Genomic DNA, 72,089 nt, shown 5'->3' on the forward strand with positions numbered 1-72,089 from the left:
TAACATTGGTTTACAAGTTTAGGGTGGTATCACTTCATGATGAAAAATTGACCAAAAATCTTAGAAGGGTAATAACTTCATAAACACAATGATCTAGCAATATGCTCCTTACTTTGGAAAATTCAGTAACAGTAAATCAAAAAGCAACCATATATTAGGCAAATATCTTTGCTTCTACTTCAAATACCCACCACTTCAGGAAACCCTGAAAAGTCATTTTTAAATTTTGTGTGTTCCTTGACAATCTGTAGGGCCAATGAGGAAGAAACATACACAGTAGATAGCAAGGAGCTAATAAACATTTATGGAATGAATTGATGAAGGTTTTGATTGTTTTCTAATTGAAACACATGGTTTTTCTTGGTTGTACACATCTGATTTTTTCTTTGTACATATTTATGGGACACATGTGATATTTTGATACATGCACAAAATATGTAACAATTGAATCAGGATAATTAGACTACCACCTCAAATATTTATCATAGCTTTTCTTTGTCTTGGGAACATTGCAAGTCTCTTTTTCTAGCTATTTTGAACTACACAATAAATTACTGTTAACTGTAGTCACCCTACTATACTCAGTTTCTCTTTTTTCTCATACTTGATATTGGTGAGTACTTCTTGTCCTATGGGTCTTACCTCTTCACTTCTCTTAGGCTGTTCCCTTAATTTCAATTGTGGTTCTTTTCTTTCTGGTTCTTTGATAGGCTCTTCTTTACTTTCACAACAGATATGGCTTCCCAAAACACTTTTCTTAAGCCTTCGATGGTCTCTCCTCTCATTTATGTTCACTGTGAAATCTTTTACTCCTGTGGCTTCCACTAACGCTCCTGTACTCATTATTTTAATCTTTATCTAATTATGAACTGAGCTGTTTCCAGGTCTGCTTCAATCTTTAAAGAGCATGGATATTTGGATGTAGAGCTATCCTTTCAAAATGCCTGCTCATGGCTCGCCTCTTTGTCTTTAAAAATGGATCTCAATGTATATTCCTCAGTTCTGTTACAATGCTCACCATCTTCTGACCAACGAGGTTGAAAATCAGGGAGACAGAGACATTGATAACAAGTTCTAACCTTACTTGGTTAAAAACGAACTGTCACCAGTTCTGATTGTTTCTATGAAGCATCACGAAGACTTGCCCTCCCTCTTCTGGTTCCGAAGTCACCACCTGCGTACCAAACTTCCAACTTGAATTATGGAAATTACCATCTGGTTTCCCTGCCTTTGCATTTCCAAGATCTTCTATTACCTATACATCACCCCCAAATTAATCTTTATGAAGTGCCACTTTCATCATGTTGCTTTCCAGCTGTTCTCTGTGATACATAGTGGCTCTTTGAATTTTCAACACTCCACAAATTATCCCCAGTCATTCTAATCAAATACAGGCACACCTCAGAGATATTGTGGGTTTGGTTCTAGACCACCACAATAAAGGCAGTATTACAATACAACAAGTCACACAATTTTTTTGCTTTTCCAGTACATACAAAAGTTATGTTTATACTGTACTGTAGTCTAATAAATACAATAGCATTATGTCAAAAAAGTACATACCTTAAATTAATCATTATTTTTAAGAATAAAATATTTTTATCTGCACTTTCAGGGAATTTTAATCTATGTGCTGGTCAAGGGTCTTGCCTCAATGCTGATGGCTATTGATTGATCAGGGTGGTGGTTGCCGAAGGTTGGCATGGCTATGGCAATTTCTTGAAATAAAACAACAATGAAGTTTACTGCATCCATTTTACCTTTGCTTTCATGAACAAGTAATCTGTAGTGTGTGAAGCAATTTGGTAGCATTTTACCCACAGGGCTTCTTTCAAAACTGGAGTTAATCCATTCAAACCTTTTCAACTAAGGTTTGTGTAATAATCTAGATTATTCAAACTTGTCACCTTTTCAACTAAGTTTGTATAATATTCTAAATCCTTTGTTGTAATTCCAACAATGCTCACAGTATCTTCACCAGGAATGGATTCCATCTCAAGAAACCACTGCTTTTGTTCATCCATAAGAAGCAACTCCTCATTTATCCAAGTTTTATCAAGCAATAGCAGCAATTGAGTCACAATATCAGGCTCTACCTTTGTCTATAGTTCTCATGCTATTTCTACCACATCCACAGTGACTCCCTCTATGGAAACTTTGAACCCCTCAAAGTCAGTCATGAGAGTTGGAACCAACTTCTTCTGAACTCACATTAATATTGATATTTTTACGTCCTCCCATGAATCATGAATGTTCTTAAGGGCATCTAGAATGGAGAACTTTTTCCAGACAATTTTCAATTTACTTTGCCCAGATGCATCAGAAGAATTACTATCTGTGGCAACTAGAGACTTAAAAAATGTATTATAAGACTTGAAAGTTACAATTACTCCTTGATCCATGGGCTGCAGAATGAATGTTACGTTAGCAGACATGACAACATTAATCTCCATGCACATCCCTGTTGGAGCAGGTGGGTAATGAGGTACATTGTGAATGAGCAGTAATATTTTGAAAGAAAACTTTATTTCCTGAGCAGTGGGTCTCAACAGTGGGCTTAAAACAGTCAGGAAATCATGCTATAAACAGATAGACATGCTATCATCCAAGCTTTGTTGTTCCATTTATAGAGTACGGGTATAGTAGATTTCGCATAATTCTTAATAGCCCTGGGATTTTTGGAATGGTAAATAAAATTAACATTGGCTTTAACTTAAAGTCACCACCTGCATTAACCCCTAACAAGAGACTCAGCCTATTCTGTGAAGCTTTGAAGTCAGTCACTGATTTCTGCTCTCCAGCTATGAAAGTCCTAGATGGCATCTTCTTCCAATAGAAGGTTGTTTCATCTAAATCAAAAATCCATTATTTAATGTATCCACCTTCACCAATTATCTTAGATTATCTGGATTACTTGTTGCTTCTTCTACATCAGCACTTGCTGCTTCACCTTGCACTTTTATGGAGATGGTTTCTTTTCTTAAACCTCATGAACCACACTCTACTATCTTCCAACTTTTTTTCTGCAACTTTCTCACCTCTCTTAGCATTCATAGAATTGAAGAGAATTAGGGTTTTATTCTGGATTAGGCTTTGGTTTAAAGGAATGTTGTGGCTAGTTTGATCTTTTATCCAAACCACCAAAACTTTCTGCATACCAGCAATAAGGCTATTTTGCTTTATCCTTAGTATGTTCACAATTTGACTAACTTTTTGGTGCAAGAGGCCTAGCTTTCTCAGCTTTTGGCATGCTTTCCTGGCTAAACTTAATCATCTTTAGCTTTTGATTTAAAGTGATAGACGAGCAAGTCTTCCTTTGATTTGAACACTTAGAGGACAATGTGGAGCACTGAATTGGCCTAATTTCAATATTGGTGTATCTTAAGGACTAGGGAGACCTGAGGAGAGGAAGGAACATAGGGGAACTGCTGGTCGTGGAGCCATCAGAACACACACAGCATGTATTGACTAATTTTTTTTGTCTTATACTGGCACAGTTTGGAGCACCCCAAACAATTACATTAGTATCCCAAAAGATCACAGATCACTATCACAGAGCTAGCAACAGTAATTAAAGTTTGAAACATTGCAAGAGTTACCAAAATGTTATATAGATGCACAAAGTGAACACATAATATTGGAAAATGCTGCTAGTAGATTGGCTCAATGAAGTCTTGTCACAAATTTTCAGTTTGTAAAATCTCCAGTGCCTGCAAAATGCGATAAAGCAAAGCACAGTAAACTAACATACGCCTGAACACTTCTCCACAACATACACCCTTTCCCCAGTCACCGTTTCTGAAGATCCTACTTCCATGCCCTGGTTCAAACCCACAGCAGGTGGGCGATCTTCCACCACTGCTCTCATTCAGGTACCAGTCATCCTTCAGAACCTATACCACAGTCTTTATTTTCTATAAAGACTCTGAAATAAAGCTATTTCAACTCTTATTACTCCTTTCCTGTTTCTGTTTTTACACCGCATTTAGCGTGAGTGCTGCATTGTTAGGCACATGTGAGTTTCCTTGTATCATTGGTTATCCCAGTCAAATTTTACATTTCTTAAAAAGTCAAGCCCTAGGCTTTCTCTGTGTCCTCACAGTATTAGTAAAGTTTGAGGTTCTCTGGAGCAGCTCAGTAAGTTCTTTTTAAATTTGGTTTTAAGTATATAAGTAGTTGTCATAAGACTATATACTGAAAGTTTCTTTTTCCTCACTGATCTATATTACCACCTGTAACATACAACAAAATTTCTTATTTTCATGCAACTAATTTTGGATTCTCTACAAAGTCTTATAGTTCAGTACCACACATTCAAAATTATAATTTTGACTTAAAGTGTTAGATGAGCAACTTTTTCTTTAACTTGAACACTTAGAGGCCAATGTGGAGTTATGAACTGGTCTTATTTCACTATTGATGTATCTTAGGGACTAGGGGGCCCTCCTCAGGGCTCCCTAGTTCCTAAGATACATCAGTATTAAAATTGTAAACCAAAATCCAATCCAGGTCAAAGTGTTAGGTATTTTTAGTTGTACATTTACTTAGTAACAAGCTAGACTAGTAGTGTCTAGTTTAACTAAAGCTGATAAACTTTGGCAAAACAGTCTTTTTGAATATGAACTTATGTCTTCTTTTGTAGTTCTTTAGCTATTCTCCTTCCTTTACACTTACATATGCATTTTAAATAAATTTTTACATTGAATACAGAGTGTATAGTTAGTAAGAATATAGGCCAATAAAACTTCACACAATAAACCCATGCTGGTAGGACTAATCCTAGAATGTCTTGTCCCTGTTGTTCATGCTTTTTTTTTTTTTAAATTCTTAGGACTGTGAATGTGATGAGTTTCATTTCTGTAGTTAGGACATGTTATATGTCCCAGCTGACTTAATGAAAAAGAGGTGTTTTGGATAGGCCTGACTTAGTTAAGTGAGTGCTTCATAGGGATTGGGCTCATACTGAGGACAGAGATTTTAAACTTGCAAAGGAAAACCTCTATTGCTATCTTTAAGATGGTGAGGGACACAGGGCAAGGAAGGTGACGTCAGTCCCACATACTCGAGGAACAGAATTCTGCCACAACTGCCTGAGCTTGGAAGAGGATCCCAAGCTCTGGAAGACACGCTGCCCTGTAGGTAGACACATCAGTTTTAGCCTTAGGAGACCTGTGCAAGGAAGCCAGACACATGCTGATATGGTTTGGCTGTGACCCTATTCAAATCTCAGCTTGAATTGTGTCTCGCAGAATTCCCATGTGTCGTGGGAGGGACCCAGGGGGAGGTAATTGAATCTTGGGAGCAGTTCTTTCCCCTGCTATTCTCATGATAGTGAATAAATCCCACAAGATCTGATAGGTTTGCCCGGGGGTTCTCTTTTTACTTTTTCCTCATTTTCTCTTGCTGCCACCATGTAAGAAGTGCCTTTCGCCTCCTGCCATGATTCTGAGGACTCCCCAGCCTTATGTGAAACTGTAAGTCCAATTAAACCTCTTTTTGTTCCCAGTTTCAGGTATGTCTGTATCAGCAGTGTGAAAATGGACTGATACACACGCCATACCTTTATTTCTGACTTACAAAAGCATGAGCTAATAAACATGTGCTGCTTTAAACTGCTATGTTCGTGGTAAATTTGTGTCAATGGAAAATTAATATACTATTTTTTATAAGCAACAACCTCTCCCCACCAAAAATAACACATTCTAAACAACCCAGAAGCCCCCCTGTTACTTTAATCCATGAAAATGAGCCACGTTTTTCAACTATGCCATAGCTATGCATACTACCTCTTAGATTTTCTGTTGCATGCCTCCCAATTCCATGTAGTTTACTTTACCCTCTAGGAGCACATTTGTCATTTCTAGATACGAGGGAATGCCAATAATGATGGGAGCAAACTGTATCCTCTCTTTCACTCAGCTTCCTCTCAGTATCTGATGACAATTATAATTGCATTTGAAGAGATAAGCACCTCCCGAAAGACTCCTATCATGATAGGAGCTGATACTCACAGATGCCTTAGTGAATGATTAAGTCTCAGGATGCCATAAGGAATACACAGAAGGGTACAATCTCAAGCCCCATGAGTAATTTTTATTTTTTATTTTTTTTTTGAGACGGAGTCTCGCTCTGTCGCCCAGGCTGGAGTGCAGTGGCGCGATCTCGGCTCATTGCAAGCTCCGCCTCCCGGGTTCACGCCATTCTCCTGCCTCAGCCTCCTGAGTAGCTGGGACTACAGGCGCCCACAACCGCGCCCGGCTAATTTTTTGTATTTTTAGTAGAGACGGGGTTTCACCGTGGTCTCGATCTCCTGACCTTGTGATCCGCCCGCCTCGGCCTCCCAAAGTGCTGGGATTACAGGCGTGAGCCACCGCGCCCGGCCCCCATGAGTAATTTTATGTTCTCAGCCTATTCTGTCCAGAATAAAAAATGCTGTGACGCTAAGAACTCTAGTCTCGAGGTGGTTCCTACTTAGCTTTTGTTGTTCCTCATTCAAATAGTTTATGTTTCCTGCCTTTGTGTGTGACACATGTCTCATCTAAGCAGCAAAAACCAACTCCCCTTTTCTGCACTGCTTATACAACCCATCTCTTTAGCATATAGTATCATAGGACACAAATTTTCTCTAAGTACAATGTGTTATATATAAATATATATTATATATATATTTGTTCATATATATATAATATATATTCATATATATGTAGGAATCTTTTTTCTAAGTTCTTGCTAATAAACCAAGTAAAGCTCTCTTACTTACAACATTATAATACAGTTCATCTTATTTCTTACAGGCTTCACGCCTTTCTTTTATTTCTAAATTCTTTTATTTTCTACTGAATAGTTTGTTTATTTACTTGAGGATGGAGAGCATTACATAAGGGAATTAGAGCCAATGACTTATTTCTTGCTCTAGAAATAAATTACATTTATATACTCTCTATAGATTAAATTAGAGCTACTTTCTCCGTGGGTACGCTCATCTTTTTAGGGAGTAAATATGGTAGCTCATTTGAACGTAACTGCTATCCTAATCTCAAATACAGTGAAAACTCAAATCAAGTATTCTTAAGAAATGTGAAATTACTGAAGTTAAGTTTTACAAATGGTTGAAGTTCTTTAAACAACAAAACAACAACAAAAATAAGTGTTTTAAATGGAAATCCTTTTAAAATATACAGAGGAATCTCAAGTTTTAAACTAAATATACTAAAATAAGCTTAATCATTTCTTGAAATTGGAGAAAAGTTTCTTGTAACTCACGTCATGCATATTTAATACTGCCCTGCAGCAATATTAAAATTAATATGGAACAAGAATAATATTGCCGTTAGTCCTAAACCCTTAATGTCAATAGCCACTCAGACATTGAAGCTCTGGGTTAAGTGGTAAAACATGTAAAAGATGTTAGATTTTATACAATTTAGATGCTATGTTAATTTTTTCTGAACTGTCAAGCAAACAAATGTTCAGGTGCTAAATAAGTTTCAAGGATAATTAAAAGAGAAAAGAAATGCTTTAAAATAAACTTGTCAACTTTTTTTCCATAGGAAAATAAAAGATTCTAATCCTTTCACAGTGAATAGCAACAAAATTAAATTCTATTCAGCTCATCTATTTTTTTAAAAGATTTTAAAAAGTTAGAAAAAATGGTTTTTTTTCAAAATCTATGAGCTTTAGCTAAACCAAACACTATCTCTTCAGTATATATCTAATTAAATATGCAATTAAAAATGTTCACTGCACCCTAAGGCCTCTCATCCTATTTAATAACTTTTTACCCTACTTTAAAAGGCAAGTTCCAACTTCTTAAGTATTTTTTAAAATCCTTCAGATTTTCTATGTGATTTCTCTAGCAAATGCATTTTTCATTAAAGTTCATCCCTTTAGAAATATGAACAATTTCTTAAACATGTAATAAGCATAAATTGAACATCTCTAAGTAACTGATTTAAGTAAAAAGGCAGAAAAATATTCTGTGAAAAGAGATTAGTGCCTACTTCCTTTAAAGACAAATTAGGCATGATTTAAATAACCATACATATTATGTTTTTTTTCTTTATTTAGGTGGATAATGGAAAACTATAATGGGCAAATAAATTTTCCAACTTATTGTATATCAATTATATATTATCTAATAAAAATTAAGCTTTGTCTTTTTTATGATTTCAAATAATGCTTCTCTGTGCCATGCTTTTAAGTCATATATATGTGCCTATTTTTTACTCAGAACATCTTAATGTGCTAAAATTGTCACATTATGGAAAATATCTTTGGGAAAAGATCATTTCATATTGTAAGTGCTTTTGACAAATTGACATCAATCAAGTTCAACATATAACTAAGGACAACTGATCGGTAAGTTAGTTCTCATAGCTTTCCATTTTACCACCCTCACTGAGATAATATAAAAGAATAAAAATGTTTTTATTACTAGAGTTTTATAGTGAAATTACATTATTTGGACTTATCCCTTGAAAAATTTTATTTCTTTGATAGTGATAGGTTTAAAAACTAAGCCAATCTACGGTGGTTCATAGTAAGGTGCTCACCTACTGCTGGCTCCATCCCTAGAAGCCAATCCTGGGGATGGCACAGCAGGCAAAGCTTGATTTTCAGATTCCAGATAAAACATAAGTGAGAAATACGTTGGGAAAGCACAGATGCTTTTGCTTTATCCCCACCCCACTTCACTCCCACACACATTTCCCTGATAGATCATGGACCAATGTGTCACTTCTGAGGAATTAAAAAATAAGACAGTATTAATGTGGTTCTGGGTGGAATCTAGGAAATAATGTTAAGCAATGCTGAAACATGTCCCATGAGGAAAGCAGATAACAAGAGTGTCACACATACAAGTCAGCTAGAATCAATCTTTCCTTCCACATGTTGCCCAGCCCAGGGAAATGGTTCAATATCATTACATAAAAACTAGGAACCACTGATTTAGTGATAACACTAAGACATATTTTTTCAGATGTATTTTCCATATACTTGAAAAACATATTTCCATATATCTGGAAAACATATTTTACATATTTCCATATATCCGAAAATATGTCAAAGTGTTACTGCTAAATCAGTGGTTCCTAGTTTTTATGTAATGATATCTAACATTTCCCTGGGCTGAGTGGCATGTGGAAGGAAAGATTAATCAGAGCTGACTTGTACGTGTGACACTCTTATATCCATATGTCTGGGAAATACGTAAAATATTTATGATATTCCAAAGTAATGGTTATTTAATATTGGGAAATATATGAAGAATCATTGCATTTGTGTAAGAAAAAGAAACAGAAAGTCCAAAAGAAAAATGGGGGAAAATCATGCATAGACAATATGCACATGAGGAAATCCAAAAAGCTAAAATTATACGAAAAGAATCTCAAACCAACTAAAATTCAGGAAAATGCAGTCAGTCAATATCATCACTCACCATGTTACACTGGTCAAATCGACATAAAATAAATCAGATAATACCGAGTGATGGGAAAAAATGTGAAGAAATATGACAAGTGTGACTGATGTTGGGAGTTTCCATAGTAGCACCCTTTCAGCAGAGAGATCTAGCAGTATTTATTGAAATAAGAAATGTACACATCATGTGACACATATCCCTCTCCTTGTAATTACAGAGATGATCTCTAATAAGGAGTGTAAAGGTCACACATAAGCATCTTCATTGCAGTAGCACTTGTGGGAGAAGAGGCCTGGGGTCATTTAAGTTTCTCTCACCAGGGATTGGACAGGGTAGATGTAAATAGCAAAATATTATGGCGTTATTATGAATATCCCATATATGCATAAAGAAATGTGACTACATCTTAAAAACATATTATTGAGTAAAAATAAAAAAGAGAAAGAAAACTCTATGTGATTTATAGCCTAAATCAATTTACATAAATTATACATAAGACAAACTATATCCGTGTGAATTTTATGATGCCTATGAGGTGGAACGACAGTAGAGTTGGAATACAGGAGCAGACTTTCATGGACTGATGTTATAATGAATAATAATTGACATGAACTGAAGGTTATTATTAACTAAATTCTCTGCACCTGAGGTTCAAAAGAAAATCTGCTGAATATATTGAGTGCAAATAATACTACTGAATACACTTATACCTACTCAAGAGAATAAATGGATTTAAGCACTTTATGATTCCATTTGCATATAAACAATGACATACTCATTATAAATTTTTCTTATTTTCTCATTAAGTTGGTTTCCCCTCAGCTATACTTATCAATCTTTTTGTTAGTCTAGTTTGATTTACTGTAGGGAAACTGCAAGCATTCGCATTTACTCCATAATTCAATCTTTTCACTAATCAAATATGACCTTTTCCAAGTTAGAATGTTGTTTTCAAAGTTTGTCTTTATTTTGCTCTTGGAGAATATAAAATTGTTTAGGTTTTTTTTTTGTTGTTCAGTTGTTTGTTTCTAGAAACTCAGAGCTATATCTATTCAGAAAAATAAATAGCAATAATTCATTAGAGATACGAGTGAGTAGAAAATGACCTACACCAAAAATAAAGCCTGTAATTATGTAGAGACAATATTTTGGTAAATATTGAAATATTACCAATTTCATAGCATTCAAACCTATAAGCATAAAAAAGTCTTGGTTTAATATGAATAATTGAATAACTTTCCCTGTTATCTGAAAATGGTCTTTTTGGTATCAGCTGCTGTACCATATATGATTTACTAATTTCCTAGGACAGAGTAGTCTAAAGGAAACATCTTAAAATATGAAATAAATTTTCCACATTTTCCCATTATTTTTCAGATTTTAAAATTGATGTCTAATTCTGTTTTATAGAGTATACTATTAATACTACTTATTATTAAATGTTAATGATAATCTTAGACATAGAATCAGTAAGAAAAGTAGAAAGATAATTGTGTTATTGAAACATACTTTTCTTTTTAAGCACAGAGAGCTAACCTAACTCTAATTTTAGGCTAGCACAAAAGAAAGAATTGTGTGCTCATCAACCCATAATGTACCCTTACTTTTACTTTGACATCAACAACATAAATAATTATCAGATTTGCTCTGACCATGAGGACATTTTGTCTGAAGACATACTGAATAAATAAGTGTTATTTGAGATAGATTGTGTGATTGGAGCGAAAATGGAAGTATAAGAGGGACTATAGTACTTCTGTTCTGGCATTGCAAACATAACCAATATTTTTCATGCAACCAACAAATGTTTACCAAGTTTTTATGAAAATTGAGGTACTAGCAATCCCCTTGAATACACGGTAAAACTAGTCCCTTTATCCACTGTTATGCACCATGAAACAAAGATTCTTAGGTAAAAAGATGCTGCAAGTGAGTGGCCTGGTAAGATAAGGAAAATAAGATAGGAATTGGGAGATACAGCCTAGCTCTAGAGCCTATAGTTAGGATTCCTTTATGGTGGGGCCATGTGGTCCCTTTCAAAGGGTAATGAAATGTTTCTTACCTCCCATGAAACTTACCTTTTGACCTAGACATCTTCCTTTCTCAAAATAGGAAAAAGTAAAGTCCCAACTTCTGAAGAAGATGACAAGGGTGGATATCCTGTCTCTTTAAATCTACAAAGGTGTAGGTCCTCACATTTATAATTTTGGGTTCTATATTAATTTCCTAGGCATTCTGTATCAAAATACCACAAACTGGGTAGTTTAGAAAAACATGAATTTATTGTCCTATAGTTCTGCAGGCTAGAAGTCTCAGATAAAGGTGTTGTCAGGGTCATGCTCACTCTCAAGTCTTTAAGGAATGATCCTCCCTTGCCTCTTCCAGCTTCCGGTAGCCCTGAATAGTCCTTGGCTTGTGGCAGCATAACTCCAATCTCTGTCTCAGCCTTTAAACAGTTGTCTTTCCTCCATGTCTGTGCCGGTGCATGACATTCTCTTTTTCTTTTTTCTTCCTCTTGTAAGAATGCAAGTCATATTGGATTAAGAGCCTGCCTTCCTCCAGTATGACCTCATCTAATTTAATTGCATCTGCGGTGACCCCATTTCAACTAAGGTCACACTTGGAACTACTGCGGGTTGCATTTCAACATATCTTTATGAGGGACACAATTCAACCCATGAAATGATGCCCCTCCTGTAGTACAAACCCACTGCATGTGCAGAATCCGTCTGGCTCTCATAGTGTTGCCTGGGGCTGCTTGGTATTGGAAAACAATGCTACACGGTTACTCTGGTCACTGCTTTTGCTGTAAGTAAATACATGTCTGATATTTGATTCAGAGGCATGGTATTTCTGTTAGGATCTATCTATCGACTTATCCCTCTAACTGTTCAAGTAGAATAATGTCTCAGACTTTGCAAGGTTCCTGACTTGACATCAACTTGCCAAAGGAAGGGGACCCGCTAATTCACCATTGGACGTGGTTCCCATGGATTCGACACCTGGATCAGATGGAGGAGCTGCTATCTAGAAACTGTCAACTTTGTGAATTAATTATTGACAGTAATTTATTATTTACTTATTAGTCTAGAATTCAGAAAAAAATGAATATTTCTTTAGAAATATATTTTCTAATACATTTGTGAAAAGCAAAGCTTTCTCTAAGCTGTTTAATACAATAGCTGGCAATACGCATATGATTTGAGGCCTGTCATTTTCAGTCCCTCATTTTTGCAGACAAATAGCCCATATGGGCTGCTGTATCATATTATTATATAACCATTGGAAGATCAACCACTGGTGATGGGGTAGGAACTGAACCCAGAATTCTATGTTTGGTCTAAGTCATTTTTGTTTTTGATAAAATAAAGTACATATTTCAGAAATGCATTACAAGTTTGGTATATGCCCACTCAGAGATATTTTTTCAGTTGCCAGGGACTTATCTAGGGAAGGCAGAATTCTGTGGCCAACTAACTAAGCAAGTGTCTAGTGAGGAATGAGTGAAATTCAAGAAGCTCCACACATGAAGCTTTTCCTTGCCAGATATTCCACAGCACCTATGGCTGAAAGTTAATTCCTTCCGCTTACCGAGTTACAGTGAAATATAACTCAAACAAGATTTGTGTGTTAAAATGTGTATTTTTGCCACGGCTCTCTGAGATTGTCTCAGCTTTCTCAAAGGAATTACACAGAGTTTGAGGTGAGCTTCCTAAAACGAATAGGAATAATTGGCAGAAAAAAATGGAAATACAGTCAAGTAAGGGTGTAAGTAATACAGGGATGCCAAATACTATGCATTGGCAATCTTGCCTGAAAATTAAATTGCTTTATTTCTACTAGAAACCTTTTATAATTTGATATAACAAAATTACATTAGCTCAGAAAATTAGACAAGGAGATAAAAGGAAAATATAAGAAATAGACCAGAAACACCTGCTCTCTGGATATACTATGTATCTCTCTGAATTGCCTTAAAATTTTTTATGAGACACTTCCTTTTGTATCAGTTCTCTGAAAATGGTTAGAGCAGTGACTTTCAAATCATTCTTTGTACACCTGTGCAGGAGTCCCAAAGGCTCTGATTGGTGGAAGGAAGCACTAGGGAAGATTGATCTGCTGGGTCTATAAACGCTATTTTAACCACAGCATCTTTGATCATTGAATTTATACTTCAAGAAGATTGTGTTTGGTTCAAGTGTTCCACAGCTTTCCAACAAAAGCAAAACAAACAAAAAAACACTGGGCAGGCAGATTAACATGCCAAGAGGAAGCAGCATTTCTTTACTATTAGTTATAATTTCAAACTTAGCTTTGCTACAAATTCAGATCACTTTCTGTCAACTATATATGGTTATAGTGTTGGTTTTCAATAGGAATTTACATTTTTCAATGATGTTCAGACAAATATCATTACAGCATAGCTGGCTCCATTAGTACTGTACAGCATTGGAGATACACAGACTGACTGTCACATTGCAATGTCTGTCATTAAACTAAACAAAATAGAACAAGAAAGAGAATAAAATATCCTATTATGGTGTAGAGATAACTGCATTTCTTCCTTTGAAGGAAGCATATTAATCCAATTAATTAAAATAAATGATTACTTAATGAAGATTCATACCAGCACTAGAAAATTCTACTTATATTATTTAGAAAAAAATGGTACATTTGAATTCTGAATTCTCTTAGAGACAAGAAATAATTAAACCACCATGAAAGTTCTTTTTAACTTGCTCATGAATATTAGCTGATAGGATGCATTCTTCCTTATGAAATAGCTGAAGTTTATAATACTCTGAAGCTGGCTATATAACTGTGATAAAGACATAAATGTTAGGGATGCAAGGCTGGTTCAACATATGCAAATCAATAAACGTAATCCAGCATATAAGCAGAACCAAAGACAAAAACCACATGATTATCTCAATAGACGCAGAAAAGGCGTTTGACAAAATTCAACAGCCCTTCATGTTAAAAACTCTCAATACATTCGGTATTGATGGAACATATCTCAAAATAATAAGAGCTATTTATGACAAACCCACAGCCAGTATCATACTCAATGGGCAATAACTGGAAGCATTCCCTTTGAAAACTGGCACCGACAGGGATGCCTTCTCTCACCACTCCTATTCAACATAATGTTGGAAGTTCTGGCTAGGGCAATCAGGCAAGAGAAAGAAATCAAGGGTATTCAGTTAGGAAAAGAAGAAGTCAAATTGTCCCTGTTTGCAGATGACATGATTGTATATTTAGAAAACCCCCTGTCTCAACCCAAAATCTCCTTAAGCTGATAAGCAATTTCAGCAAAGTCTCAGGATACAAAATCAATGTGCAAAAATCACAAGCATTCTTATACACCAGTAACAGACAAACAGAGTCCCAAATCATGAATGAACTCCCATTCACAATTGCTTCAAAGAGAATAAAATACCTAGGAATCCAACTTACAAGGGAGGTAAAGGACCTCTTCAAGGAGAACTACAAACCACTACTCAGTGAAATAAAAGAGGACACAAACAAATGGAAGAACATACCATGCTCATGGACAGGAAGAATCAATATTGTGAAAATGGCCATATTGCCCAAGGTAATTTATAGATTCAATGCCATCCCATTAAGCTACCAATGACTTTCTTCACAGAGTTGGAAAAAACTGCTTTAAAGTTCATATGGAACCAAAAAAGAGCCTGCATTGCCAAGACAATCCTAAGCCAAAAGAACAAAGCTGGAGGCATCATGCTACGTGACTTCAAACTATACTACAAGGCTACAGTAACCGAAACAGCATGGTACTGCTACCAGAACAGAGATATAGACCAATGGAACAGAACAGAGTCCTCAGAAATAATACCACACATCTACAGCCATCTGATCTTTGACAAACCTGACAAAAACAAGAAATGGGGAAAGTATTCCCTATTTAATAAATGGTGCTAGCCATAAGTAGAAAGCTGAAACTGGATCCTTTCCTTACTCCTTATATGAAAATTAATTCAAGATGGATTAGAGACTTAAATGTTAGACCTAAAACCATAAAAACCCTAGAAGAAAACTCAGGCAATACCATTCAGGACATAGGCATGGGCAAAGTCTTCATGACTGAAACATCAAAAATAATGACAACAGAAGCCAAAGTTGACAAATGGGATCTAATTAAACTAAAGAGCTTCTGCACAGCAAAAGAAACTACCATCAGAGTGAACAGGCAACCTACAGAATGGGAGAAAATTTTTGCAATCTACTCATCTGACAAAGGCCTAATATCCAGAACCTACAAAGAACTCAAACAAATTTACAAGAAAAAAACAAACAACCCCATCAAAAAGTGGGCAAAGGATATGAACAGAAAGTTCTCAAAAGAAGACATTCATACAGCCAGCAGACACATGAAAAAATGCTCATAATCACTCACCATCAGAGAAATGCAAATCAAAACCACAATGAGATACCATTTCACACCAGTTAGAATGGCAATCATTAAAAAATCAGGAAACTACAGGTGCTGGAGAGAATGTGGAGAAATAGGAACACCTTTACACTGTTGGTAGAACTGTAAACTAGTTCAACCATTGTGGAAGACAGTGAGGCGATTCCTCAAGGATCTAGAACTAGAAATACCATTTGACCCAGCCATCCCATTACTGGGTATATACCCAAAGGATTATAAGTCATGCTGCTATAAAGACACATGCACACATACATTTATTGAGGCACTATTCACAATAGCAAAGACTTGGAATCAACCCAAATGTCCATCAGTGACAGACTGGATTAAGAAAATGTGGCACATATACACCATGGAATACTATGCAGCCATAAAAAAGGATGAGTTCGTGTCCTTTGTGGGGACATGGATGCAGTTGGAAACTATCATTCTCAGCAAACTATGGGAAGAACAGAAAACCAAATACCGCATGTTCTCATCCATAGGTGGGAAATGAACAATGAGATCACTTGGATACAGGAAGGGGAATATCACACACTGGGTCCTATTGTGAGGAGGGGGGAGGGGGGAGGGATAGCATTAGGAGATATACCTAAAGTAAATGACAAGTTAATTGGTGCAGCACACCAACATGGCACAAGTAGACATATGTAACAAACCTGCACATTGCGCACATGTACCCTAGAGCTTAAAGTAAAATAAAAAAAAAAAAGAAAAGGAAAATACAGGGGAATGCAAAAAAAAAGACATAAATGTTATAGTTCATACAGTGACAATTAATGTGACTGCCATAATAGTACTTAAGTAAGTTTTGGGAAAATGTGGATAATAAAGATCAAATGAACCATACAAGTCCTTGGAAATTAACCTATTTATTTGCTGCGTTACATGGGACCCGGTTGCAACTCATTACTCCCATAGTAATTATTTTTGAGTTATTAGTTTTAAAAGAACATACGGGCTAAAGTTGTTTACTTGATATTTAGTGATTCAAACACAGCATCTTGAAATTCATACTAACAAAACTTATAAAAGTATTGAAAATCACTAATAGAAAAGAAGGTTATCAATTCTATCTTCCTCCCTTTTCTCCCTAGGTTTAAGATTTTCTATAAAGCAATGATCAATTAATTCACAAATTCCTTGTCTGATGAAATTAGCTTAACTAGTGCTTTCTTCTTTGTCTCATTATCAGAGCTTTTGCCAAACTAGATGATTTAAACACCTCTTTCTAAAACACTATTTTAAGACATCTTTTGTTTTTGTTTTTGTTTTTTATTTTTTGCGACGGAGTCTCATTCTGCCGCCCAGGCTGAATGCAGTGGTGCGATCTGGGCTCACTGCAAGCTCCGCCTCCCGGGTTCACGCCACTCTCCTGCCTCAGCCTCCCGAGTAGCTGGGACTACAGGTGCTCGCCACCTCTCCCAGCTTTTTTTTTTTGTATTTTTAGTAGACATGGGGTTTCACTGTGTTAGCCAGGAAGGTCTCGATCTCCTGACCTTGTGATCCACCCACCTCGGCCCCCCAAAGTGCTGGGATTACAGGCATGAGCCACCGCACCCGGCCAGGACATCTGCTTTTTAAACTACTTCATAATATTATGTCAAGTTATGTTTAATTTCGATTATAGATATTAACAAATAACAGCCATGGAAAAATTCATTGAGCCACAAAGAGAAATACTTAGTGTCCTTTTATTTTGAAAACTTGGGAGAAATAAAAAGGTCTTCTCCATGCATTACCTAGAGAAAAGACTGGCTCTTTTATTTAACCCAACCAAGTTCCCAAGTCAGTTACATGATTATGATGGAGTATCTTATTGAAGTGATCTCTTACGTTGTATTTTTTGGGTATAAACTCTATAATATTTTATTAGTAAAAAATTTGAACCCCCACATCATCTTGACTGATGAAAATATTTTAATGATACACAGAACAAAATCATTTAAGAATATTTTATCGGCCGGGCGCGGTGGCTCAAGCCTGTAATCCCAGCACTTTGGGAGGCCGAGGCGGGCAGATCACGAGGTCAGGAGATCGAGACCATCCTGGCTAACATGGTGAAACCCCGTCTCTACTAAAAATACAAAAAAACTAGCCGGGCGTGGTGGCGGGCGCCTGTAGTCCCAGCTACTCGGAGGCTGAGGCAGGAGAATGGCCTGAACCTGGGAGGCGGAGCTTGCAGTGAGCCGAGAACGCGCCACTGCACTCCAGCCTGGGTGACACAGCGCGAGACTCCGTCTCAAAAAAAAAAAAAAAAAAAAAAAAAGAATATTTTATCTTAAGTTGATTAAAATATTTAATTATAACTCATCATCAAGTTTTATTTGGCATCTAATTATGCAAATACAGGCTTTCCCAACCCAGGCACTATTGATATTTGGTGCACAATTCTCCTAGTTATCATTTGATGATGAGTTATAATTAAATTATTAGGAAGTTTGGCAGCATCACTGGGCCCTACCCGTTAGAAGTTGGTAGCACACAAATACCATCAAAGTAATGTGATCAAAGATGTGTCCAGACCTTACTAAATATCTCCCAGTGAGCAAAAGTGCCCCTGGCTGAAGACCAGTACTCTAATACAGATTTTATAAAAGATTGTCCTTTAGGCTACAAGTAGTAAGCTTCATTTATTTGGACTATTTTGAATATCCAAGATTCCATATTTTAACAAATAAATATTTATTCTTTGCAAAATAGAAAATAACTTGTAAATATATTATGAGAATTGATTACAACATAAGGTAACTGTTTTACAAATTGAAAATTATTAGTTAAATTTCCTATAAATAAATTTTATTTCAGAATATCTTGGAGTAGTAGTAGGTCCTCGTGGGTACACACTGAATTTAGATAAAATTGCGATAAAGCAAATTAATATAAAATTTCCTCCCATATACATACCAGAAGAACTATCCATATGCACCTTCCAAGAAAACAAAATTTTGAAATATTAGCCATGCCTTCTTGCTAGTTATTGTACCCTCTGTTACATTGTTATTGGAAAAGAAAGAAAACAGGTGTAAAAAAAAAATTGTGTTAGTCTGTTTTACAATGATATAAAGGAATACCTGAGACCGGGTAGTTTATATTTAAAAAAAGAGGTTTATGTGGCTCAGTATTCTGCAGACTATACAAGAAGCATGGTGCCAGCAGCTGCTTCTGGTGAGGCCTCAGGAAGCTCCCAATCATGGCAAAAGAAGGGAGGTCAGGTGTGTCACAGGATGAGAGAGGTTGCAGTGGGTTAGGGGAGGTCTCAGACTCTTATTAACATTCAGATCTTGGGTAACTCATTACCCTGGGGAGGGCACCAAGCCATTCATGAGGGATCCACTCCTGTGGCCCAAATACTTCCCACCAGGCCCACCTTCCACAATGGAGATCACATTTCAACATGAGATTTGAGGGACAAATGTCCAAAACATATCGAAAATGTATACATGTAAACAAAAATTAAGAAGACACAAAAAGACTACAAAGAAAGAAACAGGTTTCTCCAGAGAATTTAGTCACCCTTACAGTTATTTTTCCAGAAGCTATTTCTTTCTGCTTAAGGCTGTTGGTCAACATGAATAGCAGCTCCTAGAATGAAGAACAAAATGAGGTTACACTCTAGTAAAAATAACTTTTTCCTTGAGGCTCTCTTGTTTCCTAGACCCTCAAGAATATGCCATACTATGTGTAAAGTGTAACCAGTTTTTAAAAGGAATCATTGTGTTCTAATAAGAATGAAACAGATTCCCCCTAATTCGAAGAGCAGGATCATAAAAGACATGAAGAGACAGGGCTACATGTAACAACCACGGCAGAACTATTCCACCAGCTACAATGGGAATCACAGGAATGGCAGTAGTTAGGATTACGGTTCTTCAGATACTAGGCTCCAGTAAATGTGTGGGGATTTTGATGAATCTCTATAAGTAACATTGTTTGAGACATAAACTTGCCAAAAATATCTGATCAGTAGCATTACGTGGAATCCAATACATGATAAAATTAAAAAGTTGCAGACCATGAGTGACACTACTTGTAACTGCTCAGGGCTAGAAGACATCAGTTCAATAAAGGAAAATGAGTGACAATTGCGAATTATGCCCAGATACATATGAAAGAAAAATTGACAAATGTTTTATAGGGTTATAAGTATGTTTATGCTGGTATGTATACTTACCTATAGTTATATGAAAGTTATGAGGCACATACATAAGCCTGCTTTTTCTGTAACACCACTTTGTTTTTATATTGCCAATCCCAACTGCTAAATGACTCCCATAGAATGCAACAATGTCAGGATGGTGGTTATTTTCAATTAATACTGTATTTGATTTATAAAAAAAGCAGTAAAATATTACTCTCAGTTTGTAAAGCAGAGAAACATTTATTCAGAACCCAGAAAGCTTATCTTATCAAAATTTAGCTGCCTAAGAAAAGGCAGACCTTGCTCTGCTATCATTTACTCTCCTGACAGATAAAATGAACTACTACATCTTCGGAGAAAGCGCCGTATATTTATCCATCCATTTCCTCACCATCCATTATATCATCCGTTCATTCATTCAAGAAATATTTACTGAATGTTGGCTTTGTGCCAAGCATCGTTTTAGGCACTGGAGCTGTGTTAGTAAAAAAAAGCCAAGTGTCTTCTCCCTTATGACATTTATTTTCTATCAGGAAGAGGCAAACACAGAGGGGGATACAATTAAATTTAAGCAAATAATCAAAAACAATTGATTATATGTAATATATGTATTATTATAGTGGAGATGATAACTGCTACAAACACACTTTGTATGTACTTTTAAAGTAGGAATATATATGCTCCATTTTAATGTACCTGATTACAGTTTTGACCACTGTATTTCTTAGGAATTGCATTTGGGAGTGATTGTTTAACAAAGACTTGGTATAGTGTCTCAAATGAATCAAAGGTTTATTTTCTCACACAATAGTAGTCCAAAGGTAGCCTGCCCAGTGCTGATACAATGCATCCATAAGTCACTGGGCTATTTTCTTTCTTTCTCCTCAGTTGTTCTCAAAGCTGTGGTTTTCATCCTGAAAGTCACTGGATGCTGTGCCAGACAGATCCCTTAAAAATATTTCCTGGAATCCTGATCCCGTGCCTTCTGCTTACATCAAATGGCCTTTCCTAGCTGTAAACAAGGATGGGAAACGTAGTATTTTACCTGAAAATATCATCATCTTGAAGAAAATCAGGGTTCTGTTACTAAGGAAGCAGAGATAATGAGTATTTGGGAAGTTCTCAGCAGTCCAAGCCACAGCCTCCTAGACTTCAGACTTGTGGATTCCTTCTCTCTCATCTCAGTACCCAGCATAAGGTATAGCATGTTAAAAATGCTCAGTAACTAGTAGAAGCCTTGAGTAAATGAATGAGTGGAGTCCTTGATTAAGGCAGTGGTTACTTCCCTGGCGCCTGAAACGGGAAATGACCCTAAGGTAAATAACCCATTAAATAGTCTAAGTTAAATAATGCTACAGTCTGTAGCCATTATGGTTTCCTCAAAGATACATAAAGCAACGCTTTTTACAAGGACTTTATAATATATTATGACCTCTCGACTAATATACATTCAATCTAGCCTAGAATGTTGTATCATATGACAGTTATAAATGAACTGCTCTGGGAGCAATTTATAAAGAATGCTCTGGGAGCCTTTATGAAGAAAGGATGGGCCACAGATGACATGCTGAAGTGAAAATGACATTATTTTAGATACCGGACACTTAAGTGTTAAGTTTGTATCATATTATTTCAATTTTAGAGCATAAAATGCTACCATCTGCACGAGTTGTACATAATTTGAGAGAAATTCAAATGATGTCCTTAGAGAATCAAAGTGCATAAGATCAATGTTATTTTCGCATGTGAAGCCAACATTTCAAACACATTCTATTTTCCCTGGGTGTCAGTATGTAACAAAATGTCTACGGAAAAGCAGGATTTATGTTCTGTATCTAAGATCTGAGTAAGTCTTGAAGTTCATTCTTTTGGCTAAGTTTCCCAGAAAAGGAGAAATTAAATCACCTGAGAGTATTTTTCTTGGTGATGCCAAAGGATCTTTGGATCACCACAATGTGATAATCATCTTCAATGATTAACATAAATTGTACACACACACACACACACGAAAATGTGTACATATGAAAAATAACAAAGACACACAGAAAAATACACAGAAACTGAAGAATTTTCTTTCCTGACACTCAGTTTCCATGGACTAAAGCAGTGATCACATTCTGGATTTGTCTGGATTTGTCTGGATTTGTTTCACGCTTTTTTTTTTTTTTTTAATTCTAAAGAAAAACACTAAAAATCCTCATCAAGTGAAAAATAATAGCTTAGGTGCAGGGTCTCATGCCTATAATCTTGGCAGTTTGAAAGCCCAAGGGGGCAGGGTAACACTTTAGCCCAGGAGTTTGAGACAAGCCTGGTCAACATGACGAACCTCTCTCTCTACACATAATAATAATAATAATAATAATAATAATAAATAAAAGCTAGCCAGGCATGGTGGTGCATGCCTGTAGTCCCAGCTACTCAGGAGGTTGAGATGGGAAAATCACCGGAGCCCTGGGTGGTGGAGGTTGCAGTGAGCTATAATCATACTGCACTCCAGCCTAGGTAACAGAGTGAGACCCTGTCTCAAAATAATAATAATAATAAAAATAAGAAAATAATAGGTTTGCAGAAAGTAAAAAGAGGTTAGCCTATATGGATGATCCAGAAGTATGCTAAGAAAAGTATAATTCTAAGTACCAGAAAAGAATTCCATAAATGATATATATTAGTTCGTAACCACAATATATTTAAGAAAATTGTAAGGAAATTTAATTGTAAGTACCAGAAAAGAATTCTATAAATAATATATATTAGTTCTTAGCCACAATATGTTTTTTGATAAAATGTGGGAGACCCAGCCTTTTCTGAAGGGAGATTTTCTAGGTTTCAGCTGATAAAGTTTTAGGTATATGTGCTTTTTATGTTTGGCAAGTCTTAAATTTAATCATAGAGTCATTGTCCATAATTAGTATTTGTCTTCTCATATAGAATGAGATGTTTTTCCTTTACCTTAAAAACATGCATTGCATGTCTTGAAAATGAGCATATGCAACATGTATGTATAATTATGCATGTATGCATGAATATGCATATGCCCTGATGTACATCTAGATATTTATAGACAGACATAAACAGTTTCCACCAGATGTAATCTGTATTTCCTTGAAAAACAAACTTCTTGTTTTTTAACTTTTATTTTAAGTTCAGAGGTACATGTGCAGCCTATCAATGGTGACTGGAAATCCAAACTTCTTAGGTAACCACACCAGCAGTGGTTAAAGTAAAAGAAGACATTGTTAGTGCAGTTGACATTCATCTGCACAGCCGTTTGAAAATGCAGAGAACCATATAGTGCTGTGAAAATGTTATAAGAAAATGTCCTGTCCCTATTTTCAACTTCACATTGTTTCAATGTAGGGTGAAACAAGATGTGGTCTTCTAAAAATTTGCTTCACTTCTGTATTGAAAAAAGTAATAACTTATTCCAGAATTTGTGATGTGTCAGGACCCTTCTTTTTTCCCTAATTGATGGAATCTATTATTGTTCATTTTCATAATAGTTTATAAAAATGTTAAGTATTTTAAATTTCACTTATCATAGCACCAGGTCCCAATATGTACTTTAAAACATTTTCATGGAATGAACAATTACTATAACGTGCTAAATCTAAGTGTGTAGAAATGTATAGAAGTTGTGTAGACAATTAGGTAGAAAAAGTATATAAATCTTCTTGAAACATATGATACTTAAGATAAATATTTTCTCACTAATTCATAAAGAACCAAAGCCATCCATATTATCTGCTATGGTGTGAATGTGGCCTCCAAAATTTATATGTTAAAATTTAATTGTCAATGTGATGGTATTAAGAAGTGAGGCCTTTAGGAGGTGTTTAAATCATGAGGGTAGAGCCCTCACTAATAGGGTTAGTGACCTGATAAAAGAGGCATGTGGGAGCTGTTCGCCCCTTCCGCCACGTGAAGATTCAACAACAAAGTGCCATCTATGAAGCCCTTGCCAGATACTGAGTCTGCTACTTCCTTGATCTTGGAATTCCCTGCCTCTAGAACTGTAAGCAGTAAATTTCAGTTGTTTAAAAATTACCTAGTCTATAGTATTTTGTTATACCAAACTGTAAGGACTGAGAAAGAAATTGGTACCGGGAATGAGGTGCTGCTATAACAAATTTTTAAATATGTGGAAGCAGCTTTGGAACTGGGTACCAGGTAGAGGCTGGAAGAGTTTTGGGGGGTATTTGCTATGAAGGGTGATTCTGGTGAGAACCCAGAAGGAGAGGAGATCTGTAGAGAAGGCTTTAACTTTTTTACAGATGTTGTGTTCCTGTCCTACTGCTTTGTGTAAGTGGTGAAAAAGGATATGTGGTGGAAAAAATTAATAAGCAAAGTGTTGAGAATGCAGCATGGCCTCTCTTGACTGCTTATAGTAAAATGCAAGGAGAAACAAATTGAAGATGAAATCTATACACAAAATGGGAGCACAATGTAAAGACTTGAAAAATTCTCAGGCTGACCATCTTGTAAAGAAAGAAAAAGCACGTTCAGGAGAAAATACCAAGGGTACAGTGAAGCAAATATTTGATAAGGAGATTAGCATGGGCACAAGGAAGCCAGATGCTATGCATCAAAACAGTGAAAGAATGACCCCGAAGGCATTTCAGATATTTTAGGTGCTGGCTGGCCCTCCCATCACAGGCCATAGTTACAGGTCAACTCCCAGGGGATGGACTGATGTTGAAGAGGACCCTCAGACACCCACAGAGCCTCATTCAAGCCTCTTCTCCCTGCATTCTGGCACAGTGCTCCTCATTTATCCCAGGTGTGGCTCAAGTAGGCCCAGATGCAGGGCAGTCTGCCGTGGCCACCTCTCCAGAGGGACCAGATGGCAGACCATGGTGGAATTCACATGGTACCACCTCTACCATGGCACGGAGTACACAAACTCTAAGGGCATGGTTGCCTCCACCTAGATTTCAAAAGATGCCCTCTAGAGCATCAGGGCTCAGGCAGAGTACTGTCATAGGGCAATCAAAGAAAGTTTGCACCAGGGCAATGTTAAGTGGAGCCATTAGGTTGGGGTTACTGCAAAGAACCCCACACAGGAAATGCCTATTGAAGCTATTGGTGTGACACTGGCCCTGAGATTCTTTCTGACATGTGAGGATGCAAGGACAAGATGCCATCTATGAAGCCCTCATCAGGCACTGACTCTGCTGATGACTTAATTTTTGACTTCTCAGTCTCCAGAACTGTGAGCAACAAATTTCTATTGTTTATAAATTACCCAGTGTATACTGTTGTATTATAGCAGCCTGAACAGACTAAGACAATATCCAAGATTATGTTTGGGATATACCAGGCCAATGATAATAATATCTTTAATATATATGCTCATATATTAAATGTAATGCGTTTCATAAGTGAATTTTTCTACCACCTCTTAATGGAAACAGATGATGTCTTGCCAATTTTCTGTATTTAGGACCAGCAAAAGTACATGGACACTAAGGAGTGCAATCTAGCCCACAGCTTTCTCATCATCTAATTTCATCTAAAGACAGAACTGGGATTATCAAGAGCAAGAATTTCCAAAATTTAGAATGCAAAAGGATTATGTGAAGTGATTATGGAAAGTGATATTTCTAAGGTGTTGATTCCAGAGATTCTGATTTAGTGAGTTTGAGTTGGGCCTCTATATCGAATTATCTTTTCTTGAAAGACTGATGCAAATTGCTCTTCTTAACACTTGATAAACACTGATATGTAGGAATGAAATGACTGTGTATCCTTATTTCTCACATGTCAGCTTTTGAGAATAAATACCCATAAGGCATCTTGAAATCATGTTCAATGGCAATAAACAGGAGTGCAGGCATCTCATTTTGCTGATTAAGAGTAGATGTATATGTTTTGAAATTAAAGCTGAGGTTGGAGTTGACAATTCTTAGAAATACTGTGGAGCTAACAAGGATATTGGACTGAATAACTAAACACTTTCAAGTTAAGACTTTCTTTAGAAAACATATGTGATCTTTATCAATTTACAAAAGCTTGGGTCATAGATACCATGATTCTGTACCATAAAGTCTGGACATAATAGTTTTGAACAATTTATGACATTACTTGCTTAATATAACCATTAAGTATAAAACAGAGAAAGAGAATGACAGAGAAATATTCAATAGACTCCACAAATAAAGAGCAATCATAATGTGTGTGTCTGTGTACACATACCCATTTTTAAGTAAATCAGTTGACATGATATAATTTTTATTAAATGTCAATTAACTTTTTAGGGACTATATTCAAAACTTTTAATTTAAAAATATTTGATCATGAACTGCTATTCATATAAATATTAAAGGATGGTTTAAAAAGTGACAAAAGCATAAACATAAATACAACTTTCTATTTTTGATAGATTTGAAGGGGATATATACATATTTTTTTTCACATCAAGATGACCTAAAATTATCAAGTCATAAAATCCAAGTTTTTAATTAATTAATTTATTTATTTATTTGTCTCTCACATTTGTTATGTGATCTGTTGGGAAATTGTCGCTATTGATTGTGAAACCTCAAGGGGTATTAAGATCTTTATAGGCATCATTTTCTGCCTGGTCTCTATTGGCATCAAACAACTTAGTGATTGGCGGTCTCTCGGGGTCAAAGACTAGGGAAAGATCAATAAAAGCTGCAAACAATCTCATGTTGTTCTCACAGAGAATTCACAAGGTGAGAGAAAACAGAATGTGCCTCTCAACTGTTGACTTCTGTGTCTAGACTCAAAGCTCCAAAGAAACAACATCATTTCAATACTTAAAATGAGAAAACCTTCAGAGAAGTATTTTTTAAAAAAATAAAATTTATGGAAATAGAATTGATATATAAAAACATCTGCAGGTGAATAGAAAATGTGATGAGTTTGGAAATATGCATACACCCATGATACTATCACCATAATAGAGGTAATAAACATGTCCTCTACCTCCAAAGGTGTCCTTGTGCTCTTTTATGCGTGTGTGTGTGTGTGTGTGTGTTGTTCTGTTTGTAAGAACACTTAACATGTGATCTACCCTATTCCTTAAGTGCACAATACTATATTGTTAACTATAGGTGCTATGTGGTACACAATTCTCTAGAGTTTATTCGTCTTGCATAACTGAAACTTTACACCATTGACCAACAACTCTCCATTCCCCCTCTGACCCCTGGCAGCCGCTCTTCTATTCTCTGCTTCTATGAGTCTAAGTATTTTAGATACCTCATATAAGTGGATTCATGCAGTATTTGTCCTTTTGTGAATGGCTTCTTTCACTTACATATTGCCCTCTAAATTTATTCATGTTGTCACAAATAGTAGGATTTCCTTGTTTTTTCAATGCTGAACAATATTGCATTGTATGTAGATACCACATTTCCTTTATCCATTAATCTGTCAAAGGATAAAAATCCTTCTGTGAAGGATAAAAAATCTATAGTCATTTCAACAGGTGTAAAAAAATTTTGACAAAATTTGTTACTCTTTCCTGATAAAAACACCTAACAGTCCAGGCGTGGTGGCTCACGCCTGTAATCCCAGCACTTTGGGAGGCTGAGGCGGGAGGATCTCGAGGTCAGGAGATCGAGACCATCCTGGCTAACACAGTGAAACCCGGTCTCTAAAAAAAATTAGCTGGGCGTGGTGGTGGGCACCTGGAGTCCCAGCTACTTGGGAGGCTGAGGCAGGAGAATGGCGTGAACCCGGGAGGCGGAGCTTGCAGTGAGCCGAGATCGTGCCACTGCACTCGATCCTGGGTGACAGAGTGAGACTCCTTCAAAAACAAACAAACAAACTTAAAAACCTAAGTATTGAAGGAATCTGTGTCAACAAAATAAAGGCATTATGAAATTATGACATCTATTGATATGTGTGTGTCGAATCATACTTGCATCCCAAAGATAAATCCCACTTCATCATGAATGATACTTTTTACTGTGTTGTTGAATTCAGTTTGCTAGCATTTTTAAACAATTGTTGCATCTATGTTTGTTGGTAATAATAGTCTGTAATTTTCTTATATTGTAGTGCCCTTGCCTGGCTTTGGTATTAGGGTAATGCTGGTCTCATCAAGAGTTTGAATACGTTCTCTTCACTTTTTTAGACAAGTTTGAGAAGGATTAATATTGGGTCCTCTCTAAATGTTTGGTAAAATTCAGCAGTAAAGCCATTCAGTCCTGGACTTCCCTTTGAGGGGAGACTATTTATTACTGATTCAATGTTCTTATTTGTAATTGGCCTGATCAGCTTTTCTATTCCCTCCGGTTTTAGTCTTTGTATGTTGTACATTTCTAGTAATTTATTTATTTCCTCTAGGTTAACAAATTTGTTGGTTTATAATTGTTCATAGTTTTCTAGTATGATTCCTTGTATTTCTGTGGCATCAGTTATAATGTCTTTCTTTTTCACTTCTAATTTTATTTGTCTTCTCTTTTTCTTAGCTACTTGCAATGGTTAATACTGAGTGTTAACTTGATTGGGTTGAGGGATACAAAGTATTAATCCTGGCTGTGTCAGTATGGGTGTTGCCAAAAGAGACTAACATTTGAGTCAATGGACTGGGGAGGGCAGATCTACTCTTAATCCAGTAAGCACAATCTAGTCAGCTTCCAGTAAATATAAAGCAGGCAGAAAACATGAAAAAGGCAGGTCCAGCCTACCATCCTACATCTTTCTCCCATGCTGGATGCTTCCTGCCCTTGAACATCGGACTCCAAGTTCTTCAGTTTGGGGACTTGGACTGGCTCTCCTTGCTCCTCAGCTTGCAGACAGCCTATTGTGGGACCTTGTGATTGTGTAAGTTAATACTTGATAAATTCATATATATATATATACACACACACACACATATATATCAAATATAATAGGATATATATATATCCTATTTATACATGTGTGTGTATATATATATATACTATTTGTTCTGTCCCTCTAAGAGAATCCTAATACACTAGTTTAGCTAAAGACTTGTCAATTCTGTTAATCTTTCAAAAAAAACAAATTAATCTATTGCATTTTTTCTTCTAGTCTCTATTTTGTTTATTTCTGCCCTAATTGCTACATTTTCATTCTTTCTGCCGCCTTCAGGCTTTTTTCTTTTTTTATTTCCCTGAGGTGTAAAATTAGCTTGTTTATTTGAGATCTTTTATCTTTCTTAATGTAGGCATTTATCACTATAAGTTTTCCTGTTAGTACTGCTTTTGCCACATCCCATACGTTATATGTGTTGTAGTTTCATTTTCATTTGTCTGAAGGTTGTTTAAACGTTTATTTTACTTTTAATTGACACATAGTAAGTGAGCAAATAGTTATATAGTAAAGTGTAATGTTTTCTTACATCTATACAGTGTGTAAGTCTCAAATCAGGGTATTTAGCATACCCATCACCTCAAATATTTATCATTTTCTTCTAGTGAGAACAACCTGAGGATAATTTTTCTTTGTCTCCCTTCTGCACTCTGAATGCCCTTATTCTCACTTGATCATTATTTACTTTTTGTGGTTGCTACAGTGTTCTAAATTTAAATTTTCTCTAATGACAGCTAGTGAGATACCTGAGCCAGATATGCCCAATAAACTAAATCAGTCAACATTGTGTTATTTGTACTTACCAGTTTTTAAAATGTAGGTAGTTCTCCCAGTAACCTCCTTGCTGTGATTATATTTAAAATAATAATTACATATATCTCAAAAATGTATACCCCAAACCATTCATGTCAACATTACTTATGCCAAAAGTTGGAAGCATTAAATTTCCAAAAGTAAGTCAGCATTTAAATACATCAGGTTAAATCTACAAGATAAAATACTATTAGTGAAACTACATTTAAATATACCGACAATATGTGAAAAGTAAAAAACTAAATCTACAAAAAAAAAAAAACTATATATGCCTTGTGGGTTGTATTGATTTAAATGTGAATATGATCCACTCCTATAAGTATTTATGTATTGCTCTATCTTATCTCTTTCTATGCAGATGCCAAGACACAGAATGAAAGCAGTGGCTCTCTGTGGTTGAAGACAGTATTTATTTCCCTTCTTCTTCTTTTCCTAATTTTCCTTAGTATCTTCCTTCCTTTCTTTATATTTATATATATGCTGTATTGGCTGCAATGTTGCCTGGACAAGGCATGTTCATGGAATAGATGAGCCACACATTACACTTCTGTTCAGAGAAAAGAATAGCACCTTACGTTCTGCCCTCCTTCTACAACACACACAGGTATTTCTGCTTCTGAGCAGGTGTGGCTTTTTCTGCCATTACCTTGAATGATAGGTGGCAGGGCTTTGTAACACCAGCACACACATTACTTTGAGCTCTTGATCACAAATACCTAAACATAAACTTTGGTCACTAGCAAAAATAAACCTGTATACTGAATGTTTTCTATTTAAAGCACAGCTCATGTTCAGATTCAAGGAATTTCTAAATGTCTTTGCAGTGTGAATCCACTCAATAAGAAATCACATGACACAACCTGCAAATTTCACTTTGAAGACAGAGACAGCAAAATACATCACTACAGTCTCTGCAGTAGGAAATGGTACCTTAATAAAGGCACTATTGATTTTTAGATAATATACACTATGCTGTTCCAGGATATTACTTTCTTAATCAAAAGAACCATAATTTTTGTGTATTTACTAAGAAAATAAAAGAGTTAATTTCACAGACTTACTGGATGTATGTAAATATGCAAAAGAGACTAAATTGTAAGTATGATTTGTTTGGACATTTTTATGTATGTATATATAATTGTATATATATTCCTGAATCATTACATGTATGTATTTATATATTCATACATTAGCTTAAGGTATGACTGAAAGATTTCCCATGCCTATGGAAAATCTTTCAATTTCAGAAGTGAATGCTTTGACAGTATAACTATGTGTAAGAACAAATAGGTATTATAATATAATATCTTCTAGGACTACTTTTGCCTGTGGCTTCCATCTTTGCAAGATTTCAAGTTTGAGGGTCTAACTTTTATGAAGACGATTTGATGCAAGTTGACTCCAGACTATCTCCCTTGACAAGCTAGTTCCATTTAGATACATTTCCTTTATTGGCAACACCATTGGATAAATAGTATCCCATAATCATTGATTTATTTGACTACCTTTGTCTTCAGGCTGTGAGCTTCTTCATAGGAAAATTCCTCTTATTCTTCATCTTTCTCTCTGCAGATGGTGGCACCATCCCATGAGCTGAGTAAATTGGCAGTTATGAGTGGGAGCAGCAGATAGGACACTTAAATCAATAGAGAGAAAACCTGTGCTAGGGGAGCTTACATTCTAGTAGACAGACATAGACAATAAATGCATACATAAAAGTGATTCTATCAGAGAGTGATCAATGTTATGAAATGAAAGCAAGTTGATGTAACAGAGAATTAATGATTGTGTAGATGAGGGTCATGAGGTTATTTAGATATGGTGATGGGGTAACTTCTGGTAGCTAAGCTTAATTTCAACCAGCAACTGAAAATTGAGAAGAGACAAGTCTTACAGCGAATTAGAGGGTGGACTATGCAGAGGGAAGAGTGAAGATTTTTGAGCTAGAAATGAGTACTGTACATTCTAGGGGAAAAAGGATCAATGTGGCTAATACAACACAAGGAAGGGGGAGACTGATTTCAGTTGGATTCCAGTTGAACAGAATTTAAGATTTTTAAGAACAAAAAACACAACACTAATGTTAATGATTAGTAAAAGTTATACTGGAGTCTCCTTTTGTTAATTCAGAATAGATCCATTGTAACAATGTAAATGTTTGGTTAGATCAAGGGCAGGGCAGACTGATGGTATAGGGTTAAGCTTCATATGTATTCCTAATTACTTTTGGACCAATTAGCTGCAGATAAAAATTAACCTGTTTCATATTGTAATTATTTCTGGCAACTGCTTTTAGGAAGTTATCCATTACTTAGTTTAGGTATTATATTTATTCTATTTCCTAAAACATCACATTTTATCATCACTGACCTGAAGTCACTGATTCTATATCACTTTGTATCAACAAAACACCCAATCAAGTTTTCCATACTTGTTCGGTTTAAAACATTTTCACGTAATTTAGAGAAGCATGTATTTTTTTTTTTTTTGTACCACGTATATAAAGCCTACCTCCCTAAGTCATGGGGGGAAGGATAAAGTCAAGAGTATTCCCTTCAGTGTTGGGGGGTATATTTGTTCTTGTTTCAAATCATCTAAATTCTAAAGCTCATTGTACGCTGCAGATCTTGTTTCTATGGTTACCTTGAAAAAGAAGAATGCATGTTATTATACACAAACCCACTATTTCAAGAATGACCAAATAGGGGAAGAAACCACACAGTCATTTCCATTATTTGTAACCTAAGTCAGCACAAGATTAGAGAAACAAAAAATAGAGTAGGAAGTTAAAGTCAAACATGAAAAAATAAAAAGAAACAACAAAAGAGAAAAAATGTGTACAGAAATTTTTGAGCACAAAAGTAAATAATGATCCTCTTCAAGGACGAAAGCGCACTCTACCTGTGTGCATGTGTCTGTGTGTGTTTTAAAATTATAGTTTAATAAAATGGTAATGAGTTTTAAGGGTGACCTTCTACAGTGTTAACCTGAATAAAATGTTAAAATTTGTTTTTCTATTCTACTCTTAGGATAATAATAAATTCCCGCTAATTGTTACTTCAAAGGTGATCAGCAATGGTGGAAAGGGAAAGAAATGATCATAAAACAAATAGAAAAAGTTTGTGAATGTCCCCAGTACTTTTGGCAAAAATATATATACATAATATAGTTTCTACCCTAAGGAAGATTATCATGCATTTGTATTTGAAAAATTAAAATGAACCTACATGATATATAAGATATTAACGTATAAGGAGAAGAGAAAATGTATAAGAGAAGAGCTAAAAGGGAGCTCTAATAAGTTAGGTAGACACACCTTAGTCATGTGCCACAGAGCATTGAAAAAATATTTTTAAATGTGTTATTACAAACAGTGTCTGTATCAAGTGCTGGAGAATATGTGGATAATAGGAACCAGCATTCTCTTCTGGCAGATATATGAACCAAAGTAGCCAATCCAGAGTACAGTCTGACATTGCTCAAAAAAATTTAGAATGCACATTCCCTATGACCTAGCAATTCACATTTGAAAGAGGATATGAATGCAGCACTGTTTATGGTAATGGGAAGTTGGAACAGCTTCCTCTACTTCAGGTAAGTAGATAAGTTAAATACAATTTTATGGTATACTCTTCAGCAGTTCGGTAGGTGAGAATATGCATATTTACTTTTGTGAATAATTTTGAGTATAGGTTAAGAAAATGAATGATTCTATGATATGATAATTTGTATAAAATAAATACACATGTACACATATCTGTAGGCACTTATAAAACTTTTTCTAAAGGTAGCCTCGGTTGGAAAGGAGATGAGGAAAAGGTAAGTGGGGATACAAGCAACAGAGACACCTTAAATGTATAATGATGTTGAACCATGAAAAAGGAGACTAATCCAGTCAACTCCCTAGATATTTTCAATGGAGTTAAAAGAAAAAAGAACCAGTAATAGTGATAGTTAAATATACCATGTATGCCTTCAATTTTTGAAACTTAACTATTAGAACAAATCATTCCAATAGCACCAAGGAGTTTTCAGTATCTGAATTAGAAGAATTGATTGAACCTTCAAGTAATCTTTTTATTTTTTTTATTTTTTTTAATTATTATAATACTTTAAGTTCTAGGGTACATGTGCATAACGTGCAGGTTTGTTACATATGTATACTTGTGCCATGTTGGTGTGCTGCACCCATCAACTCGTCAGCACCCATCAACTCGTCATTTACATCAGGTATAACTCCCAGTGCAATCCCTCGCCCCTCCCCGCTCCCCATGATAGGCCCCGGTGTGTGATGTTCCCCTTCCCGAGTCCAAGTGATCTCATTGTTCAGTTCCTACCTATGAGTGAGAACATGTGGTGTTTGGTTTTCTGTTCTTGTGATAGTTTGCTGAGAATGATGGGTTCCAGCTGCATCCATGTCCCTACAAAGGACACAAACTCATCCTTTTTTATGGCTGCATAGTATTCCATGGTGTATATGTGCCACATTTTCTTAATCCAGCAGACACATGACAAAATGCTCATCATCACTGGCCATCAAGTAATCTTATTAACTAAGAAACCTAGCTGTTAGATTTTAGCGATTTCCTTAGCAAAGTTTATTAGACATTTAATCTATTTATTATATTTCTTTATAACCCACATCCATAATTGCTATGTTTAAAAAAATTCCAAAAAGTAAAATATAAAGATTAGTAACCCTAGGATTTAAGCACATCGAATATTCTCATAACATGTAACAAATATCCTATACGATCAGATCCACTATAAAACAACTAAAATCTTTATTCCTATTTTCTAAAAATCTCCCTTGTTTTCTAAGCAAAGAAGCATTTTGCTAGAAAGGGAATAATGTCCTAGTCTGGAATATTTTTATTTCAGTGCCAAACCTAACAATGTTAAGATATGAAGGCAACTTGACTGTTTACATCAGTTCTGTTAGCAAATTACTCAAACTAATCATTTCTGTATTAGTACTGCTTTGCATTTCACTAAAACCAAAGAAGAACTGGTGTATATGGAATTCTGAAAGCCAGGCCTTGTGGTAGGTACAGGAGCAACAAAAATAACAAAATAAAACCCCTACCTTCCTTTGTAGGGACATGGATGCAGCTGGAAACCATCATTCTTAGCAAACTATCACAAGAACAGAAAACCAAACACCGCATGTTCTCACTCATAGGTGGGAACTGAACAATGAGATTACTTGGACTCGGGAAGGGGAACATCACACACCGGGGCCTATCATGGGGAGCGGGGAGGGGCGAGGGATTGCATTGGGAGTTATACCTGACGTAAATGATGAGTTGATGGGTGCTGACGAGTTGATGGGTGCAGCACACCAACATGGCACAAGTATACATATGTAACAAACCTGCACGTTATGCACATGTACCCTAGAACTTAAAGTATAATAATAATAAAAAATATATTAAAAAAAAGAAAGAGAGAGAGAGAAGTAGAATAAATATTTGTAGGTGTAACCCAAAATAAAGGCTTCCTTTAATAAAGAAAAAACAAAAAAACAAAAAACCCTACCTTCCAGCCCCCTGTGGCTTAATGAAGAAGACCAATTAGAGAGCAGTTAGTTTCAACAGAGTGTTCCTGTACCATAAGGAGGCAAAATGCAGGATTCTATCTAAAAGCTCAAGGTCTTGGATTACCTTAGCTTTCTCTGAGAGAAAGAGACACTATGCTAAAACCTGAGGAATCAGCTTCTTTTTCTCAGGTGATGAAAGGAACAAAGGTATTCCTAAAAAAGGGAAAATAAAATAATCAGTAAATGTACACAGACAAGTATGTACACATACTAAATACTTTAGTAAGGCAGGAATGTAGTATTCAGGCTTGTAAGTTGCATGAAATGAAGGAAAAGAGGTAAGCGGAACCCTTTTAAATGGTTTTAAATCACTAAGTAATGAGGGCTTTACACTAGAGACAATGAAAATCACTTAAGTATGACCCTGGCATGATTAAATTGCGCATCAAAAAGATAAATTTTCTCCATGAAAACTTAACAGGAAGGGAGATTTGTTAGGAGATATGAAAATCTGTTAAACAGGCATGCGTATCCTATGTAAAAACAAATGAACATGAAAAGAAAAAACTATGGAGAAAGAAAAAAAATTGGGTTTTGCTAAGAGTTAAAGGGGAAGGAGGCATGAAAAGGTGGGGCACAGAGGATTTTTAGGGCAGTAATACTATTTCATACGATGTATGATATCATAGTGATGAATACACATCATTATACACTTGTTGAAACCCATCAAATGTACAACACCGAGTGAACACTAATATAAACTATGGCCTTTGGGTGATAGCGATATATCAATACAGGATCATCAGTTGTAACAAATGTGCCACTCTGCGGGCACCTGTAGTCCCAGCCACTCGGGAGGTTGAGGCAGGAGAATGGCGTGAACTTGGGAGGCGGAGCTTGCAATGAGCCGAGATCAGGCCACTGCACTCTGCCCTGGGTGACAGAGTGAGAATCCATCTCAAAAAAAAAATGTTGGCAATGGGGGAGGTCATGCAGAAGGAGGCCTGGGAGTATATGGGAACTCTGTACTTTCTACTCAATTTTGTTGTGAATCTAAACTGCTCTGAAAATAAAGTTAAATAATTTAAAAAATAAAACACGAATGCAGTAGAGATGCAATAAAAAGAGGACATATTTGAGAGTCAGTAAGAATGAAGAATGAACAGAAACTGTTGAAAGGTTGGATACAGGAGAACACAGGGGAAGAGGAAGTGAACGTATCACCCTGGTTTCTAACTTAAGGGTATGAAGTAAAGTGTGATAACATTTAAGAATACATGGAATAGAGGAGAACCAAGCGAGGGTGGGAGGTGTGTGAGCAATGATCATTTCTGACCCTACTGAATCTGGGAAACTCATTTGACACTGCAGTAGAGATGGCTGGAAAGAGTTAGCAATCAGAGGCAGAGACCACTAACCTGACGCCATGGCCCAGGAAAGCAAGCTCCAACAAGTAGGCACTTTCACAGTGTCTGGACTTAGCACTACACAGGCTAGTCACGTAACACAGCTTTATGCTATGACAGTGATATTGGCAGTAGATATTATCTCTTGCTTCCACCTACTTTAGGTCATCTGAATGTCACAAAAGTTCATCAATAGGGTCTCTGTCTCTTTCTGCCACCACTTTCCAGCCATCTCTGCTGCAATGTCACGTGTGCTCCCCAGATTCAGTAGATGGCCACCTCTAACAAGACAGGCTTATTAGTAGAACCCTTATAACAAAACAGTAAGAGTAAGCCAAGGCGGAGGAAAAGATTTATAGGGAAAATAACTGATAAAAATTACCTTGCTTTTTATCAGAAAGAAATTGAATTAAAATAAAATGAAAAAATTCGGATCCATTTCTATGGCAACAAAAGGATGGTTACTGAAAACTACTATGCTATGTGTGTTAGTTCTGTTTGGTTTCTGTGTGTGTGTCTGTGTGTGTGTATGTGTGTGTGTGTGTCTTCTTCACTGAGCACTGGGGATCTATTTACTGTTGAGAGCCTAATTCCATAAACATCGTTTTCTTAATACAAAATTAGGCTATTTTTTTTTATCAAGAAAATAGTGCATTTGGGTAAATGTGATTTCAGAAAAGGTCATTTAGTAAAAGAATTGGCATGTGCAGAGCTCTTACCACTGAGGAGAATGAATTAGAATTCAATGACCCACTTTCAAACTTGCTCTCATGGCTAGGAATCCAATATTGTTCTGAAGTCTTGTGAAAAACTTGAGAAGATGACGTTTGAAAACATGAGCCTAGGAAGGACCTAAGAAATAAAATCCCCTTCTGTAGAAGGCATGAGAGTTTTACATTTTGGCTGCCATAGTCAAAATGATGATGATAATGAATAATAACTGAAGTCCTGCATGTGGTGAGGTCGGCAAACTGCAGTGGTGGGGCCAAGTCAAGAGTGGAGAAGCATCTGCGAGGACACACTCTTTATGAAGGACCAAATCTTCACTTCCCCTATGCAGGAAAGGAGAAAACCTAAGTTCACTAAAACTACAAATATTCTTCCTTATATGTGGATAATTCTGAAATTACCTGACTGTATTAGTCAGGGTTTGCCTAGGAAACAGAACCAATAGAATGTGTATAGCTAGATACATGTCTCTCTCTCTCTCTCTCTCTCTCTCTCTCTCTCTCTCTGGAAATTTTAAGGAATTGGTATAGATTATAATGGAAGCTGGCAATTCCAGATTCTGCAGGACCGGTGGCAGACTGGAGACCCAGGGAAGAGCTGATTTTGTTGCAGTTCAAGTATGAAGTTAATGTTCCAACAGAATCCTCTTTTCCTGGGAGTCTACTCTTTTTTTCTCTTAAGGTCTTCAACTGATTGGATGAGGCCTACCCACATTATGGAGTGCAATTTGCTTGACTCAAAGTCTACTGATTTCAATATTAATCTCATCTAACAACCCCTTCACAGAAACATCTAGAATAATGTTCGACCAAATATCTGGATGCCATGGCCTAGCCAAGGTGCACATAAAATTAAACACCACACTGATATTTTTCCAAAGTTTGTGAGTTTATGTCTCAATGTAATAAACTGGCCTTTGATATTGGGCACAAGAAGCGAATGGCCAAGGAAAAGCAAATGTGCTTTGCCACACTTTGTTTTAGACTCCTAGTGATATGTGGAACAAGTCTAATAGATAATAATGCCAAATGGGTCCAGCAGAAGAGGGAGAGGGAGGGAAAGATAATGCAGGCTGCCCATACGCCAGAGATTAGGAAAACAAGTTTTCTAATTTCCCTACGAGTTATGAAGCATCAGGAGTCTGTCGTCTTCTAGCTAATACTGAAAAAAAGGCCTTTTGCCTCTAAAAGTACTCGAAATATATCTAAGATTCCAACTCTCTCCCTGTCTTTAGGATAGTAATAAAGACTAAATAAGTAGTGTCTATGGTAGATATCAATGAAATATCAAAAATCTTTGCATGCCCATGTAACCCAGATTTGTGACTTCTAAGAAAATGTATCTCTTTGCTAATCTTATTCATATCTGGTCTTCAGGAATATAACCTTGGAAGTTGACCTTTGGATTTATAAACATAGTATTCTGTTATGTCTAGAAATGCTATCCCTACAGTTAGTTCCAAAGCCATCCAAATGTGGCTTATGTGAAAACAATCTCAGGGAGTGTAGTTTTAAGACTATGTACTCAGTCAGAGAAAATATGACTTACTATATTTTGAAAGGGCTCAAATATTTTATAGTCCAAGGATCATTTCTCAGTCAGATGTTACATCAATCGTAAGGTATATCTGAGTAATTATCTTACCATCTTCAAATCTACCTTTTGTGAAACTATCTCTTTTCCTCCAGCCAACCACCTTCAGCCTATATGAAATCATAGGCTATGAATCCTGAGCTAGCAGCTATCCCCAAAAGTTAGCAATTTGGACCATGATTATCTTAGCACATGGTAAGGTCTCTTTTCTTATATTTTCCAGGGCCTGGCAGATGGGCTTGACCATGAAAACCCCTTACCAGAGAACATGAGTCCATGGCTCTAAAAACAACTACATCCCAAGTATAGACAGCATGAAGTCAGGTGCACAGTCACAGCACTGGAATACAGCAGACTCACAGCCTCTTGTTTCTAATAATTTCCCAGACCACCCGTGTGGTAAGCTTTTAGGTGGAACTGGTTGTGATAATCCGGGGTGAAGTTTAGAGTTTGAGTAAGAAATGAAGTAGTGAATGAGCAATGGCAGCAGCAGCAGGTTCTGTGCTTCCCTCAGATGATTTCCATTCATGGGACCTGTTGGGTTAGGTAGACCCATTCAGGGGCTGATTTCCATCATTCATGCCCTGCCACGGGGGTTAACACCAGATACTTTGATATGGTGAAGCAGGACCTATTTAGGTAAATGAAATTCCCAGAGGTTTGTGAATGGACTCTAGAAGGGGAAGAGATCTTGTCCCCAAATCTTTCATTTGCATAGCCTGCTAGACTTACCTGTCATTAACAGTATTCCACCAATCCTGTTAATGTTGTAAATGTTTAGCTTTCTAAGGTGTATATAGGTAAGTTCTGACAACACTGCTGTTCTATGGTAAATATAACTGATTTAAAAGCAGGAGTCAGATAACGGAAATAGATCTGGAAGCATGGTTTGAGGCCCTGCAAGTACATAAAACAAACAATTAGGTATGTTACTTGGCCTGATTTTCTAGGGACCAAGTAGGATAAAGTAACCGTGGGGAGGGGGGAATGTACAGAATATTAAACTTCTTATCATAAAATATTGACTTACCAGCTACAGTTAGGTGAAGGTTTCTTAGACATGGAATTCTTAGAACAGCCATATCTGGTCTCTTAAACAGTTTTATTAATATCACCTATGAGCCATGTATCATTCAGCACATTTATTACACCATATGGCTAAGAACAAGGTCTGGGAACATGGTGCAGTGTCAAACGCAGACACATCATTTACTGAAAGTTAATTCTACTGTGCTGAGAAAACATATTTAATGGGCGATATCTTTGTCCAAAAACAACGACTGAATGACAGGCGAGCTTGATTGGGAAGACATAAAGCAGTACACAAAAGAAAAATTGTAAGGACACAAGCAAGAGACCTACAGTGGATGTGGTGTGGCTGTGGAATGCTTGGGGGGAGAAAAAACGAACACATAATCAGTTATGAAGTAATTGCAGTAAGAGGAATGACTCATTTTGAGCAAGGACAGCCTTTGAAAGAAAAGGAGTCATAAACAGAGTTGGCAATGATTATTAACTTCCATTTGTATGCTGCACAACACATTCCAAAACACTTCCACATGTTTTATCTTAGTCGAATTGGAAAACAATCCTGAAAGTTAGAAAAGGCAGGTATTTGTTCTCCCTGTTTTGTATGCAAGGAAAAGAATACAGGGAGGTTAATTGAGCTCGCCGAGGTCACATTGCTAGTTAGAGAACCAGCGAGGAAGAGAACCTAGGTTTCCAGAATCTCAGTGTAATGTATTTTAACCACCCCTGGCTGCACACAGCAGTTTTGCTGAACAAAGAAATTCTTCACTTATGTACAGCTTAGAGAACCCTGGCGTTTTTAGCCAGTCTCTTCCTATTAATAACAGTGATGTCAGTTTCACCCCTCTCCAGCTATGAAATCATAGGACCCCAGAGGTCACTGGGTTCATCCACCATCACACAATGTTCACCAGCCCAAGATCAAATTACCCTTCTTGCAGCACTATCAAAATGTTTACTTCTATTCATCTTAAGGTCAAACATACACTTCAGAGATATGTATGATGCATAGAATTACTTAGTTTTACTTAGAAAAATGGAATCCTTGCTAAAGAACATATTCCAACTGCTTTACCTTGGGAGGGAGGAGACATGAGAAGAATATGAGGTAATTACAATGTCTATTATGACCTCAGGCTATTGGCCTTAAAACACCACCTTAAAAATACAAAAGAATAGTTGATGTTTATTTTCTGACCTAACTTATAATTTGCTATATTCCAAATATCTAAATCAAACTCCATCACAATCAGAGCTAAAGTTCCACAGCAATCAGTGCCTGCAGTCAGGCTGGAGAAAAACAGTTGCAGTTGGGTGTCCAGTCACAACCTGTCAATACCTGCTGTTGAACAGGAGTGGGCTCCACTTTTAATTGTCAAAAAATTGATTTTTCCAGGCAATGTGGATGAAGTGGACAAGAAAAGCTCCTGTGTTTTCATCCAGGACCCTCCTGCTTGGAACAACTGAACCCCAAATCAAAATAATTTCACTCCACATCCTAATTATATCAGTTCTCAACACCTCTAGCATCAAAAATATCCCCTTTCTTCCAGTTCAGTATGTCAAGCACAAGAAAATATAATCACAAGTGGGAGCAAAAAGAAACATGATGTGAATTGAGAGAGCTGTTTTGCATGAGGCAAAACTGCAATGTAGTTTGCATTTGAATCTATTTCAGCGTTTGAAGATATGCAATTCTTATCCTACAAGGGTATTATCATTGATTGTGTGATTTGTATAAATAAATGAGGCTTAAAAGACAACTACATGACTTAAAGTTCTTTCACTAGTAAGAATATGTGTAATTTGTTCTCCAGTTGGAGACTTAGAATACTGCTGGAAAAAACTCAATTTGTGTAATGTTCTGCCTCTTTTCTCATTGGCTGCCTAATGTTTTTGATCTATTCAATTCAGACCATTTCTGATTGATGGGCACCATCAGAATCTAGCTGCCAATGCAGCTTCCCTGCAATCAATAGCAGTGGGACAATTCTTCATGTTATACATAAGAATATTCACATAGTTCCTTTGCCATACTTTAGCAAGGCACATTTTCTTTTTCTTTATTAAGCAAAATCAATTCCAAACACTTGTGTTTCAAAGTAAATGGCAAGACACTAATATAAGTACTGTAGAGAAAAAAGCAATACAAGATATGGCCTCTGATTTTTTTTTAAAAAAAGTAAGATTGACAATTTTTGAGCCTTTACCACCTGGGCTATGCCAAGTCTTTTAAATGTAAAGATGGATGTCCAACTCATTCTTGTAAAGAAGAGGACTAGGACTTACAGAGTTTGAATCACTTGCTAAAAGTTACTCAGAGAATGCATAGCACGTCTCTGGTTCCAAAAATTTTCCAGTGTTTTGTGCAACACATTTCAGAGTTTCCCAAAACAGATCCTATTGTCTTATGGAGAAATCAGACACAGAAGTGATGTGTCACACAATTACAATGCAGATGAGATATAGAAGGCCATTTCTTAGTAGTCATAAAGATACTAGTTACTGTAGTAACAATACTCTACGAGCATAGTGCACCTGGAAATTATTTCAGGTGAAGATGTTTAAGAAGGCCTTTGGGGTAGTTAAGAGAATTAAACTACTTCTTAAAGAATGAGAGAATTTGAATGAGATGAGAATAATGAGCTCAGTATTGTGCCATAGGGGAACAGTATGAGCAAAAAACTCAATGGATGTTTAAAGCAATGTACCCAAGTATTTCAATAGGATGCAGGACTTGATTTAAATGCCCTCTTCAGTCTCAAAAAATTAACAAGCTAAAATATGGTGGACACTGTATAGCTACAGTGTAAGTCAGGCTCAATGGCTTGCCTATTCAAAAATCTCTGCCTTAATGGCTACATGATTACTTGAAATTCTCATGAGTATCAGCTTTCTTTCAAGTTAATGTTTTAGCTTTATCTAGTCACTCTGGTATCTCTTGGTGAAAGTCAACATTTTCCTGAAGTTCTTCATACATTAACCCCTATGATGTCACCAACATGTTTGTTTCTAGATTGTCATGGATGTAAGACCCCAAATAGTTATTTTAATTCTGAGGCTTGTGAAAGGATCAACAAGCATGAGATATTGCCTATGAGTCAGGGGTAGGTGGGCAGTGAAGTGAGAAAACATGGATAAGTCTCCTAAAATGGTATATACTAAAACACAAGGTGGTTTTAGTGAGAGCTGGCTGAACAGAAATATTTCACATACACTATAACATGAAGGTCAACCAGTATGGTTATTATTGATTCCTTGGAGGTCTCCGGATTCATCTTAGTAGTTCCTACATTTGGAGAAAGATTATTACTTGGGAACAAATCTTTTCTTCACAATATTAAAGATTAAACAGTATCTTCACATTGTGTGATAGAAAATTGCTGAAATTATTTACTAAATGCCAATATTTTCCATTGTGTGATATCTCAGACCATCACAAAGTACCCATGTAGTTGTGTTTAATGGGAATCTTAACTATAGACATAATGGATAAATTGTTATGAGAAAGAATGAGATGAGATGCAGAAACAGCTAATAATATATTGTCAAAGTCATTGTTACCTTAATAAAAACACTCCAGCACTCTGTTGCTTTTGCCCCCTAAACCTCTTTTTGTGCATTTGGTATGAGATATACATGTATATAATATGATAAATAATACTTTTCTCTTTGGCAGCAACACATCTTGAACATCTTTGCCTTTCACAATCACTTAAGTTTTTTATACAAAAGAGTTAGCAAATAGTAGTTACTTCTGGAATCTATACTGTCCTCAAGTAATGTGTCTGAGATTCTTGTAATATTTGAAATGATTAAGAATTATTAAGTACCTATCAGCATATAGCAGATGCTTGATAGCTATTTGTTGAATAAATAAAATACATGGATGATTAAAGAAAGACTAAGGGCATACATTTACATAATCCATATTATATGCTACTTTATATGGTTTACAAATTTTACATATTATTTAATATTTATAGCAATCTTATTATTAAAGGTAAATTATTATTCCCCTATTACAGATTTTAAAAATTGAGTACTTCATTGTTAGTAAATTCCCAACCAAATATTTAAACCCAGGCACCCCGACACAAGTCATTTCTATTAACTGTTCTGCTGTGAATGAATTAAGTTCAGTAAATGAATAATCGGAACTACCTAGTTTCTTAAGATGTCTGTCACTCGTTTTTTAATAAAATCTTTAGCTATAATCAATTTCATTGTTATATGTCACATTGTGATTCCTTAATAGAATTTTGATAAAATGCACATTTATAATAATTGTTGAAATTTCTAATTGAGTCCTGATATGGTTTGGCTGTTTCTCCAGCCCAATCTCATCCTGAGTTATAATAATCCCCACAGTTCAAGGGCAGGACCAGGTGGAGATAATTGAATCATTAGTGTGGATCCCCACATACTGTTCTTGTGATAGTGAGTGAGTTCTCAAGAAATCTCATGGTTTTATAAGGGGCTTTCCCCTTCCTTTCGCTCTGCACTTCTCCTTCCTGTTGCCTTATAAAGAAGGATGTGATTGCATCCTACAAACGATTGTAAGTTTCCTGAGGCCTCTCCAGCTCTGCAAAACTGTGAGTCAATTAAAACTCTTTCCTTTATAAATTACCCGATCTTGAGTATTTCTTCATAGCAGTGTGAGAATGGACTAATACAAGTCATATATCAGTTTATGAAAACAACACAGTGTATGTGATTTCCTCAATTTTAGGGATCTTTTGATATACTACCTAGACAATGCAGATTAAAGTCAGCTTGCTGATGTCAATACTAGTAGCACCACAGGGAAGATAAAAACCAACAATTGGGAGATTACATCATTACAGATGCAATTTCCTCAACATCTTTAAGTGTACCTAACCAAAGATTGATAGCAAATTTAATGAGCAAGCTGTTCTTATGCTGAATGCACATGATGCTATTATATAAAATGGAAACAACTGGAAATGTGTCAGAAATGCACTTTACAACATTAGTTGAAAACACCATTGATTGATCAGTATCATACTGTGTTTGACCTCAGCAACTACTTCTGCAGTGTTCAGGACAAATTACATGTAAAAGAAAGTTTCAGGTAAAAATCCGTGTTTAAGGGGAAAAAAACCACATTTTTTCATAAAGAAAATGTCAGTGTCTTTTTGAAGCAATATGCCAATGAAATGTCTCCTGTCACACAAAGGAGAGCAATACTTTTTGGCAAATTATGTTGTCTTATCTTTTGCCAGGCACTCATTTGGTAAACTGCTGCATATATTGTTTTACTCTCATAGCTATAAATTATATCTGGTTTCTTCTAAATTGCAACTTATTTAATGGACAATTATTGAGAAATGATTTCTGCATGACTTGACTGGTGAAATGTAAGGGAGAAATGGAGGCCATTTAATGTTTTAGGGAACGTAGTCCCAGCCTGGAAAGAGAACGCAGCATAAAGAATAGAAGTTTACTCTTAGTGTGTTCCACATATTCCCCTTTAGCTTTCCCTTTTCACATTGACTAGGTTAATTGATGAGACTCATTGATCAAACAATGGTAGAAAGGGCCATCACAGCAGCCAGAGCAGAAATCATAAAAATTTGGTTGCAACAAGGCCTAGCAAACTCACAGGTTCTTGTTTTTGACTTTCTTAATTCTCTTCACCACCTTTTGGGAATGAGTGAGGAGAGAGGCACTAGTTGACCCAAAAGAGTGTGAATACTACCAGGGCAAAGTATGGCAACATTTTTCTAAAGCATGAAGAAGATCAACCAACTAATTTGGAAAGGGAATTTTAGGAGTTTATCTTGTTATGGTCAGAAAGGAAAATGACCTTGTTACTACTCTGAAGATTGGTCATTTCAATGACAAAACACAGAAAAAGGAGAATCTGAAGAAGTATTATTAAATGTTTCATATTACAGGGAAAGCAGATAATTCAAAATTATAAACTCCTATTATTTTTAAATACAGAGGACAAATAATACCCCAGAATTTATACTCAAAATCAGTAGTTCCCATTCCCTTCACAACATTTTCGAGTTTTCATTTAATCATATCATTTACTAGTTATCTGATAGTAATGGCTATAATTTTTAAAATATTATATAGAACTCTTTCACAATATATAAGCTTTTCTATTATCTTTGCCTCTTGCAACGAAAGATGGGGGCACAATAAATTTAACTTACTTGCCACTTCTTCTATTGTTCCTCACACCCACTATATCAAAATTTTAAATTATTTTTAATGTTTCAACTGATCATTTTGTAACTGTAAGTGATACACGTTTGATTATATTTCTTGTTGAATCTCCTTTAGGCATTCTCTTTTACTTTCCTTACTAGGTATGAATGTGAGCATCCCTACATATTCTCCAGGTCACTTTTCCACCACCCACTCCATTTTTCTTCAATAGTTACAGCTCCCTATACCCTTGTCTTATCAGGGTTAGTAATTTGTCCTTTAAAAATAATTAGGCACTTAGTCTTTTGTCCACAGATGATTTCTGAAGGTTAAAAAACACTAAACATTTACATAAATCTGTGTATATAAATATTTTTCATTGCAAAACCCACAGCAGAGCTAAGCGGCATTTCCTTCTTCAATTTACAGCCTCTATAAGGTCCTAGGTCAGGACAAGAGTGTTACTCACGGTGGAATGTTCCTAATACCAAGCACAAACAAAATTTTATTTTCTTATGTTTCATTCATTGTTCCCAAGAATAACACATTTAGCCTTGCCTCATATGTAGACCTTGAATTTCTATTATTCATGTTTAGTAGTTTTGTTTTGTGTGTTTGTTTTTCTTAACTTTTCTGATTGTCAACTATTTTATCTTGTGAGAAAAATAAACATATACATTTATATATTTTATATATATATATGTCACTAGTATATTCCAGCTTTTTATATAATTACTAGACTGTTCACTAGCCAATGTGTCTTTTAGATAGGCATTTTAGAGCCACTGATATTCAGTCTTATAACTACTTTCAATGCCTGTTCAGAATTATCCTTTTAGGATTTCATGAGCTCTTCTGTCAGGGTCACTGTTTCTGCAATTTCACAGCCTCCGTTCTCTCTTTTTTTACCCCTAGATTGAGTAACTACTTCTAAAATAGTACTAGGAGGAGAGTTGCTTGAAATGCTATTGTTTACAAAAGTGCATTTATTTTCATTTATAATTGATGGACAGTTTGTCTCAGAGTAGAATACCAGGTTGAATAACACTTCCCTTAAAAATCTGAGGTTGTTTTATCTTTATCTTCCATAACCCAAAGATTTGATAAATATATAGGTCTTAGCCTTGCTTCTTTGGTGCTAACTTGCTTTTTTTTAATCAATCTTGAAGTTTTTAATAATTCTCCTTATTAAATAATATTTATTATAATTAATAATAAATGTTTTTAACAATAAATATTTATTTATAATTATAAATAATGATAATAATTATTTAATAATATTAAATAATTTCTATAACATTGAAAATTCAGAAAGTAAACTTAATGTGAGGCTTTTAAAATTTCTTCTGCATGCCAATTTGTGAATATCTTTGATTTAAATTCTTGTATCATTTATTAGGTCTGGCAAATTTTCTTTTATTCCTTTAGTGTCTTCTTTGTGTTTTTTTCTTTCTCTTTTAATTTTTTTCCTAATTAATTGAAGTATAACAACACGGATAAGTATATAAATCAATAACTAGATCATTCATGAATGGTCTCAAAGTGAACAAGTCTCTGATATCTTGACTAACCAAGTCAAAATTATAAAGATTACCAAAAAAAAAAAGGAAATGTCTTTCTGTTGATTCTCAATTCCTATTCTTTTTCATCCTACACAATATAACCATTAACCCAATTTCTAAAACTATAGACTAGTTTTTTCTGTTTTGCTTTTTAACTTTTGTAAAAGGAATCATGCAGTATTTGTACTTACATGTCTGACTTCTTAAACCCAGCATTGGTTTTATGAGATTATTATTGAGTGTAGTCATAGTTCTTTTATTGATTGTTTCATTTTAGTTGTACTGATAGGTATTAGAATATCTCATTGTCATATTAATTGGCATTTTACTATTATTAATGCTTGATAGCTTTTCATGCTTAATGAATATTTGGATGTCCGCTTTTGGTAAGTCCTTGCTCTGCCTTTTCTATTCTGATATGTAGGATTTTCTTATATATTCTGGATATGCGCCATTTGTAAATTATATAAATTAAAAATATTTTCTTCTCTGTAGCTTATTTTTATTCTTTTAATGCTTATAGTTCATAAACAGAATTCTTAATTTTAATATTACCCAACCTATTTTTATCTTCCTTTATATCAGGGCTTTGGTGTCCCATTTACCTACCCCCAGTTCATGAAGATATTTTAAAATATAATTCTAAAAGTTTTAACATTATGCCTTTCATATTTTGGATCTACAATCAACATGAAATTGATATTTGTGTATGATGTAAGATAAAGGTCAAGTTTTATTTCTTTTCATAAGTGGATCCAATTAATCCATTGAAAAGAATATCTTCCTCCCAATACTATTTAATATAATTCTTACTATAAGTCAAGTGTTCACGTATGTATGGATCTATTTTGTTCTAGTAATCTCTTCAGTATCCTTTGTGCTAATTTTATTTTGTATTAATTCAAGACTTTTAAATCAAGGACTGTAATACCTTAGAAAAAGAATGCAGAGAGGTGAACCTTACAACTGCCTCAGCTTATTACTTAAAGGCAATTGCTCTATTGAGAGGTGCGGGAAGACAGTACCCTGCCAGAGTCATGCGATGTAGCTTAGTTGAGGGAGGGCAAGATAGCCAGAGTCTGTAGAGCAGAATACTAGAGAGAAAGTGGTGGCAGAGAGAGAGAATCTAGAGAGTTGTAGAGGGAACCCCTGGAAGTCTTGGTTAAATACTTATCTGTGTGTGCATAAGAAGAAATTACCTGGGACTAGAGAAAGAATGATGCAAACGATTTGTGTCCTATGAGCCAGAGCAGAAAGATCTTACAAACACAGAATATTGGATAGAATCCTAAAAAGGGATATCATCTCAGTAGAGCTAAATTAGCCATATACTAAAGAATTCCATAACACCCACATGACTGAGAATTAAGTTAGAATGCAAAAAGACCAATCCAATTTCAAGTAACTTAACTGAGCAAAGTCCAACACCAAGCAATATAAAATTCAGAGTATACAATAGCCTATCAAAATTTACCAGGCATGCAAAGGATCAGAAAAATATGGCCCATAACTACAGAGAAAAAAATAAATCAATGTAAACAAAGCCAGACATGACACAGATGATGGAATTAGTAGCTGTTGTAAAAATACACCATATGTTCAAGAAGATAGAGGAAATCATTAACAAAGTTAGAAAGAAAAAGATACAAATTTATTTTTAGTAGCTTATTGGTGATACATAAAAACAAAATTAAATTTTATGTATTGATGTTGAATGAAGATATGCAGGTCAGATAATCCTTCAAGAAAGGCCTTGCTTCTCAACTGCAAAAATTAATTGACTGATATTTTCTATTTTTAGTTCTCTCTGGATATGCCTCAGTATTTGATCTGAGGTCATACTTTTCAGAATGACTCCTGGATAATGACTAAGCAAGAAGATAGTAATGGAAGTCATTCTTCTTTATATGCCCCTAAACAATAGCTAATGCAATATTTTCCTTATAGGGGAGTGTTCCTTTTGTGGAGAAGATAGAGGAAAATGGCCCATCTTGGTTCAATTGCAAATTGAAACAAATATGATTTAGCTCCACATATCAGAGCAAACTGGAATAAAATGTAGCTGTCATACAGGCCCACTCAGGTGCAACCTTGAAAAACAGCACAAATGGAAAATCTCCCCAATGTGCAGAACTTTTGAGAATAACTTTTTTACCTGATCTCTCATTTTGTGTGGAAATAGAAGCTACCTAAGGTGAGAATTTACACAAACTAAGAGGGAGAAACCAAAGACTTTGTCAGGGACCTGGAAGATTAGAAGATTGGAGATGTAGGCATGGGTAGAAGAGTCTGGATGGACCTATGGGAGGTAGAACTAATGTGAAGATCACTGTATTTCATGCTAATGCCTACCAGATGGTATTTACTCTGAAAGAGGCACTGAATAACCAGTAGACGCATTGACTTGGCCCACTGTTATCAGACAGTCTGTCTCTGTGAGGCCCAGTTGTGAATGGAGGCATCAAAGTGGCTCCCACTCATCAAGTTTGACCTGTCTACTGCTTCTACTAAATATTCAACCTGCCAGGAAGAGGGACAGGCACTGAGCCCTTATTACAGCATCATCCTTTGAACAGGTCAATGGGCCACCTGGTGGTAAATCAACACAGTGGACTTCTTTAACCCAGAATTTTTATTAGAAACATTTCTATCATTTTTACATTTTGCTTTTCTTACCTACAAACCCTCAACAAGTGTCACTATTAAAGGGCTTATAGATTGATTCATAGCCAATGCATCACATATAATATCGAATTATGCCAAAGAACCCACTTAACAAGAACAGAAGCATAGTAATTGCCCCATGACCAAGGCATTCACTGGTCCTATCCTAAGTCACACCCATCAGAAGCTGCTGGCCTGTGGGAATGATGGAGCCATTGATGGCATAGCTGGGGTGCCACCTTGGAGAGAATTCCCTTTGAAGAGATTAACCTTCCTCCAGGAAACAGGACACTTCCCATATCTGCAATTATTATATGGAGTTGTACCCGGTAGATAGACTACATAGGTCTAGGAACTCAGGAGTCAAAAGTAGGGAATTCTTCATCTACCATCACTCCTAGTAACCTTCTCAGAGAATATGTTTCTTTTTCCCACAACTCTGTACTCTGAAGTGTTAGAGATCCTGATCTCTCAAAGGGGAAGCACCTCCACTGGGACACTCAGCAATTCCCTTAAACTTTATCCTGCATCTGGCTACTCTCAGCTGTCTTGTCTATGACTAGGGTCCTTCCCAAGCAGCCTACACCAATGACTGGTTGATGTTTATAAAAACCCACCCTCTAGCCCTAAAACAAGACAAATCTGGAGGTCCATGACAGCTTTACACCTTTGTCTGGGGCCAGCTGAAGCCTTTGCCGAGTTTGTATTGCAATTCGAGTTTCTCTGTGTGCCCAAACTTGCTTTCTTTTCTTCCCCTCTCAGGTGTTAATGCTAAGCACATTATCTAATAAACTTCCAGCATGCCTAATCTTGGTCTGTCTACTTCCTGGAAAATTCAGACCATAACTGCTCATCACTACAGTCAATTTCATCCCTTACCTGGTGCAGTGGCTGACGTGTAATCCCAGCACTTTGGGAGGCTGAGGCAGGAGGATCGCTTGAGTCCAGGAGTTTGAAACCAGTCTGGGCAACAAAGTGAGGGCCCATCTCTACAAAAAAGACTGAAGTGAAATAAAAAATTAACTGGGTGTGGTGGCACACTCCTGTATCACAGTTACTTGGGAGGCTGAGGCAGGAAGGTCATTTAAGCCTAAATGGTAGAGGCTACAGTGAGCCATGATAACACCACTGTACTCCAGCCTGGGAGACAGTGAAAACACTGTCTCATAGAAAACAAACTAACTAAGGAAACACTTCATCTTTCAAATACTTCCAGACACTTTCTGTTCCAGAAATTTTTCAAGGTCTCTTGTCACTGGAAATTGCCTCCTTTTTTTATTTCATCATGTGTTTATCTCCCTTTATGCTCTTTTATAATTTTATTTTAATAATTTTGGAGGAAGAGGGACGTGCATAATTCTTGACCCAGATCTTCCAGTTTGTAATATTAGGTTTAGTCCATATATGATACTTTTATAGTACAAATGCTCAATAACAATTTTATGTGAATTTAAATTTGTGATCGAAATTGTAGCCAAATAATACTGTCAAATCTTTATAAGGATGTACTTCTGCAATATGAAATTGCCAATGGCTTTAATAAATGACAGGACTTTTGATGATACAGGATATCAATAACAGAAATGCTATTGTTTATAGTTGTGTTTGAAGTAACACAATTACATTATCATAAATGGACAATATAAGCAATGGACAAAAAGCTTTATGGCACATTATGTTTGATTTTTTCTGACAAAATATTTTTGAAACTAAAAATACTAAATTTGTGAATCTCCTCAATGTACTATACTGATACAAGGAAATAATATTTATACTTAATTTTGATAATTTTACAATATTTTATAAGTATTCTAGATACAGAATAGAAACTAAAATTCCCCTATTTCTCTATACATATATATCTTGAAATACATTTCTACAAATCTGAAAATAAAATTAAATTTGATTTACATATAGACAGGTCAGTAGCTCAGAAACTCTCTCCAGAATAGTAAATTATCCTGAAATAATTCCTTTGGCATATTTCTGTTTCTTAGGCAATGAGATCAGCTTCATTATACCATATCTTCTATGCTTTCAATGACACAGAAGTCTTAAATTTTTCAATAAAGCTTCCCTGTAGTTTCAAAATACAAGAGATAATGATGATGCTGAAACAATCAGCAATGTACGTGAGATGGGAATTTTTCAACGCTCTCAAAAATGTTGTTTTGTAAAAAACACTGGATCTACACATGATCATTTAAAAAAGTATAATGATACATGCAAAGTGAAACATTTTAAAAATAGAAGAAAAATACACATTTACAAGAACCAAGCCTTTGAAAATGTATGCTTGGGAACCAAATGGTAATTGTTTTCTTTTACAAGTAAAACATTTAAGGCAGGATCAGTAGTGAAGCTTTCTTCTGTACATAATTTTGTTTCCTGACCTCACAGGGTTCATTTGTACAGATGTGTTAATCTAATCTGTCTTTCTACACTGTGAATATTTCACAAGAGTTATGCCTCTGTCTTGCTTATAGCAAAGGTTTCTTTTAAAATTTCTGTTACTCACACAATTTCTGAATTAGTAAATTCTCCCTGTCCAAGTTAGAAGCTACACAATGACTCCAAGTACTCTCCACTTCTTAATGTAATCCAGAGTTAGAACTGTTGCATAGTACGTGTTCAATAAATTCATATGTCTTATATAAGTCAAGATCTGTTTAACTTTCTCTTGACCTGTAAAACAGTCAATGTAAAAGCAGTTTTTGTGACTGCATGTATTTTGCTGCTCAAATAAAATATGTGTGGTGATATGGTTTGGCTCTGCAGCCCCATCCAAATCTCATCTGAATTGTAGCTCCCATAATTCCCACGTGTTGTGGGATGGACCCAGTGGGAGTTAATTTGAATCATGAGGGCAGTATGCCCCGTACTTCCCCCAATTCATTACCATTCTTATGGTAGTAAATAAGTCTCACAAGATCTGACGGTTTTATCAGGGGTTTCCCCTTTTGCATCTTCCTCATTTTCTCTTGCCGCTGCCATGTGAGAAGCACTTTTCACCTCCCGCCATGATTCTGAGGCCTCCCCAGCCACGTGGAACTGTAAGTCCAATTAAACCTCTCTTTCTTCCCAGTCTTAGGTATGTCTTTATCAGCAGCATGAAAACAAACGAATACATTAAATTGGTAGCAGTAGAGTGGGGCATTGCTGAAAAGATATCTGAAAATGTGAAAGTGACTTTGGAACTGGGTAACAGGCAGAGGTTGGAACAATTGGGAGGGCTCGGAAGAAGACAGGAAAATGCGCAAAAGTTTGGAACTTGTTAGAGACTTGTTGAGTGGCTTTGCCCAAAATGCTGATAGTGATATGGACAATAAGGTCCAGACTGAGGTGGCCTCAGATAGAAATGAGGAAATTGTTGGGAACTGGAGCAAAGGTGATTCTTGTTATGTTTCAGCAAAGAAACTGGTGGCATTTTGCCCCTGCCCTAGAGATTTGTAGAACTTTGAACTTGAGAGAAATGATTTATGGTATCTGGAGGAAGAAATTTCTAAGCATCAAAGCATTCAAGGGATGACTTTTGGTGCTGTTAAAGGCATTCAGTTTTATGAGGGAAGCAGAGCATGTAAGTTTGGAAAATTTGCAGCCTGACTCTGTGATAGAAAAGAAAATCCCAGGGCCAGGTGCAGTGGCTCAGGCCTGCAATCCCCGCACTTTGGGAGGCCGAGGCTGGCAGATCACAAGGTCAGGAGACCGAGACCATCCTGGCTAACACAGTGAAACCGTGTCTCTACTAAAAATACAAAAAAATTAGCACGGCGTGGTGGCGGGCACCTGTAGTCCCAGCTATTTGGGAGGCTGAGGCAGGAGAATGGCGTTAACCTGGGAGGTGGAGCTTGCAGTGAGCCGAGATCGCACCACTGCACTCCAGCCTGGGTGACAGAGTGAGCCTCCGTCTCAAAAAAAAAAAAAAAAACCCATTTTCTGAGGAGAAATTCAAGCCTGCTGCAGAAATTGGCATAAGTAATAAGAGCAAAATGTTAATAACCCAGACAATGGGGAAAATATCTCTAGAGTATTTCAGAGGTCTTCAGGGCAGCCCGTCCCATCACCAGCCGGAGACCTAGGAGAAAATGGTTTCATGGGCTGGGCCTAGGGTCCACGTACTGTGGGTAGCATAGGGACTTCGTGCCCTGGATCCTAGTCGCTCCAGCTGTGACTGAAAGGGGCCAATGTAGAGGTCGGGCTGTGTCTTCTGTAGGTTGTCTATTCACTCTGATGACAGTTTCTTTTCCTGTGCACGAGCTCTTTAGTTTGTCAGTTTTGGGTTTTGTTGCCATTGCTTTTGGTGTTTTAGTCATGAAGTTTTTGCCCATGCCAATGTCCTGAATGGTATTGCCTAGGTTTTTGTCTAGGGTTTTTATAGTTTTCAATCTTATATTTAAATCTTTAATCCATCTTGAGTATACAAAAATCCAATTTTTTTATAAAGTGTAAGGAAGGGGTCCAGTTTCAGTTTTCTGCATATGGCTAGCCAGTTTTCCCAACACTATTTATTAAATAGAGAACCTTTCCCCATTGCTTGTTTTTGTCAGATTTGTCAAACATCAGATGGTTGTAGATGTGTGGCGTTATTTCTGAGGCTTCTTTTCTGATCCATTGGTCTAAATATCTGTTTTGCAAATTTACAAGAAAGAAACAAACAACCCCATCAAAAAGTGGACAAAGGATATGAACAAACATTTCTCAAAAGAAGACATGCATACAGCCAATAGACACATGAAAAAAATGCTCGTCATCACTGGCCATCAGAGAAATGCAAATTAGAACCACAATGAGATACCATCTCATACCAGTTAGAATGGCAATCATTAAAAAGTCAGGAAACAACAGGTGCTGGACAGGATGTGGAGAAATAGAAACACTTTTACACTGTTGGTGGGATTGTAAACTGGTTCAACCATTGTGGAAAACAGTATGGCAATTCCTCAAGGATCTAGAATTAGAAATACCATATGACCCAGCCATCCCATTACTGGGTATGTACCCAAAGGACTATAAATCATGCTGCTGTAAAGACACATGCACACGTATGTTTATTGCGGCACTATTCACAATAGCAAAGACTTGGAATCAACCCAAATGTCCATCAGTGACAGACTGGGTTGAGAAAATGTGCCACTTATACACCATGGAATACTATGCAGCCATAAAAAAGGATGAGTTCGTGTCATTTGTGGGGACATGGATGCAGCTGGAAACCATCATTCTCAGCAAACTATTGCAAGAACAGAAAACCAGACACCGCATGTTCTCACTCATAGGTGGGAATTGAACAATGAGATCACTTGGACTCTGGAAGGGGAACATCACACACCGGGGCCTATTATGGGGAGGGGGGAAGGGAGAGGGATTGCATTGGGAGTTATACCCAATGTAAATGACTAGTTGATGGGTGCTGACGAGTTGATGGGTGCAGCACACCAACATGGCACAAGTATACATATGTAACAAACCTGCATATTGTGCACATGTACCCTAGAACTTAAAGTATAATAATAATAATAATAATAAAGATTTCTTATAAGGATAAAAAAAAAAATAAATAAATATCTGTTTTGGTACCAGTACCATGCTGTTTTGGTTGCTGTAGTCTTGCAGTGCAGTTTGAAATCAGGTAGCATGATTTATGCCTCCAGATTTGTTCTTTTTCTTAGGATTGTCTTGGCTATATAGGCTCTTTTTTTGGTTCCATATGAAATTTAAAGTAGTTTTCTCTAACTCTGTGAAGAAAGTCTATGGTAGCTTGATGGGAATAGCATTGAATCTAATTACTTTGGGTAGTATCGCCATTTTCACAATATTGATTCTTCCTATCTATGTGCATGGAATGTTATTCCATTTGTTTGTGTCTTCTCTTATTTTTTTGAGCAGTGGCGTATAGTTCTTGAAGAGGTCCTTCACATCCCTTGTAAGTTGCATTCCTAGGTATTTTATTCTCTTTATAGCAAGTGTGAATGGGAGTTCACTCATAATTTTGCTCTTTGATTGTCTATTGCTGATGTATAGGAATGCTTCTGATTTTTGCACATTGATTTTGTATCCTGACACCTTGCTAAAGTTTCTTATCAGCCTAAGGAGATTTGGGCTGAGACAATGGGCTTTTTAAATTATACAATCATGTTATCTGGAAACAGACAATTTGACTTCCTTTCTTCCTATGTGAATACGCTTTATTTATTTCTCTTGCCTGATTGCCCAGGACAGAACTTCTAATACTATGTTGAATAAGAGTGGTGAGAGATTGAGGCACTAATTAATAGCCTACCAACAAAAAAAGGCCCAGGAACAGCTGGATGCACAGCCAAATTCCACCAGAGGTACAAAAAGGAGCTGGTACCATTCCCTCTAAAACTATTTCAAACAATAGGAAAAGAGAGACTTCTCCCTAATTCATTGTATGAGGCCAGCATCATCCTGATTCCAAAATCTAGTAGATTCACAACAAAAAAGGAAAATTTCAGGCCAATATCCCTGATGAACTTCGATGAGAAAATCCTCAATAAAATACTCACAAACTGAATCCAGCAGCACATCAAAAAACTTATCCACCACAATCAAGTAGGCTTCATCCTGGGATGCAAGGCTTGTTCAACATACACAAATCAATAAACATAATCCATCATATAAACAGAACCAAAGACAAAAACCACATGATTATCTCAATAGATCCAGAAAAGGCCTTTGATAAAATTCAACACCCCTTCATGATAAAAATTCTCAATAAACTAGGTATTGATGAAATATATCTCAAAATAAGAGCTATTTATGACAGACCCACAGGCAATATCATACTGAATGGGCAAAAGCTGGAAGCATTCTCTTTGAAAGTCAGCAAAAGACAAGGTTGCCCTCTCTAACCACTTCTTCTTTTTTTTTTTTTTTTAAATAGCTGAATTCCACTATTTACTTGATCATGTATAGCTTGTGAAAACATAGAGAAATTTAGGATTTGCCGGGACCACAACCCTCATTATTCCCATAGGCTCAATCATGTATAAAGGCACAGCCTCTGAAGAGTGTTTCTTTGCAAAGCTATCACTCTTACCCCTTTCCAATGAATATCCCACTATCCAACAGCAGCCGGAGTGGTGTTTTTAAAAGCGAAATCTGATCAGGTCACTCCCTTCTCAAATCACTCTGATGGCTTCCTATCACCCTAGTGCATAATCCAAGTCCCCACCCTGACCTGCTAGACCTTACATGATCTGGCCTCTGCCATGCTGACCTCCTTGCTATTCTAAGAGCATGTCAAGCACATGCGTACCTCGGGAACTTTGAACTTGTGGTTTGCTCAGTCTGAAGTTATTTTCTCTGGGTCTATGCATGGCTCATCCTTTGTCTTAATTCAGTTTAAAATTCTTAAATTTTAAGAATTTTAATGTCTTTTTTTTTATTATTATTATACTTTAAGTTCTAGGGTACATGTGCGTAACATGCAGGTTTGTTACATATGTATACTTGTGCCATGTTGCTGTGCTGCACCCATCAACTCGTCAGCACCCATCAATTCGTCATTTACATCAGGTATAACTCCCAGTGCAATCCCTCCCCCCTCCCCCCTCCCCATGATAGGCCCCGGTGTGTGATGTTCCCCTTCCTGAGTCCAAGTGATCTCATTGTTCAGTTCCCACCTATGAGTGAGAACATGTGGTGTTTGGTTTTCTGTTCTTGTGATAGTTTGCTATGAACAGATATTTCTCAAAAGAAGACATTTATGCAGCCAACAGACACATGAAAAAATGCTCATCATCACTGGCCATCAGAGAAATGCAAATCAAAACCACAATGAGATACCATCTCACACCAGTTAGAATAGCGATCATTAAAAAGTCAGGAAACAACAGGTGCTGGAGAGGATGTGGAGAAATAGGAACACTTTTACACTGTTGGTGGGATTGTAAACTAGTTCAACCATTATGGAAAACAGTATGGCGATTCCTCAAGGATCTAGAACTAGATGTACCATATGACCCAGCCATCCCATTACTGGGTATATACCCAAAGGATTATAAATCATGCTGCTATAAAGACACATGCACACGTATGTTTATTGCGGCACTATTCACAATAGCAAAGACTTGGAATCAACCCAAATGTCCATCAGTGACAGACTGGATTAAGAAAATGTGGCACATATACACCATGGAATACTATGCAGCCATAAAAAAGGATGAGTTTGTGTCCTTTGTAGGGACATGGATGCAGCTGGAAACCATCATTCTTAGCAAACTAACCACTTCTTTTCAACATTGTATTGGAAGTTCTGGCCAGGGCAATTAGGCAAGAGAAAGAAAGAAATAGTATTCAAATAGGAAGAGAGGAAGTCAAATTGTCTCTGTTTGCAGATGACATGATTGTATATCTAGAAAAGCCCATTGTCTCAGTCCAAAATCTCCTTAAGCTGATAAGCTACTTCAGCAAAGTTTCAGGATACAAAATCAATGTGTAAAAATCACAAGCATTCCTATACATCAATAATAGACAAACAGAGAGCCAAATCATGAGCAAACTCCTATTCACAATTGCTAGAAACACAATAAAATACTTAGGAACACAAGTTACAAGGGATGTGAAGGACCTCTTCATGGAGAACTACAAACCACTGCTCAAGGAAATAAGAGAGTACACAAACAAATGGAAAAACATTCCATGCTCATGGACAGGAAGATTCAATATTGTGAAAATGACCATACTGCCCAAAGTAATGCATAGATTCAATGCTATTCCCATCAAGCTACCATTGACTTTCTTCAGAGTTGGAGAAAACTACTTTAAATTTCATATGGAACCAAAAAAGAGCCCGTATAGCTAAGACAATCCTAAGAAAAGAACAAAGTTGGAGGCTTCAACCACGCTACCTGATTTCAAACTACACTGCAAGGCTGTAGTAACCAAAACAGCATGGTACTGGTACCAAAACAGATATATAGACCAATGGAACAGAACAGAGGCCTCAGAAATAACACCACACATCTACAACCATCTGATGTTTGACAAACCTGACAAAAACAGGCAATGGGGAAAGGTTTCCCTATTTAATAAATGGTGTTGGGAAAACTGGCTAGCCATATGCAGAAAACTGAAACTGGACCCCTTCCTTACACCTTATACAAAAATTAACTCAAGATGAATTAAAGACTTAAACTTAAGACCTAAAACCATAAGAATCAGAGAAGAAAACCTAGGCAATACCATTCAGGACATTGGCATGGGCCAAGACTTCATGACTAAAATACCAAAGCATTGGCAACAAAAGCCAAAATTGACAAATGGAATCTAATTTAACTGAAGAGCCTCTGTACCATGCTTTTTTGATTGCTATATATTTGTATGAGGTTTTGAGGTCACGTAGTATGATGCCTTCAGCTCTGGTATTTTTGATTATCATTGCTTTGGCTATGCAAGATCTTTGGTGCTCCATGTAAATTTTAGTATATATTTTTTTTCTGTGAAAAAAATGTCATTGAAATTTTGGGAGGAACTGCTCAGAATCTATAGATAGCATTGGTTAGTATGGGCATTTTAACAATGTAAGTTCTCCCAATCTGTGAACATAGTGTATCTTTTTATTTATTTGTGTCTTCTCCAATTTCTTTCATCAATGTTTTATAGTTTTCAGTGTACTGATCTTTCACCTCCTTGGTTAAATTTATTTCTAAGTGTTTTTTGGTGGCTATTATAAATTTTTTTTTAAATTTCAGATCAATAGAAGGAATAAGTTCATGAGATCTGTTGTGCAGCATGGTGACTATAGATAATAACAATGTGTTATATACTTGAAAACCACTAACAGAGTAAATTTTAAATGCTCTTATAACCAAAAATCATAAGGATGTAAGGTGATAGATACGTAAACTAGCTCAATTTAGCCATTTCACAATGTACACATATTTCAAAACATTATGGTGTACACCATAAATCAGTATTTTATTTGTTAAATGATTAAAATGATTTTTTAATGTTTAAATTCGAGTTTTACAATTTGAAAAATTTGATTTTTAAAAATATGGAAACCCCCATGTTTTAAGGGATAGTATCTTTAGTAAGCCAGATACAGTGCAGTTGAGTTTAGTGTGTCTTAAAGCATTTCATTCTTGAGCCATGTTTCTGGCAAGTTGATCTCACCAAACAACTAATAAAAACTGTACTAGCCTACTTAGGCTGCCATAACAAACTATCACAAACTGAGTAACTTAAAAAACAGATATTTATGTTTTCACTTCTGGAAGCTAGAAGCCTGAGATCCAGGTGTTGGCGGGTTTTATTTCATCTAAAGCCTTTCCTTGTTTTGCAGATTGTGCCTTCTCACTGTTTCTTCACGTGGCCTTTTCTATGTGTATCCAGATATCTGCATCTTAAAACCTGTTCTTTATCCTCTTCACTGGAGCCCACATTGCTCTTGTCTCACTCCTCTGGTCTGTCCTGGAATGATCACTTCTGTTTTCCCAAGTTCTCTAAATTGTTTAGAGAGACTTCATCTTTTTGGCTAGATGCCGGGATGGTGAGGTAGCCCATTCTTTCTCTACATTGTGCAATGTGTTTTTGCTGCCTGCCTGCCTTCCTTCCTTCCTTCCTTCCTTCCTTCCTTCCTTCCTTCCTTCTTCTTTTCTTCCTTTTTTTCTTTTGTTTCTTTTGAGATGGAGTCTCACTTGGTTGCCCAGGCTGGAGTGCAACAGCATGATCTCGACTCACTGCAACCTCTGCCTCCCAGGTTCAAGTGATTCTCCTGTCTCAACCTCCCCAGTAGCTGGCATTACAGGTACTCGCCACCATGCCCAGCTACTTTTTACATATTTTTAGTAGAGATGGGGTTTCACCATGTTGGCCAGGCTAGTCTTGAACTCCTGACCTCAAATGATCCACCCGCTTCGGCCTCCCAAAGTGTTGGGATTACAGGTGTAAGCCACCATTTTCTTCATCAGCATCAGTGTTTTCTGTAACCTGAATTCTGTAGCAATTTTAAAGCTTATTCCTGTTTTAGCTTCATTTAAACTAGATCTGGAAGCTGGAATGTGCTCTCCCGTGTAATCGGAGCAAAGTCGTCTTCTACCACACCTGTAGCCCCAGTAACTACTTAGCACAGTGACTGTGTGTTCGATGCAGTGCGTGATTATGCAAGCCCACAGAGTTAGTATGTGAACAGAGTATAATGTGAAATTCCAACCTGAAAAATAAATCACTTGTTAAAGTTTCTAGAGCTAAATACTTAGACAATGTTTTCTTCAAAACGTTTTTCTTTCCTTTAACAAAGTAATCGTACTTCTATGTGTCAGGAGGGTGTGAAGGCATTTCTTTTGAAATGCTGTTATATCAAATTGAATGTCAGTCATCAAGGGGCTATCTAGCCACAAAATTAATCATGCAAATTACTAGTGTTTACTACCTTTAAATATAGGTCTAATCTTGTGCCGAGTAATTCTAGGTTATATAAGAAGGATAATAAACGTAGATAAAAATGCATTTTTCAATGTTTGGTTTATATTATCATTTACAGTTGTTAATCATTTTATAATGTTAAAAAGCAAAATTACATCAATTCCAGTTTTGCAGATCTTACTGGCTTTTATTTGTGATTCTAGAATCGAGCAGCAGTCTGGACCAAAAATGGTTCAGAATGCTCCACCCCACCACATGTGCAGGCTATATTTATAGCCAGAGAAAATAGAGCGATGTACAGAAAATGGAAGTGAGGTACAGAGACAGCTTGATTGGTTAAACCTGGGCTTTTGCCTTAATTGAACCTGTTTTGAACAGTTGGCTTCCTGCTATGGACAGAAGCTCGACTTCTGTGATTGGCTGAGACAGCTATTTGTGACATAGGCAAATTTCTAAGTTAGGTTTTCAGTTTTAAGCTAGATTGCAATTCCTCAGGCCACATTTCATTTGATTTAAAAATAATGAAATGTAATAAAAAAATAGGTGACAATTTCATATATTTCAACAAATATTCTCTGTGATATGGGAATCTGTGAGTTATTCTATCATAAATTTAATATCACACTTCCATTCTAAAATATTATTGCGATGAGCTAGTAACCTGGATCTTCATAACTCCAGGAATCTCGAAAGTCAGAAAAGATTAACCCCTTATCTTTTTCTTTTTCTTTTCTTTTCTTTTCTTTTTTTTTTTTTTTTTTGAGACAGAGTCTCCTTTTGTCACCCAGGCTGGAGTGCAGTGCTCCCATCTCAGCTCACTGCAACCTCCACCTGCCATGTTCAATCGATTCTCTGGCCTCAGCCTCCAGGGTAGCTGGGACTACAGACGTGCACCACCACGCCCAGCTAATTTTTGTATTTTTAATAGAAATGGGGTTTTGCCATGCTGGCCAGTCTGGTTTCAAACTTCTGACCTCAAGTGATTCACCTGCCTTCACTTCCCAAAGTGCTGGGATTATAGGCATGAGCCACTGCACCCATCTTTCCCCTTATCTTTACATTATTTTTAAATATATCTGATAGTCATCACCTGGAAGCAAATAGTGGGGTTCCTTCTCATATGTTTTCGTGTCTCACACCCTACAAAGTGAGTTCAGCGTTGTTGAAGTTCTCTGAAAAAAATAGCAAGTTAGCGTGTTTTAGTTAATTTTATATGTCAACTTGACTGGGCCATGGTGCCTAGATATGTGGTCAAACATTATTCTGGACGTTCCTATGAGAATGTTTTTCTGTTTGTTTTTTGTTTTGTTTTGTTTTTTTCTGAGACGGAGTCTCACTCTGCTGACCAGGCTGGAGTGCAATAGTGCAATCTTGGCTCACTGCAACCTCCGCCTCCCAGGTCCAACCGATTTTCCTGCCTCAGCCTCCCAAGTAGTTGGGATTATAGGCGTCTGCCACCACACCTGGCTAATTTTTGTATTTTTAGTACAGACGGGTTTCACCACGTTGGTGAGGCTGGTCTTCAACTCCTGACCTCAGGTGATCCACCTGCCTCACCCTTCCAAAGTGCTGGGATTACAGATGTAAGCCACTGCGCCCAGCCATGAGGATGTTTTTAGGTGAGATTAACATTTAAATCTGGGGACTTTAATAAGCATATTGTCCTCTATAATATAGATGGGTCTCATCCAATCTGTTTGAATAGAGCAAAAGACTGACCTCCCCTCAACAAGAGGGAAGATTCTGCCTATATTTACCATACCTTGTTGCTGATATGTAGCCATAAAAAACTAATACTTGACCATCAGTTAGAAGCCCATCATTGAGCCTAAGTTGTTACCTAATGTGTTAAACGTTACCTGGCAAAACCTGAACTCATCATGAACTGGAAAATACCTAATCTTTGCTATTCCTAAATTTTAAAACCTTGAGAAAGATTAGAAATACTCATGAAAATAATAAGAATTCTTTTTACAATGAAAAGGTTTCTATTGTGTAATCTGATGTGCACCTTTTCCAAATGAGAAATTGAAATCTCTGAGATGAAAAGTGACTTGCTGTGGTCATAATGTGCACATAAAAAATAAATGCCAAGGGAGATTGAAAGGCATATTTAAAAGTAAAACTCTTTGTACTAGTCACTGTTTGTCAAACTCACATTGATTTGTAGCTAGAATATTAAAAAGAAACAATTAGGAATGTTCAGTAGCTAATTGAAACAAAACAACATATAGAATGAAATATTCAAATGCAGTCATAAAGGAGAATTTAAACTTTAAAAAGCAAATTGTTTTTAAATAGATGTGGGTCATGATCCTGCCAAAATAGAAAATGGTGATAAAATGTTTGCAGAGCAATGCATATTACAAAGAATAAAGAATAAACATTTTAAAAACATTCTTTTTAACTTAAACTACATTTCAACTATTTTAAAAAGTAATTGTTCTTACTTATAAAATACTTTTTATTCCAATTCACTATAATTATAAAACAATTTTCTCATATGAACCACATCTTTCAAGTTATGAAATTATTTTAAACTTTCAGAAACACTCATGTACTTAGTCTCTGGACAAGTCATGAACTCAATTAGGAATCTGTAAAGATTTACTAAAGACCATTAAATAGGAGCTCTCTAGATCATTGCAAATAATCACCTGACTGCAGCTGTTTTTCAGCATATGTAATAAAATAAATACCCATGAAGTCTAGAGTTAAGTATTCTAGTTTGTAATAACTAATACAATAGTCATTACAAAGCTATGTGAGTAAGGAAAAAATATTTCTGTCTGCCCTTTAAAGTTTCTCCCCCATAATACCTCACTCCCAAACTCTATCTTAAAGAGCGCATAAAGGTAAATAAGCATAGATATACCTCTTTGGGTTCCTCCAAGTATCTCCTAACATTGCTTCTAAATGTATGTCTGGTGTGCTCCAGTTTGGCATATATTCTACCTTTGATTTGCACCTTGGTTAATCCTGACTAAATCTCTATTTCTATATCTGCTTATACTTAACCTTTTCTATGAGGTTTATCTTCACCACTCTTCTTAACACTGCAAGCAAGCCCCTATCCCCACCTTAGCATTCATGATCCCTGTATACTTAGTATCTAAAATAATAAGTATTTTACTTGATTATAATTATGCTTCTTCTCTTATGGCATCTCTTGAGAAACAAACTTGACACTTGGTCTGTTTTGTGGTCTACTATATTAACTAATATATCCCAAGTGCAACATAAGAAACACAAAGTAATATTTGATGAATGATTGAACATTAACAATGAGCATCTATCTCTCTATATTTTTTAATTTGTGAACTATATGTTCTATTTTCATTGTTTTTTTCTTCATTCTCACTAATGTGTATTGCTTTTAAAATGCTCTTGATTTTTAAGGATATTCTTTCACATATTAATTACATTCTATAATTTATTTTGATATAAGAAATTGAGCATGATATTTTATAATAGTTGACCATCTGTTTTTATATTGTTTGTTAAATAATCAATTCTTGTCCCCTTCTGGAAGCCAAGTAAACAATATATATATAAGGAAAAGGCAAAGATTAGCTGAACCTAAAGCTGATAGGGTAAGAACGTAGGAACTGATAATTAATAATTGGGCTGAGTGATTTATTACAGATGAGCTGCATATATGCACTTGGCTCTATTTCTGAACTTTTGATATTGTTTCTTCATCCTATACAGTTTATTTCTATCCCAGAAGCTTGAGTGATACTTTTACGACATCATGTCATTCCTTTGCTCAAACTGTTGCTCTTATATTTTACTCCCAATAAAAGCCATGTATCTATCTGCCTACGCTTTTGTGAATAACTCATCTCTAAAGTGTTTAATTTTATAATAAATGTTTAAATTTATAGATGCCATCTCCTTTATAAAATGTCTTATTGCTTTTGTATCTATTTTGAAGGATTATTTTCTCAATCTACTTTTAAATTTTAATCAGATCTTCATGAAATAGATCAATTAAACTTACATGGGGACTTAGAGAAACCTCAAAGAATGATCTGGCTTCAAAAGTGTAGGTTGACGACCCAGGAGGTTAGGCTGGATGGTGCATCCCTGACCCCATCACTTTTCAGAGCAGTGGCTATGACGTGAGTCATATCCACCACACAGCACATGAAAAGTCCACTCATCTGAAAAGGACAAAACAAGAGAAGGGAAGTCTGAACTAATATGGTCATATGACTAACAAAAGAAGCCAGATCTTTTGTGCTTAATTATTCCACATTCCTTCTTTTTACGAGAGCAAGCACTACCTACCTACCCCCACCTTCCTTCATCATGCCTAACTTGGCTTAGTTCTACAGGCACAGGTCAGGGAATAACCTGCTAATCTGTAAATCCTCTCAAGCCAGCTTTCCTGGCATCGCAATGACACTCACTGCTCTTCTGCAGCAGTGGTTTGCAAACACTGTTTTGTAAACGATCAGATAATAAATATCATAGACTTTACAGACATTATACAGTCTCTGTTGATTCTCCTTCCGCGCCTCCTTCCTCCTTCTTCTCCTCTTCCTCCTCTTTGCTCTCCTCTTCCTTCTTCTCTTCTTCATCTTTACTCTTTAAACATGTAAAAACCACTCTTAGCCCACAAGCCATATGAAAACAGGCAAGAGGCTGGATTTGGTCCACAGGTCATACTTTTCCAATCCCTGATCTAAAGGCAGATATCTTTCTTTACATTTTTATTAATCAAAATTTTATTCTGTTGTCACCATAAGAATACCAGATGGTACCTTAAACAAATAACATATTTCATCCAACTCTCAAGAAATAGATTATTCCCCTCCTAAGGCATCTTTAGACTCCCAGGTATAGCAGCCACAGAAATGCACAAGTTAAATCTCACACCGTGGAGAGCAGAGTTCGGACCCCAGTTGCCACCTCTCTGTATTTATGCCGAGGCCACGCTTCCCTCAAGCTGCTCTCAGCCAATGGAGGAACATGGCAGGGTTATTCTGCAAACTCATTACTACAAGGGGCATGACTCCTCTGGGGATGAGAATTCCCCATATACCTGGCAAATGTTCATAGTCCTGTGCTGCAGTTTGAAACTCGCTACTCAGTCCTTCTTTCTTGCCCTTCTATTTCACAAAAGTCAGACTTGCACTGTAGTCTAGAGACTCTCCCTCTTCCCTCCTTTTATCCTTCACAGGGATTTCCTCCACATCTAATCCCACCAGTGCCTATTTCTCAGAGAACCCAAATTAACTCATCAGTTAACCCAAATTAGCTCATTCTGCCTCTAAGAAACAGATTTTCTTCATGCTGATTTTCTTCTTCACCAGGTTCAAATGTATTAGTCTGCTATAGCCACTGTAACAAAGTACCACAAACTGGGTGACTTCAACCACAGAAACTTTTTGTATCACAGTTCTGGAGAGTGAAAGCCCAGGAGTGAGTTGTTTGTAGGATTGGTGCCTTCAGAGGGATAGGGGGGAAAACCTGCTCAGCTCCAGTGATTTGCTCTTGCAGATGGTGTTCTAGCTGTCTTCTCATCGTCTTCCCTCTGTACATGACACTCTCTTCAGGTGGTGGTTTTTGTTTGTTTGTTTGTTTGTTTTTTAAGAGCATCAGTCACATTGGTTTAGAAGCCCACCTTATTCTACTGTGACCTCAACTGCAATAATCCTATTTCCAAATGAGTACAGTCTGAGGTACTGGCGGTTAGGATTTCAACAAATGAATTTGGCGGTGGGGCAGGGGTAGAATTCAACCCAAACACCAGACTTGACATCTAACCTCTTCCTCAGGGACTGCGTGCACAACAATAACAACAAAAATAATCCCCATAAAGCAATAGTGAGGATGTGAGGGTGACGTGGCTAGAATCATACTTGAACTTCGTATTCTTGAAAAGTATTTCAGCCAATCACTACCAATCACTACTAATTAGATGATCACCCACTTAGTATTCACCTTCCAGGATGTCAATGGTGTATCTTCCCCTCCCTTTTTCCTCTCCTCTCCTGTCTTTCCTCTCCCCTTTTCCTTGGGGAAGAGAAACAAATCCCTTCTAATTTTCTCTTTCATATCAGATGACCATTGCCCTAGAGTAAGAAATGGGACTATTGCAATAAACAAGTCTAGTCTCCTCAGATGCAAAATGCACATTGAAATAGTATTTTGCCCTCCTCCTTCAGGCAGCAGACAAGCAATATAAAATGTTATCACAGGAGCTTATGGAGTATACAACAGAAATTTATTGCTTCATAAGACTGATAGCTTGAGAATATAGTGAACCACAAATTGGATATGGCACATTTTATAGTAAGGCAATTTTTCTTAAAAACATTTTTATCATAAAGTTTTCTCCCCTTTAGAAAAATATTAGTATTGATAGTTGATAATAAATTTCAATGTCAGGTAAAATAAAAATAAATTATTATAATCATTCTCCCATAATTTCTTACATTTTCCTAACTATCTAACCCTCCCTTTGAGTGATGGTACCACCAGTTTTGTACATAGAAGACTATCCAGAACAGCAAAGAATAATTAATCAGCTGACAAACCACATCTTCAGCAGAGCTGTAGTGCTCTTAGAAGTCAAACTACATGACTTTCTTACCTCTTTGAAAATTGTGTTTCCCATCTTGAGTTTTTGTGTATTTTTGGTTGTTGTAGCTTTTGCCTTCAAAGATTTCTCTTATATTCTTAGTTCAATTATATTTAGGAAGTTTTTAAACATTTAAATGTTCAGTTTAGATAAGCGTTTCGCTAAATATTTTGGATATTTTGGTAGAAAAAGTTGTTGTGTACTGGGAACTTTCCATGATAAAGATTTTTAGCCTTCCAGATTTTTATTTAAAAAGCCACTTTCAACTCAAACTGTCCTGTTAATTTTCACTAGTAATTCTATGTTGCTGAATCTAATGATAAATTCTGACTGAGTCTTCATCTTATTTGCATAATCATAGCACATGATATACCCAAGCACTTTTTCCTTCTTGAAGCACTTTGTTTTTTTCTTCCAGAATACCCTCTCTTGATTTTCTTTTTTTCATCACTGGACATTCCTCCCTAGGTGCTAACTGTACCCTCCTCATTTTCTTCACACTAAAGCGTGAGAAACCTGCAAGCGTCTGTACTCAGTCAGTCCCAGATCTCTACATTATTTCTCTGGGTGATCTCATACAGTCTTGTGCTCCAAATACCCTCTATGCACTGATGGTCCCTAACTAACTGTGTGTTTGTACACTCAGACTCAACTTTCCCTTGAACTAAAGACTTGTATAACAATTGACAATTCCAAATTTCTACTTGCACAGCTGAAGAGTAGCTAAAACAAAAGTCTAAATTCTTTCCCTTACCTGTTTCTCCTGCTACATTCCCCTCTTAGACAAGACCACCTCAATTTCTTTAGATGCTCAGACACTAATAATAATAATAATAATAAATAATTATTTTAAAAAACATTAGTCATCCCTGGCTACTCTCTTCTTCATATATTTCCCATTTAATTTAGATGAAAATAATTGTCACCTGTGCCTTCCAAATATATGGAATCCAAGCACTTTACCACTGTGCTCTTACCACCTTAGTTCCAGCCATGCATGCCATCCTTCTCATACATTGTCCCAATCACATCCTTATGCTTACTTTCACTTATGTAATGCTCATTTATTCTCTATAAAGCAGCCAGAGTAATCCTATTAACGTGGACATAAGAGTGTATCACATGTATATCCAGAACCCCTAATGTGTTGTTTTATTACCCACAATAAAATTCAAGTTCTTTCCACCGTCTGCAGGGTTCAATGGCATCTTACCCCTGACCACTCCCCCTCCTGCTCTTCCTCTTTCTGTTCCGACTACATCGCACTCTTGGCTATTCTATGAACATGCCTAGCACACTCCCAGCTCAGGTAGTTTGTGCCTGCTGTCCTCCCTGCCTACACATTTAACACTGCAAAGTCACGTGGGAACCTGACCAACAGTTTTCTCCTCAATGAAGCCTGCACTAAACACTTTATTGAAAATAGATGCCGCCGTCACTTTATATCCCCTAACTGTGCTTCAGTTCCATTCATCAAATGTATCTCCGCCTCATATATGCATGTCTTTATTTTTTCATTGCTTTTCCTCCTCAAGATTTTAATCTTGATTTAGACGTAGAATACTTCTCTTTTCTTCGCTGCTGTATCACCAGCTCCGGAACAGAGCCCAGCACAAAGTAAATGTTCAAAAACCAAAATGCAGTTGAATAGGCATGATCTCCTCATACAGATGAGGAGATGGAAGTACAATAGTTTTATGTGTTACCCAATGTAATTGAGGTAGTAAGTAGAATATCTAGAAATTAAAACCTGGCCAATTTAAAAATAATAACAAAATGTAACAAAACAAAACAAAAAAGTGATATTTTTCATTGCGCTCTGCTACATTCATAAAATTGCAGTTTCTTTGCATGATATCCATTGGTTCCCCATCTGACCCCAATCTGCCTTTTGAGCCTCATCTCACATATGAATCAGTCTTTTTACAGAAGCCCCATCTAAACCCACTCCTGTTTTTCTAGCTGTCTCCCTTCAAACTCTTGCCCTTGTTCACCTCTGTGCTTTGCCTCATCCTTCTCCCTTAGCCTGGAGTGACCTCTTTCCCTATCTCTGGCTAATGAAATCTTCCTCTTGCTTTACTTAGGTCAAATGTCACTTACACCATTAAGTCAGCTCCAGTCATCTCAGTAAAAATTAATCTCTTTTCCTCCAGGCACTGCCAAAGCACTTCCTTTTCGTTTAACTTTTGGTGGTTTATATAATGTGCCTTGTATTAACTGTAATAACGTTCCTGCTCATGTTGCTCAAGAGAAACTAAGCTTCTTGAGGACAGTGGTTTCTTTCTAATCACCTTTGCATTCTTTTCTTTGATCATTACAGTGTTTCATATACAGTCAGTATGTAAATAGACATTAAAAGCATTCTTTTAACTCTACTGTCATATCCCATTGTCCTAATAAGAGAAATATCCAATTGCTTTTCACTTTTAAAGTTATTGGGGTTCGTTTGTTTTGTTTTGTTTTTTAGGCAGATTTTCACTCTATTTCCCAGGCTGGAGTGCAGTGGCACGATTACGGCTCATTGCAGCCTCAAATTCTTGGGCCCAAGCCATCCTCCCACCTCAGTCTCCCAAATAGGTAGGACTACAGGTATGAGACACTGTGCTCAGCTAATTTATTATTATTAATTATTATTATTATTTTGTAGGAAAAGGGTCTCAATATGCTATCTAGGCTGATCTTGAACTCCTGACCCCAAGCAATCCTTCTGCTTCAGTCTCCCAAAGTGCTGGGATAACAGTTAATATTATTGTTTTGATGCATAAAGTTATAAACTCAGATTTATCTCTTGACTGGCTGAAGTTTTACTATAAAGATCAGCAATATAATTCATAACACTTACAACATATTTTCAAATAAATCCACATTACTTAAAAATGTAAATAGAGAACGATTATTAGGAGGAGTAAAAAATAATACATAAAGAGGAAGACAGAAAAGTAAAATATGTGTGGTTGGGAAGGTAGTTCACATTGTGACATGAAGGGAAACTGTCCCCTCAGTCCTTTTAATTCTTTGATTCCATCCCATGCTGAGTCCAGTAGGTTTTCAGTTTCAATTGTGCATATTTATTTAATTTTCAATCCTTAGGAAGTTGCAGTATATGTCGATGGAATAGCAGATATTTTGATACAGTTGTCACTGAAGATACTTTGTGCAGATGCTTTAAGTAGGGTAAATATGACAAGGACAGAGTTCACACTAAAGAATACTCACAATGTCATGCTTACATATTGGTGTGTTTTCCTTACGCACGTGAAGGAGATTTTGAGCAGAAAACTAACTAAACCTTATTTGAGGTTGGGGAATATATTTTCTGTATTTAACCAGAAATATAAACTGCCTAGGGAAGAAATTTGAGTCAAGAAGTTTTTTAGCAGAATAGAGAACAAAAGCCTCATTTTTAGCAGCAGAGTAGTAATGGTGGAGGGAACAAAGAAAAAATAATAATATCAAAGATTGCAAACTTAGACCACAGATTGCACAAAAATAAGTTAGTAAAGTATTTATTAATTGTGAATTTATTCACATGTATTGAGTGTTTTTGAAGTCTTACACACAAGAATGAAATGCTATTAATGTATAACATAGAGGTTTTTATTAACCTAGTCAAGAAGAAGCAACTACAGTTGAGAAGGAAGAATAGTGGTTAACTACTAAGTGAAGAAGAAAGGGAAGCATATTTCAAGGTAGAGTACTTGCAATTTCAGTGGCAGAAGAGCGCGTAGAAAGTTTAAGAAATGCCAAACTCTTGGACCTCAGTG

General features: G+C 36.4%; 1 long non-coding RNA gene and 1 pseudogene across 2 annotated transcripts in view; one reads left to right on the forward strand and one right to left on the reverse strand.

Moving 5' to 3' along the window:
- Positions 1 to 18,155: 18,155 nt before the first annotated feature.
- On the reverse strand, positions 18,156 to 33,764 carry LOC110741724. The gene is made up of 3 exons (XR_002518466.2): positions 32,149 to 33,764; positions 31,143 to 31,230; positions 18,156 to 21,309 (listed from the first exon to the last, which is right to left on the reverse strand). It is a non-coding gene; the product is annotated as an uncharacterized LOC110741724 (long non-coding RNA).
- Positions 33,765 to 71,828: 38,064 nt separating this feature from the next.
- Positions 71,829 to 72,089, forward strand: part of LOC103879388 — a 1,313-nt pseudogene continuing 1,052 nt past the window's right edge. Inside the window, exon 1 of the transcript XR_002518467.2 lies at positions 71,829 to 72,089. This exon is cut by the window's right edge and continues 1,052 nt beyond it. The product of XR_002518467.2 is annotated as an E3 ubiquitin-protein ligase HUWE1 pseudogene (transcript).

The sequence above is a fragment of the Papio anubis genome, chromosome 15 (genome assembly GCF_008728515.1).
Source record: "Papio anubis isolate 15944 chromosome 15, Panubis1.0, whole genome shotgun sequence".
Lineage (NCBI taxonomy): Eukaryota > Metazoa > Chordata > Mammalia > Primates > Cercopithecidae > Papio > Papio anubis.